Raw genomic sequence first — 72,089 nt, forward strand, 5'->3', positions numbered from 1 at the left:
ACATGGCGCTTGGGGGCGGGGCCTCCAGCGCGCTCTCTCTCTTCCTCCTTAACGGCCCGTCAGGAAGATGGCTTGGTAGCCGGGGATGGCGCGCTGGCTCTCTCGCGGCGCGGGCTCCTCCTCTGACCCTGACGTTTCCTTCCAGGCCCTGACCACTGCTTGCTTCGGCCGAAACGAGCGTCCGGTTCGGGGCGGGGGGGTCACGGCGGGCTGTCTAGCCGGTCCCTGAGCCTGGCGAGGCGCAGAAGAAGAGCGGGACCTCGCAGATGGTGACTGGAGTGAGCGACGGGGCATCACGTGGCTCATCGCCTTGGCGCGCTTCTGCGTCTCGGAGAAACGCTCCGTGACCGACTCCACGGCGTCACCAAAGAGGCCGGAGGGAGTGACTGGAGCGTTTAAACAGCGTCTTGCGGTCTGCATCCTTCAGGTCAGCTAAGGTAAGCCACAGGTGCCTGTTAAGGACGACCATGAACCCCATGGAACGGCCGATGGCTTGAGCAGAGCGCTTAGTAGCCATCAGCGCGAGATCAGTTGCCGCGCGCAGATCCCTGATGACATCAGCGCCGACTGCGCCGCCGTCGAGGGATTGAAGCAGTTTCGCCTGGAACACCTGCAGTATAGCCATAGCGTGAAGAGCAGAAACTGCCTCCCCTGCAGCAGCATAGGCTTTGTCCGCCTGGTGGGCCGTGAATCTGCACGGCTTGGAAGGCAGGCTGCGGTCCGAACCCAACGCAGAGGAAGACGGGCACAGGTGCGCGGCAACAGTCTCCTCGACGGGGGGCATGCGCACATACCCGTGGGCTTCCGCCCCGTCCACGTGTGCAAACATAGCCTGCGTGGCAGAGTGGGTGCGCGCCGATTGGGGTGCAGCCCACGACTTCACCACGTGCTCGTGCACGTCTGGGAAGAACGGGGTTCTTCTCCTCGGTGCGGCCCTGGCGGCGGCTCGACTGGAGGAACCACGAGTCCAGCTTACTTTTCACAGGCTCGTCAGGTGCGTTCCAAGCGAGGTCCAGCTCCGTGACGGCCTTGCTGAGGACCCTGACGAGCTCCTCCTGGAGGTCTGCAGGGCCCTCTTGGTCGGGGCGGTCCGACTGAGACCCCCAATCCTTTTCCGACGCCGAGAGCGACATGGAGTCGTCTTCCTCGCCAGCTTCTTCGAAGGCGATGAAGTTCGCGACGGTGTTGGGGGGGCGGAAAGCTAACTTCCGCGAAGTTGACGTCGTCGAACTCGACCTCGGGCGGGGGAGGGCCCCACCAGCGGCTCGCTGGCGGCAGTGGGCCTCATCCCTGCTGTTGCCCGAGCCACTTCTCTCCTGGCTCTGAGGGCGCGCACTGGCAGCTCGGCGCAGTGGGCGCACGTGTCGTCCGTGAGTGCCGCCTCCGCGTGGGCGAGGCCCAGGCAGGTGACACAGAACTGGTGAAGGTCGGGCGGGTCAATGGGACCCGCGCAAATCTGGCATGTAGCAGCCATCGGATGCGGAGAGGAAAAAAAGGGGTGAGTAGTCCTCTAATGCAACTTCTACGATGACTTGGAAAAGACTTCTAGCGTGAAGAAAGAGATTCTGACGTAATTTTCGCGCCCATGCATTTTATACTACCGGTGACGTGTCAGTATTTGCATGCTTCGCGTCAATTGGCCAGCTGTCCCCAGCTGGCGTTAGCCCATAAGATTTCAGCGAAAGTGGAGAAGGGAGGAGTTCCCATATACGTCTTAGCTGACGTAATATCAACTCAACGAATTAACACACAAACATTATTTTCCACATACTGTACATTATTGTTTCTCCTCTATGCCCCGCCTTCTGAAACGCATCAATTTTCACAAGGATCATCTCTACGAAGGAGCACACCTTGGTCTTGCAGCAACCACATGTGACGACCCCGGGCTGGATGCCGCTTCGTCCACGGTGAAAGCTGATTCAGCAATCCACAGTGCAAAGTTGATGTATTTCCTCAGTGACCAGCACGGATCAGCTCCAGGCATGACGAAGTGGATATCGTCCTCTTTTGGAAGGCCAAACAAAGTAGTTTTGCTTTCACAATGAAACACACAGAGTCTATGTGACATGGCAGCGGTGGCAACAACAATACTACAACGAGAATAAAAGGTTTGCCTTCTTTCTTTGCGTGATCATCTGGGCAGCATTATGCAAGTCTTCCCACATACTGATGCAGAAATGTGGGGGCGTGTTAGAACGAGCCGTTTCGGGGGGTGTGGATGAGTGTTAACTTTTATGAAGAATATCTCTTTGGATTTGGGACTTTGCAACTTCACAGATCTTCTTTATTCACCAAGAGCTTGTAACACTCCAAAGAGAAAGGAAAATTTGAAATCGTATCATATGACCCCTTTAAGTCAGCGCATCCTCAGAGTTGAATTGCAGATAATTAAATGGATAGTTCACCCAAAAATGAAAACATACTTTGAATAATTTTGGTAACCAAACAGTTGACAGCAGCCATTGACATTCATAGTAATGGAGAAGAAGAAAAAATACTATGGAAGTCAATGGCTACCGTCAACTGTTTGGTTATAAACATTCTTCAAAATATATTTTTTTGTGTTCAACAGTAGAAAGAAATTTATACAGGGTGACATGAGGGTGTGTAAATGATGACAATTTTCATTTTGGGGTGAACTGTCACTTTAATGCATTTTGAGCAATTGTGAGGTTCAGTTACAATGATGTTGGACTGTACGGCCAATCACTAGGAAGAGAAGACCAGACAGAAGACAGAAGAACACGCCTACAGGAGCAAACATGAAAGAGATGCCATAACTCATACTGAGCTCAAAATCAAGGCACTTATTCATCTTCTGATATTCCTTATATGAGCTTATTACATCCAACACATCTAACCAGAACACATACATAACAGTGACAACGAGAAGGAAGAAACCTGGAGAAAAGAGACAGCATTGAGAGTTGAAGAAATGAATAGCAACATGAAAGAGAGAGATAAAGGGTAAAGAATAAATTAGATGTATGTGAAATCTGTTACACATTGTTGAGTACTGCACATGAGATACACCTTACCTCCTCGTGCAATCTTTTACTTACCAGAAATGAGGTAGAGTCCACCTCCTGCTTTATAAAGGCGATGATTGGCAAATGGAGCTGCGCAAATAATAATGAAACCGCCGGCCACCACAGCAGCCACACCCAGCAACATAGAGACGCTCCAGAAGCCTCTGTAGACTAAATAATGATGTTTTTCATTAACACAAACCAGAGGGAAAACAGTTCACATTACAGTAGCCAATACATTATACACAATGCAGTGACACTAAAGTAGACCTTTAAAAACAATGCTGCTTAAAAACCAATTTTATTTCTGTAGCTTCACAGTGAAGCATGATATTTGTGGGGGAAAAAAAGTTTCAAAAACAGATCAAGAAACAAAACAATTAATTAAATTTTCATTAAGTTTTTTTTTTTCTTTATTTACTTATAATAAGAACAATAAGACAATGAAAAGTACATATATGCACTGTGAAGGTAAATATGGTTCGTTTTAATTTCATATCGACAGCTGAGATAACAGCAAGACAATTAATGAAGTAAGCTGATTATTTAAAGCAAGCTAATTATTAAAACAATACAAAAAAAAATCTATAAAAATATTTGTTATTTTGTATGAATGTATTGTAAAACCATGTCAGCTACAATGGGTATTTTCATGGTGAGAAGCAGGATAAATGTGACAAAATATTAATAAACTGAATTTAAAAACAAATAGAGAAAGAGAAATGTAGAGGAGTTGAAAGATATTGATATTGGAATTTGGCATTAGGGGCATAAACAATATTCATCTGTTAAATAAATAAATAAATTCCAATTATAAAAAAACTTCAACAATCAATAAACGTACTTATGGCAGTCTGATAACTGGTAGCGTTGTAGATCTGGTCAGGGAATGGAAAGGGAAGAAGATATGCAGGTTTGCATTCCCTCGCATGTTGCTGATTTTCTAAGGGAAGAACAAGGAGAATTGTCATTTATTAGTATTCTAGTTCATTATTCATCGTTCCATATAAATCATTGTTTAAATTAAGATTCAGAACTGTAGCATATCCGAGTTGTTTTCTGACTGTGGTAATCTGAACAACTATTCCCTCTCTTTGAACCTTCTGTGGCCTTCTGTAGGGCAACAGGTCAGACCCCTGTGATATTTGTAGCAAAGTCTCACCCAGAGCTTCACAAGAGGGCTAAATGCCACGTTCAGTGAGCACGACGGAGCACATCACACTTTGCAATATGAAATAATGGTAACAGCATTATAATAAGGCTCAATTAATTTAAATTAGTTAACGATGTTGCACCAAAGGAAATATTACAGCCTCTTACCAAACCAGAACTTCCACAGATCATCATCGTTCATGATTTCATTAAAGCTACAGCGCCAAAAGAAGCCCTCATGATGAAAGGTAATGTCCTGGTCTTCACTAAATTGGTCCTGACCCTGGTTAACCCGAATATCACCTCGCTGTGAAGGAGCAGAGAGAAGAGGTCAGAGAGCAATGGACACATGTTGTGAAGCCGGTGAAATTACAAATTTGAAAACAACTAAAGAACTGACACTTGCAGTCTATGGATGCTATTTATGTGTGTAGATGCAGTTTACAAAAAAGAAAGTAAAGAACGTTATATTATGGATTATGTGCTTTATGGCATTTGACTCAACCCTGATCGAAAATTCAACTTAAACTGGTGACCGTTATCCCGTTGACCAGTGACAATGTTTCAAATATAGCTTAGACCATCTAATGACCAACTAATGACCAGCCTGGCCACCTAGAAACCAAAAACACAGCTAATAGCAGGAATCTTCAAGAGAAGTGTGCACTAGACCAATAGCAAGTAAGCATTGCAACTATTCTCTGCAAAAAATATTTATATATTTACATCTAAACACCACCAATGAAAAATATAAAGAAACACTATAATATATCAAAAAACAGTTCACCATCAAGCTTTCCTGGAGACTTCCTGTTGGTGCTGTTGGCATCTGTCTTTCAGACTCCAAACACACGGGTGCATCCGACACACTCTCATGGCAAATCATCAAAACCATTTTAAAACCATTTTGATGAATTTGTAGCCACAGTACAACCTACTGACAGTTACGTTTCGGGGTGGACCTTTGATGCATACTTTTTTTAAATTTCAGCCTTGTGAAATAGTTATGTTTTCTCATGAGATCGAGTTGGACGCATTTCAGTTACAACTGAAATTTCCCTCCCAGTGCTTTATGAGGGAAACCTGAGTCATTTGTGACTCCTATAAATAGACACTGCACTGAGATTCCAGTTTCATTATTTAGTATTAAGTGTGGTGTCAAACCACAGCACTCAAGCAACTCGGAGATTGTAAATAGTGACGTATGAGAATGTCCTGTAACTGTCACTGCTTATAAACCAAATATGCCCATGACTGCTTGCGGATCTTGCTTCAGTCAGGATCAGACAGCAGAAAACTAGTTCAGTTTAGTTTCAATACAAAACACTAAAATCCAAAACATGCAATTCTAAAGAGACTCATTTCATATATTAGACAGGCCCAGAACTAATTTCATATCAATAAAATACTAACAACTCCAAAGAGAAAGGGAAAATTTGAAATCGTATCAGATGACCCTCTTTAAGAGTCAGCGCATCCTCAAGTTGAATTTGCCGAGAATTAAATGGAATAAGTTTCAACCACCAAATGAACATCCTTTGAATAATTTGGTAACTCAAACAGTGTGACAGCACCATTGACATTCAGAGTAATGGGAGAAGAAGAAAATACTAGGAAGTCACTGGCTTACTGTCAACTGCTTTGGTTATAAACCATTCTTTTCCAAATATATTTTTTTGTGTCACCAGTGAAAAGAATGTTATACTGTGACTGAGGGGGTGTTGGAAATGAATGACAATTTTTCATTTTGGGGTGAACTGTCACTTTAATGGCATTTGAGCAATTGTGAGGTTCAGTTACAATGATGTGGACTGTACGGCCAATCACTAGGAAGAGAACGACCAGACAGAAGACAGAAGAACAACGCCTACTAGGAGGCAAACATGAAAGAGATGCCATAACTCATATGAGCTCAAAATCAAGGCACTTATTCATCTTCTGATCTTCCTTATATGAGACTATTACATCCAACACATCTAACCAGAACACATACATAACCAGTGACAACCGAGAGTGAAGAAACCTGGAGAAAAGAGACAGCATTGAGAGTTGAAGAAATGAATAAGCAACATGAAAGAGAGAGATAAAGGGTAAAGAAATAAATTAGATGTATGTGAAATCTGTTACACATTGTGAGCAAGTACTGCACATGAGGATACACCTTTACCTCCTCGTGCAATCTTTTACTTACACAGAAATGAGGTAGAGTCCACCTCCTGCTTTCTAAAAGGCGATGATTGGCAAATGGAGCTGCGCAAATAATAATGAAACCGCAGGCCACCACAGCAGCCACACCCAGCAAACATAGAGACGCTCCAGAAGCCTCTGTAGACTAAATAAGGATGTTTTTCATTAACACAAACCAGAGGTAGAAAAAATTACACATAACAAAAACCAATACACAAAACACAATGAAACTAAAACAAAACTATAAAATAAAAAACAACTTAAAAACAAAAAAGTCTCACACAACAAACCAAACTTCACTGATAACAGAGAAAACGAAACGAGACGCTGCGTCCTCTAGAGGGGCGCTATGGGAACGCTGTCAGCGTTGCCAGTGCCTGAAGCATGAATGAAAAAACGACAATGAACTTGACATTGGCAGGCGAAGCCTATGACGTAAGCTAATGAGCGACTGCGGATATAAAACGGCACTTGTAGAACGCATCACCCTCTTTTTTTTGTCTGAGGAGACACCGGCATGATTCCGAAGCATGGCACAGAGACGCAGCGTCTCGTTTCCCTATTCTCAGGGAACCAGGGTTACATGCGTAACCTGAGACGTTCCCTTTCGAAAGAGAACTCCACGCTGCGTCCTCTAGAGGGCGCTATGGGAACGGTATACCAACACCGCCATGCTGAGGGAAAAGTGCCTAGGTAACCATTTTCCCAAGTCAGGACTTTTAGGACACAGCATCCCTACTAGCAACGAAACACTAGGCTTTACGGTGCAGCCTCACGCTCAATCATCATAGACTAGCTCACCGTCCAAGTCTGGAGCTCTAAGAGTGGAGGTCTCAGTATTTACGAATCTCTAAAGCGAGAGGAGACCCGCTACACTCCACGCCAGCGGCAGGTTGTGGACTACTGCCCTAGGCGGAGCTCTGGGGAGCGGAGTGCTTCAGCAAGATGAGGCCTCTCTCTCCCCTCCTCTAAATGAGAGGAAAGCTACGACGCTCAACCCTGCAGGGGAGCTCTTAAGAGTGGAGGCCTCAGCATAACAGCCTGACAACACTCAGTGCTAAAGACAGTCAGTGAGGCTCACAGAAAAAGGAGCCTACATACCAATAGTACTGTTTTTTAGCAGAGCTCTGGGGAGCGGCGGCTCCAGCAGAATGACTACTCAAAATGAGAGGAAGCCTACCATGGCTCAACCCTCTAGAGAGCTCTTAAGAGTGGAGGCCTGAGCATGACACTCTCTAGGAGTGAGAGGCGGCCTGACAACACTCAACGCTAAAGACAGTTGGTGAGGCTCCACAAAGAAGGAGCCTACCTACCAATATTACAGTCCGAGCGGAAGCTAAGGAGAGCGTAGAACAATCCAGCAGAATGACTCTCTACATGAGAGGAAACCTACCATGCTCAATCCTGGTAGGGGAGCTCTTAAGAGTGGTAAGCCTCAGCCTAGCCACACTCAACCTGCAAAGGCAGTTAGTGAGGTCTCTACTGCCTAGGCGGAGCCTCTGAAGAGCAGAGGACTTCAGCAGGATGACTCTCTTAAACGAGAGGAAGCCTAATGCTCAACCCTCTCAGAGAAGCTCTTAAGAGTGGAGGCCTCAACATAACGACTCTCTAAAGCGAGAGGAGACCTGGCTACACTCAGTGCCAGAGACAGTAAGCGAGGCTCAAAAAAGAGCCTACAAACTCATATCACTGCCCCTGACGGAGCTCCAAAGAGCGAAGGCTTCAGCAGGATGACTCTCTTAAAAGAGAGGAAGCCTAACACTCAACCATCTTAGAGAAGCTCTTAAGAGTGGAGGCCTCAGCATGAAACGACTCTAAAAACGAGAGGAGACCTGACTACACTCAGCGCTAGAGACAGTTAGCGAGGCTCCCCAAAGAAGAGGAGCCTACCAACCAATATTACTGTCCAAGCGGCGCTATGGAGAGTGGAGGCTTCAGCAGAATGACTCTCTTAAATGAGAGGAAACCTACACACTCAATCCTAGTCTGAGCTCTTAAGGAGTGGAGGCCTCAGCATAACGACTCTCTCAAAACGAGAGGAGACCTAGCCACTTCAGCATCAAAGGCAGTTAGTGAGGCTCAGTAGAAGAGCCTACACCCCTATACTGCCTACGCGGAGCTCTGGGGAGCGGAGGATTCAGCACAATGACTCTATAAACGAGAGGAAATCTAACAACGTTCAACCCTGGCAGGGGAGCTCTTAAGAGTGGAGGTCTCAGCATAACGACTCTCTAAAGCGAGAGGAGACCTGGCTACACTCAGCACCGGAGGCAGTAAGCGAGGCTCAAAGAAAGAGCCTACAAACTCAATCACTGCTCATGACCGGACGCTCTTAGAGTGAAAGCTTCAGCAGGATGCACTCTAAAACGAGAGGAAGCCAAGCACTCAACCCTCTTAAGAAGCTCTAAGAGTGGAGGCCTCAGCATGACGACCCTCAGGAGCAAGAGGAGGCCTGACAAACACTCAGAGCTAAAGACAGTTTAGTGAGGCTCACAAAAAAGGAGCCTACAAACCAATATGTGCTTTCTAAGCGCGAGCTATTGGAGAGCCGGAGGCTTCAGCAGGACAACACTCTTAAACGAGAGTAAGCCTACCAACACCCACCTAGTTGAGGAGCTCTTAAGAGTGGAGGTCTCAACGTAACTTTTCTCTAAACGAGAGAGGACCTGACTACTCAATGCTAGACGCAGTTAGTGAGGCTCCACATAGAGCCTATCAATACCAGTTCTGTCTAAGCGGGCTCCACAGAGCTCCGTTGATAGAACCAGGAACTGTGATCTCAGCCTAGCCCCCTCAAGAACCGCTGATCACGGAGGGCTCACAGAGAGCCTTACACCTGGGCTGAGAAGATGAGGAGGCTCAGAGGCTCAAACAATAGCCTAACCACTCAAAACAAACTGTTGCCTTTTTTTTTTTTTTTTTTTTGTTTTTTTAAAGTCAGGAAGCCTCCTTCACCAAAATGTAGATAACCCACATTATACAACCGGTTCCCTATTCTAAAAATCTATACAAAAGGAATTCTGGAAGAAAAAAGCATTCCACGTCAGATTCCTTCCATGTGCCCCGCCTACATACCCGTGATCGTGCCATTAATTAACTGCCTCGGCAGCCGCGAGAGGGACCCGAAACGCGGGGGAGAGGCGCTAAAATTTTCAAAAGAATCAGGCATTCCTCAATTGCAACAATCACCTCTCGCCAGCGTTTGCTATCTCCCCCTGAGAGCCGTACTTCTGATCAAACACTGTAATTCCCCTCAAGAATCAGGCGAGAACAGAAACCGCGCCGCGAATGCAATCGCATTAAGCTTGTTTAACCTCAACTCCACGAGAGGTCGAACGGGCTCGTGCAAAGAGCTTCATGGCAAAACTCGAGTACAGACCTCTCTGCTCTAATAGTTCCGCGAATGCAACAGTGAGCGCATCCTACTCCCTGTGCAGTCGTGAGTCAAACACACATGCTTAGTACACAAGAAGAGCTTGAAGACAAAAAAAGAGGGTGATGGCGTTCCTACAAGTGTGCCGTTTTATATCTCGCAGTCTCGCTCATTAGCTTACGTCATAGGCTTCCGCCTGCCAATGTCAAGTTCATTGTCGTTTTTTCATTCATGCTTCAGGCACTGGCAACGCTGACAGCGTTCCCATAGCGCCCTCTAGAGGACGCAGCGTGGAGTTCCCTTTCGAAAGGGAACCAATTTTATTTCTGTAGCTTCACAGTGAAGCATGATATTTGTGGGGGAAAAAAGGTTTAAAAGTCGTTTCAGAGACAGAGCAAGTAATTACATTTTCATTAAGTTTTTTTTTTTCTTTATTTACTTATAATAAGAACAATAAGACAATGAAAAGTACATATATGCACTGTGAAGGTAAATATGGTTCGTTTTAAATTTCATATCGACAGCTGAGATAACAGCAAGACAATTAATGAAGTAAGCTGATTATTTAAAGCAAGCTAATTATTAAAACAATACAAAAAAAAATCTATAAAAATATTTGTTATTTTGTATGAATGTATTGTAAAACCATGTCAGCTACAATGGGTATTTCATGGTGAGAAGCAGGATAAATGTGACAAAATATTAATAAAGTGAATTTAAAAAACAAATAGAGAAAGAGAAATGTAGAGGAGTTGAAAGAGTATTGATATTGGAATTGGCATTAGGGGCATAAACAATATTCATCTGTTAAATAAATAAATAAATTCCAATTATAAAAAAACTTCAACAATCAATAAACGTACTTATGGCAGTCTGATAACTGGTAGCGTTGTAGATCTGGTCAGGGAATGGAAAGGGAAGAAGATATGCAGGTTTGCCATTCCCTCGCATGTTGCTGATTTTCTAAGGGAAGAACCAAGGAGAATTGGTCATTTATTAGTATTCTAGTTCATTATTCATCGTTCCATATAAATCATTGTTTAAATTAAGATTCAGAACTGTAGCATATCCGAGTTGTTTTCTGACTGAGGTAATCTGAACAACTATTCCCTGTTGCATTTGAACCTTCTGTGGCCTTCTGTAGGGCAACAGGTCAGACCCCTGTGATATTTGTAGCAAAGTCTCACCCAGAGCTTCACAAGAGGGCTAAATGCCACGTTCAGTGAGCACGACGGAGCACATCACACTTTGCAATATGAAATAATTGTAACAGTTTATAATAAGGCTCAATTAATTTAAATTAGTTAACGATGTTGCACCAAAGGAAATATTACAGCCTCTTACCAAACCAGAACTTCCACAGATCATCATCGTTCATGATTTAAGCTTAAGCCTACAGCGCCAAAAGAAAGCCCTCATGATGAAAGGTAATGTCCTGGTCTTCACTAAATTGGTCCTGACCCTGGTTAACCCGAATATCACCTCGCTGTGAAGGCGCAGAGAGAAGAGGTCAGAGAGCAATGGACACATGTTGTGAAGCCGGTGAAATTACAAATTTGAAAACAACTAAAGAACTGACACTTGCAGTCTATGGATGCTATTTATGTGTGTAGATGCAGTTTACAAAAAAGAAAGTAAAGAACGTTATAGGCATTTGACTCAACCCTGATCGAAAATTCAACTTAAACTGGTGACCGTTATCCCGTTGACCAGTGACAATGTTTCAAATATAGCTTAGACCATCTAATGACCAACTAGAGATCTTAGACCATCTACTATGACCAAATAATAATGACCAGCCTGGCCACCTAGAAACCAAAAACACAGCTAATAGCAGGAATCTTCAAGAGAAGTGTGCACTAGACCAATAGCAAGTAAGCATTGCAACTATTCTCTGCAAAAAATATTTATATATTTACATCTAAACACCACCAATGAAAATATAAAGAAACACTATGATATATCTAAACAGTTCACCATCAAGCTTTCCTGGAGACTTCCTGTTGGTGCTGTTGGCATCTGTCTTTCAGACTCCAAACACACGGGTGCATCCGACACACTCTCATGGCAAATCATCAAAACCATTTTAAAACCATTTTGATGAATTTGTAGACCACAGTGTAAAAACACTAACAGTTATGTTTCGGAGTGGACCTTTGATGCATACTTTTTTCTAAATTTCAGCCTTGTGTGAAATAGTTATGTTTTCTCATGAGATCGAGTTGGACGCATTTCAGTTACAACTGAAATTTCCCTCCCAGTGCTTTATGAGGGAAACCTGAGTCATTTGTGACTCCTATAAATAGACACTGCACTGAGATTCCAGTTTCATTATTTAGTATTAAGTGTGGTGTCAAACCACAGCATGTGACAGTCTACACTCAAGCAAACTCGGAGATTGTAAATAGTGACGTATGAGAATGTCCTGTAACTGTCACTGCTTATAAACCAAATATGCCCATGACTGCTTGCGGATCTTGCTTCAGTCAGGATCAGACAGCAGAAAACTAGTTCAGTTTAGTTTCAATACAAAACAGATACACTAAAATCCAAAACAAGCAATTCTAAAGAGACTCATTTCATATATTTAGACAGGCCATCCCTAAATCTGATAATGCCCCAGAACTAATATTCATATCAATAAAATACTCATCCACTTCAAGCATTTTTTTCTTTGAACTAAAAGAATTGAAAAAACACTTCCACCCACCTGCAAAGAAACCGGACCATTTGAATGTGAATTGCAGGTCTCTGATGCCAAGAGCCAATAGTCTGTGCCAAAAGACAAGAGAATGAAAAGAGTTGCCAAGGCACCAAACATCCCAGCAAAAAATAGTGCCACATGTAACTTCATGATGACAGTCTTTCTCAGCTGTTTACTTCTTGTGAAACAGTCTCTCCTCCTTCCCACATAAAGTAGGCACTAAAAATTAAGTAACTCCTCACAATCTGTGTGAAAAATAGTTTCTTAGTCCAGTTATGCTCAGCAAGGTTTATAGTATGTGAACAAAAGTGGCTGTTTAGTTCTCTTCCGAGATCTGGTGTCTATATGTGTGTGTGTCAGTGTCCTCTTCCCTTAGCCAGAGCAGGACCTGGCATTGGGTGGGGAGTGGGCTTCATGACATACTAGCGTAGAGCTGCCCATTGGGCTATTTTGGTCAGTTGAGTGAAGGTGCCTGCTGCCTCTCTCAGAGGAGTGGTTTAAGAATGGGATTTCACCAGGGACATGAGTGGACCAAAATATCCCACCACAGGACAATCAGCTGAGAGAGGAATGAAAATGAAGACACTAGAGCCCAGCATTTCCAAAGTCTGTCACAAATCCCATCAACAACTGAGAACTGAACTCTGAAGGACGTTAATGAAGCTGAAACAAGGCTAATACAGTACATGTACATCCATTTAGACATACCATATGGATATACATTTATATGCACTACCCTTCAAAAATTTTGGGTTAGTAACAAATTAATAGTTTTATTCAGCAAGGATGCATTCATTTGTCTTTCAAAAGTGAAAGCCATTTATAAAGTTTCAAATGATTTCTATTTCATATAAATGGTGCTCCTTTGAACTTTCTACTCATTAAAGAATACTGAAAAAAGTATCAGTTTCCACAAAAATTTTAAGCTGTTGTTTTCAAAGTTGATAATAACTTATAATAAATGTTTCTTAAGCAGAAAATCAACATATTAGAGGGATAATGTGGCACTGAAGACTGGCGTAATGGCTTCTAAAAATCAAGAATAAATTACATTTTTAAATCTATTAAAATAGAAAACAGACATTTAAATCAATGTTACTGTTTTAACTGTATTTTTGATTAAATAAATGCAGCCTCAGAGAGGATTAGAGACAAAAACATACCAATAAATAAACATAAAATCTCACTGACCCCAAACTTTTAAACAGTAGTGCAACTGCTTCCACTATGTATCATATAATTTCACTTAAATCTCTTGATTGAAACTGTCAATACCTGGAAAACAGAAAATACACACTCATTATACGTCAAGTGGGGCATTTTGCACAGAGCAGATAAACCTGTGACAAATTATCACTGCGCTGTGAATGAAGACCAGAGCCACTGAAGTGGACATAAGGCTGTGTAACAGGGCTTTTCCTGAGCGTCTGCCCTTGCATTGAGCTGAGTTTGAGAGGGATGTTTAGGGATTAGAGATACAGGAGAAAAATGATACAAGCTAAAATTAAAAATAAGTACAACAGATGTACATTGATGACTGCAAGTGCTGGAAGTCTTGTGTGGTGTAGTAATGACTGTCTGTGGTGTTTTTGCACAGTAGAGCAGAGATGGTTTTATATAGAGTTCCCTGTGCTGCTAAATTTATCTCTGCACACCTCATCCTGTTATAATATTGAGAAACAACAGTCCTTTCATCTGCACCGAAAGACAAAGTTCCTGCTACTTTACTGTTGATTTGGATTCATTATCTTAAATTAAGCTGTTATATGTTCTGGTATACAAAATCAAAAGCATTCCTTTAACACAGGATGGGTCCATGTGAGTGTGTTCATGTAAACTATCTTGGGAACATCACTGTATCAGCTGCACTGGGATGATCTATTGTCTAGCCGAGAGGATTTGTAAACAAAATTCCAGAGAGAACCATGACATAATATTGGACTGAGTCAAGTTCACCTGACAATATAACATGTGGATAACTTAAATTAACCCCCAAAAAAAAAAAACCTGTTGAGGTCTGTAGATCAAGGCAGGTCATATGAGAAATATAAACAGGAGGTAATGCGAGTTCTCAAAGGCATGGCATCCACCCTCTCATCCACTCAAGTGACCCAACAAGTTGGTACAGTCTGACAAAGAAGAAAGATTGCCAGTAGATGGGGCTGAAGTATGCATATGACTATGACTATAGAGCTGCGCGGTACAAAACACAATAAACTAGAAATACAATATAAAATGTGATTAGACTATAGCCTAGAACATTATAATATTGTATAGAATAATACATTGGACAGGCACAATATTCTCCATCCTCTAAAGGTGAGAGAAAGAAAGAGTTTTTATATAAACTATGCTAATATGTTAAAGAAAGTTAAAGAAAGAAAGAAAGAAAGAAAGAAAGAAAGAAAGAAAGAAAGAAAGAAAGAAAGAAAGAAAGAAAGAAAGAAAGAAAATTATTAATTATTTAATTGATTTCTCACTCGAGGCATTGGAAATTCAGCTCATTATAGCAGAGGGCCATGGGCTAAATGTCCAACAACCAACAATAAAAATTAAAATTTATAAATAAAATAAAAAATAATTTTTAAATAAAAATTTTTAATCATTTTTATCAAATTAAATTTTAGGCTATTATTTTTATGTATATCTCAACGCAAAAATTAAACAAAAACATTCCAACAAACATATAAACTGTATGAAGATTGGCTGGGGTTGTTGTAGGACAAGTGTTTGAAACATTTTCACTTCCTTTGAGAAAGGAACGAAAAACTGAGAAACGCCCAATTTGAAATATTTCAAAATAAATGCTCAATTTTAGAAGATTACCTGCTAACACCAGATTCATTTCATTCGCAGTTCAAATAGAGCGCGTCTGCCAGAGGCGCTCACTGGACTGTACCACAAATAGGAGATCCTGTACTTTATATAAACCTCCAATCGGCTTTTTAACCCCGTGAAGACCCTCCCATTCCAGCGCACGAAACGACCTATTTCTTTTTTGAAGTGACTGAATACAACCAGCCAGCGATATTCGTGATTTCCAGGTGAGTATTACTGTCAGAACACATCGCGCGTCGCTTTTAAAGGGACAGATGGTCTGAACCTCGTGATGTTTCCTCAAGAACAACACAGTAACGCTGTCCATCGCTTCCGCATTGACTGCACAGGTCTCTGTCAATGCGGGAGAATGAATAACTCCAAATCTGCCATTAACCACAAACGACGGAGACCAACGCGCATCATACGATGTATATACGTGGTGGGATTCATGGTGAGTATGTTATTTTGTATTTGGAGAGGTTCTTTTGTATGATATTGATTGCAATGACTTATCAATTTAAGCTGCTGTCAGTAAGTTGACATGCATCTGATGTCCGTGTTCTGCACATGTGATCCATATTCTCATATAAACTGTCATATTCCCAATGGCACATGGGAAAGATTTCCAATTTGTAACACTGTTGTAGGATAGGAGTGTTGTTTTCAAGGGCTCATTGATATTTTACCTCTCACGTGATGTCTCAAGCCAGTTGTTCTTCATTTAGTGGTCTTCATGATCACAATATTGTCACGTTTGTTTTTTAAGCTTCCCATATTTAAATCAGGACGCCTTGGAAATGTATATTTTTTTGCATCAGTAGAAATCTTTTGTCCTGTCTGTGGATTTTGGCAGCACCCATGAGAAAGAACACATTGTCGCTCCTCTTCTTTCCCTCTCTAACACATTGATTTTTTTTCCCCTTCCTGGCTTTAATTCACTGGTAGTTTTCGTTAGAATAAAAGCTTCAGTTTAATAGAAAGTGCCGTGACACTGGATTTAGGTACGGTGTGACTTCAATCAGGTCCTTGGCTGGCATGACTGTGTATGAAAATCCAGATAAACAAGATCAGTGCTGTATGGCTTTTGTTTAAGTTACCCTAAGCCTATTAATGCCATCTGACATTACTGTAATGACAGCTGACACCTTCATTCATTCATTGTTTTTTAGAATGTTGTTGAACTACTTCCACAAATCACTTTAATGTTATTAGTTTTAAATAAAAATGTTTTTTTTTTTTTTTTTCAGCTGTCAAGGAATATATTTTACCTGATTAGGCTATTTTATCTTCGGAAAAATTCACATCCTAATTATAACTATGAGTTTTAATTGACAATTTATTGACTTTTTTTATTTAAATGATGAATCAAGGGGCAAAATGCATTTTAGAATAATATTTAAATCATATTTAAATGTCAATAGAAGTCATTTTAATGTCATAGAAACTTAAAAAAAAAAAAAAAGCTCATAGGTCTGTCAGTCAATTTAATTCCATATTCTTACCATTTCATAGTAAATCTGCTGAAATTGAACTCTAATAGTAACCTTAAATATGTTGAAATGCTAGAAATCTATTTATTAAGCTTTGACTTGCTGACGTACAGTATAAATCCATTGTGTGTGTGTGTGTGTGTGTGTGTGTGTGTGTGTGTGTGTGTGTGTGTGTGTGTGTGTGTGTGTGTGTGTGTGTTTTCAGGACCTCTTTGGGGTCAGTATGATTATCCCTTTGCTGAGTCATCATGTGAAGTCTCTAGGAGCAAGTCCTACAGTGGCTGGGGTTGTAGGTAAGTCTCTGTTGTTGTTAAATTCCATGCTGGCACTGAGATCCAGTATTAATAACATATTTCACTAATTGTTGCCTGTTATGAAAATTAGCTTCTTTTGGTGTGATCCAGAGAAAAAGCTCACATTTAGGGATCTAAACTATATAGACAACAATACAATTAATTTGCATAGATGTGTATAAAAATCTACCTAGAAATGGTATGCACTGAAAACTACCTTTGTGTAGAAGTCAGTTTTATTTGCCTGTTGATTATTACTGAAATAGCTTTTAGCAAATAAATTGCAAAAATTCGCCCTCAGATCTTAGACCAGTAATTTAATTTATGTATTTACTAACAAGTAAGTTATATTAAATAAATCCTAGTAAGAAAAATAAATAAATAAAAAAACAAATAGGCGTGATCAAGTAGTGTTTAGAAGGTGCCGACTAAATCATTCAATATTTGTACATTGGTATTTATTAATAGGATGCCACCATGCCATCCCTGTCAAACTCATATGAATAAAAAAGTTTGACCTCAAAAATGCTTCAGCTGTAGATCTGAATAATGGTTTTTGAGGGTGCACAAAACCAATTCAATGTAAAATGTGTTCAATAAACAGTTTGAATGATTAATAATCATTAATCAAGTCACAATGTTCCTGTACATCCAAAAATGCTTCAGCTGTAGATCTGAATAATGGTTTTTGAGGGTGCACAAAACCAATTCAATGTAAAATAATTTTAATGGAACAATTGTCTTTTATTTTTCTGAATATATATGTCCAATTTTGTTGAATTCTGTACATCCGATTCTCAAAAGGACCAAAGTCTATTCACTTTTCTTACTTTTTTTAGTCAACAGATGACTTAATAACTGGCGGATTGTAATTTTTAGACAAGCAGGTCATTGAAATCACCAGCACATTGCCTGCACCTCGTCTCTGATTAAAAGGGCTGCTTGCATATGGCCCATAATGTCGCTGGAAATCACAGCTCAATTGATATTTTCACTGAGTGCATGAGGCAAGCAGCTTAGATTGTGATCACAAGGTCTTGTTACCTCAACCGTTGGATTGTGAAATTCAAATTATGCTTTTGTTTAGTGGTTAATTTTATTTAGTGATGTTAGTAATGATACAGTAAATAAAAGGACTGTTTTCCATTGCTGCAGGATCTACATATGGAGTATTACAACTCTTCTCTAGCACCGTGGTGGTAAGTGGTGATTTTTTTTAGTGAGCAGCATTTGTTGCTGTAATATGATTATCAATTTGCTGCTCTCAATTTAATAATCCGTGTTTACCTCATCTGATCTTTGGCCATGGAAACTAAAGCACGTATCACAGTCATTGTTTATTACAATCAACATTACAGGGAGACTCAAACTGCAGATCACTCTAACGTTTAGAGTGTGTTACTGTAAAATGAGTCATCATGTTACCATTGACAAACACACTGGCACACACATATGTAAACTGGTTAAAGACTGAAGGGTCACGGGGCTAGTTAAGAAGTGAAGGAGATGTTTGTCTTCTCTTGGATGTTAAGCACGGAGACAGCGGACAGGAACAGTGAACCTCTATGACATGCCTGTAGGCCAGAAACAGAGAGAACATAGTAAATCCAATTTAAGTTTTTATTGCATTACACCAGTGTGCAGTGTCTGCAGATCTGTCTGTGTGTGTGATACCTCAGTCTAATGAGTGCTGGTATGGAGATGCCTGCCGTGCTTGCCTCAGGGCCTGAGCTGTTTCATTTGTCAAGTCCGATCTGTCTGCCTGTAGGCTATAAGCTGTAGCTTTCCTCACCGAAACATGCTTCACTTTAATAAACAACTAAGATTCAAAGGTTCTGCAATTAATAACACACAGAAAATGTCCTACTACCTTCCTGAGATGTCACATCTATGTCTGTGACAGCACTAGGTTCTGTATACAGCAAAAAGAATCTGAGCATGGGTTGATGCATGTCATGCAGCTTTTGGTTTGCTGACTTGGGAGCCAGGGTTTTGGAGTGAGCTGTTTTGCTAAGATTAAGCAAGGTTAGCTCTTTAGCAAAACAGTTAGCATTGCTTACAGCATCGATACATGGTTATGTTGTGCAAAACTTTTATTATGTATTTGCTTCTATCACCCTTGTAAAAAAAAAGTACACCTCAGCATACTTTTGAATTTATTTATTATAGAAATAATATACATATTTATAAGAATATACTTAAGTGCGAACTAAATGTAATGTTTTTGGCAATTTTAAATGTTTAAATTGATATTAAATGCAATTAGACTGAAAAATGTATATATATATATTTTTTTAATTACATATTTGGAATAATGAAGTTGCAATTAAATACATATTTGGAATAAAAAAAAATAAATAAAATATTTAAAAAAACATAATATTACATATTTGGAATAATGAAGTTGCAATTTAATATGTTAAAAAATATATTAACTTAACCAAATAACATACTACAGTAAAAAAATAATGAAGTGTTTTACATGTGCTTTAGTATGTTAGTCAACACATAAAAATAGATGTTCCTCTTTAAACACAACTAAATATTATTAAAACCTAACGATTTAAAATGTAATTTAAAGTAATCTGACATTATTGTCTTTTTTTTTAAGCAGCACAGGCACTATTTTTTAAATTATCACCTTAAAGTTAGTAATTACAGGGCAGAGTTATTGATAATGGTGTCTTTTATATATTTCATTGTCTCTTATGTGTTGTATGCGCTGGTTGGCAGGGAAGCTGGAGTGATGTGGTGGGAAGGCGTTATTCACTATTGACGTGCCTTTTGCTCAGTGCCTTTGGATATGGCCTGCTGGGTCTGTCCACGAGTATTTCACTCTTTGTGCTGGCCAGGATACCAGTGGGTAAGTAGTGGCGTACTTTGGTTCATATCGAAAATGAGGAAGTACAGCATTACTGAAATTATTCCCTTTCCTGTTTAAAGGGCTCTTTAAACACTCCCTGTCTATCTGCCGAGCGCTCCTGTCAGATCTTGTGTCGGAGAAAGAGCGGCCTCTTGTGATGAGCTACTTTAATGCAGCCTCGAGTGTGGGATTCATCCTGGGACCAGTGGTGGGGGGATATCTCACTGAACATGAGGGCGGTTTTTACTTATCCTCATTCGTCTGTGCAGCTATTTTCCTTCTAAATGCAGGTGAGCAAGACTGACAGTAGTTCAATTAAATTAATGAGGTAACTTACTCCTTGAAAGTACAGACAAGTATAGATAAACCCAGTGTTTTCAGAGATTATTTTGCAATACATTGAAGGGATAGTTCATCCAAAAGTCACATTTCTGTCATTGCTTACTCACCCTCATGTCAATCCAAAATCTCTTGGCTTTCTTCCCCTGGACACAAAAGGAAAAATGTTGAAGACTGTTTGCCGTGAAGTTGCAATGAATTATGAGCTAAAGTTTTCAAACTTCATAAAAGCACCATAAAGAATTATAAAGCTGCTTCATATTTACAGCATATGAACTATATTCCAAGTCTGAAGCCAAATCATGAGTTAAAATTCTAATCATGTACTTAACATGTTTTACACGCTTCAGTATGTTAGTCAACACATCAAAATAAGAACTTCTTTAAAACATTACAAAGGATTATTAAACAATGTTTTAAAATTTTACACTTTACAGCAAAACATTTAAATCAATATAATTATTGTTGTCACTTTCATGATTTCAGTCATGAAAGTGCACTCTGATGAAGCAGTTTTTAAAATAATTTCTGTGAGTGCAAGTGCACATTGAAGTTGTGTTGATGCAAACGCTAACATTAAACAAGCGATCCCTTCAGATGTCTGCTACAAAGCTTATCCAAATGTTGTCTTCTCAGGTTTGGTCTGGATGTTACCTTGGAGTGAGACGCTGAATCACTGTGTTGATGCAAACGCTAACAGTAAAACCAAACCCAGCAAATCCTACAATGAGGTAAAGAACTCAGTCCAGCAGAACTGCTCAGACAAAAACCACATTCGCCATCCTAATGCCTCAGCAGTCCGTAGTCAAACAAATAGAGGCTGGGGCTGGAGAGACATGTCTGTCGTCCAGTCTGCCTGGAGACAGCTGACCTCAGTGTGGATACAGATCCGCATGGTGGCTTCCTCCGATATGTGGGACGTGTTCCTGGTGCGTCTTCTAATGGCTTTATCCATAATGCTGTACTACAGTAACTTCTCCTTAGCCATGGAGGAGCGTTTTCAGCTCAAACCAAAGGTGACGGGCTATTTGATCAGCTATAGCAGTATGTTGGGGGCCCTTGCTGGCTGTTTGGTGGGACCCGTCACACACCTCTATGGCAACAACATGTCTGCTCTATTGTTGCACTCTACTGCACTCACCTGCACGTTGATCTTCCTGTATGCCACGGCACCCAACGTCTGGCAGGTCCTGCTCACTTCCACGTTCTTTGCCATCTCTACCAATATCGGACGCACATGCATCACTGACTTAGAGCTGCAGCGCGGGGGAGCCCAAGCTAGCGGGACGTTAATTGGAGCGGGACAGTCAGTCACAGCTGTGGGACGGGTCCTTGCACCACTGCTGTCTGGTCTGGCTCAGGAAGTGAGCCCCTGTGGACCTCCTAGTTTAGGGGTTGTGCTGGGACTGCTAGCTGTAGGTTTGCTATTCATGAGGACTCCTAAATGGGACAGTAAGACAAAACTTAAAGATAAGGGTCCCAAACAATGAGGTGAAAACCACTCAAAGTGACAAAAAGACATAGAACTGTGACGGCAGCTGTCTTTTTTTCCTCTCAGGTGATGTAATCATTTTTTTGGAGAATGTGGGAGTTTGGATCTTTATACCAGCTACTAAATGTCACGATGTCAATGTGAGAAGCCCGTCGATACGGCCGCTTCCTGTGCCACCTTGCTGAAAGAGAGCAACTTCCTGTGCAAGTGCAGATTTTACAGGGTGTGATGCAAAATCTAGTAGGATGAATGTTTATATCAGAACATTTTGCTGTTAAGTGTTTCAGCACCAGTGCCAGAACTAGTGTAAAGTCAAGCATATTCTACTTCAAAGCACCAGATGTGGGACATTCATTATTGATGAATGTATGGTATATAAAAATGTTTCCTGGACACATTTCAGACTAAAAGTTACATAAACAAGAAACAAGTACATGCTTCAAAGAAAACTGTGGAAAATTTTGGGCAGGATGAACTTAACTATGTGATTGAGTTTTACCTCACTGTGGCACTGATACTTGTTTAACCACTGTTTATGGTTGGTGCACTACAGAATATTTCTGAGTTTTAAAATTTAAAGTTATACAGTTGCCTCAAAGGCTAGCGATAATGTTTTTATTAAAACTGTACAAAAACTTAAGAATAGCTCACATACACTATTGTTTAAAATCAAGTGTGGGGTCAGTAAGATTTTTTTATATTATTTTGAAATAACATAATATTTCTATTCAGCAAGGATGCATTAAATTGATCAGAAGTGACAGTAAAAAACATAATGTTACAAAAGAATTCTATTACAAATAAATGCGGTTGTTTTGAACTTTCTATTCATCAATGAATCCTGAAAAAAAGTATCACAATTGTTTTCAACATTGATAATAGTAAGAAATGTTTCTTGAGAATGATTTCTGAAGGATCATGTGACACTGAAGACTGGAGTAATGATGCTGAAAATTCAGCTTTGCCATCAAGGGAAAAAAATTATTAATTTTAAAATGTTCAAAAAAAAAAAAAAAAATATATATATATATATGTATGTATGTATATATGTAATAATAATTAAATATTACTATTTTTGATCAAATAAATACAGCCTTGGTGAGCATAAGATCACTATTAAAAAAAACATTACAAAATCTTACTGACCCCAAACTTTTGTTGTGTATTTTTGGGAAATGTTTTCTTTTCTTTCTTTCTTTCTTTCTTTCTTTTTTTTGTCAGTTTTTTTTTATTTTTATCACCATCTGATTTTATCTATTTACAATTATTATTTTAAATGTATGCTTTTTTGTTACCGTCAAGAATGCCAAGGTCAAACATATAATTACACAAATGTATGTATTATTTTTTTTTTGTAATAATGTATTTTAAAGAATCCTGAGTCTACACAAAATTCTGCTGTTATGCTATTGTAGTTTATTTTATAGTTCATTTAAAAAGTATATGCTACATTCCAGGGTCAAATGATCTCATACATTAGAGGACTGTTTGTGCTAATAATATATTTTACTTTACTACTTGTGTCCATGTATATTTCACAGTAAGATTCATACACAACATTATTGTTATGTCATATATAGAAATTTAACTTTCGTGAATCAAGTAATTGCTTATAAAGTGGATAGAAAATAGATTTTTAAGTTGATCTTTTTATATTTGTCTGTAAAATAAATATTTTAACTTAAATCCAGTTAAATCTGATAAAGAGCAATGTATCCTAAATTTTCCAAAGATAAAGTTCAATTCAGTGATTAAAAAAAAAAAAAAAAAAAAAAAAACCTTGTAACAGTAAAAACTTGTATCAGTTTTACGAATATCAGTAAAATGCATGTGAAGCAGTATGTGGCTTAGAGACTAATATATACTGAATATTACAACTTCTGATAGCTTTTATGTAAAGTCCTTACATAGGAATATTTTGTTACTGTGTTTCACATGGGGTAAGTTATTTTGTTTTCTCTAGTGTAAGTGGTTTAGTTTTTATGAGTTTCTTTTAAAGTGCTGGAATCAGTTCCACAAGTAATAACAGTCCAGCTGCATTAACAGTGTCCATCCCTGAAGGTCTCATTGGTCTTGTGGTTTATGTGGCAGCCAGTGTGGTCTCCCCATCAGAGGGTGCTGCACATCACTGTTGTTCTGTGGTTCCTGTACCCATGCATGTAGAGACAACCGTGACTGCTGCTCCTCACCCTCACGGTCTTCGTCACTGTAGTTTCCAGATGAGCCATAAGGCAGACGTGAGGTCTGATGTCCTGAATGGCTGATGTTTGACCCCAGATGTGTCATCCCGTAGCCCCTCTGCTCCTCATTCTGTTCATCCACAGTGTTGACAGTGTGGATGAGAGTGTCTAGTGGCCTGACAGGCATCAAAACTTTAGATGACAGTCCCTTTTGACACATAAACAAACTCCTATTCATGACACATAGTACAACACAGAATCAGACAACAGAGTAGTGTACTGTCTATATTACTGTCAATACAGCTGCTTAAAATTAATATAGTTATGAAAATCATTTGACTTGCATCAATGTAATATTTAAAAATCCCACTAGATGGGGACAACTAGAGATTGTTGAATGATGTTGCACTGCTATAAATCAGTATATTCTCTCACCAGTGTGACCAAGTCTCCCTGGATGACATCCAGAGATCAAACTCTGAGCCATGGGCAGATAGAAAAGCTTCTGGGACATTTTTGCAGCATTCTGGTGGTAGAAGAGCAAGGAAAGGGTCAGTGACAGAAAATAACACTCTCATTTCCATACACTCTTAAAAATAAAGGTGCTTCAAAAGGTTCTTCAAGCGATGCCATAGAAGAACCATTTTTGATTTCACAAAGAACCATTCAGTCAAAGGTTCTTTAAAGAACCATCTTTTTCTTACCTTTCTGTAATCTGAAGAACCTTCTTTCGCCACAAATAACCTTTTGTAAAATCAGAAGGGTTCTTCAGATGTTAAAGGTTCTTTATGGAACCATTTAGACAAAAAGGTTCTTCTATGTCATCGTGAATCACCTTTATTTTAAAGAGTATATTTAGAAGTGTATATACGATATACGATATAGATCATTATGTATAACTTCATGTGTTCTGATTTTAGACAGCAATCTTTAGTTTTTTTTTTTTTTTGTCATATCATTCTGTACCATGTATAAATAAGTGCTTATTTATATAGTGTTACATACAGTGCCATGGAAGCTTCCAGCTCTGAGGCTGCGTCGCAAGCTTTTGTGGCGTCTCATCAGGATCTCACTGGCTGTGATATCATTGGGTAATGTATGCTTATTGGTGTAAGACACTGTCTGTGAAGCAAAATGGATAAAAATATAGATTGTGAAATATCACAAAAGACATTAGAAGCAGCAAAATAAACATGAACAATGTCAATGTCCCACTACTTATTTCACATACCTATTACTACAAAACTGAATCGTTTGAGAAGACACTAAACTTTTCCATAAACACATAGTCTTTGTGTCTTTGTAAAAGAACTGGTTTCTTGGCTCTACACTGAGAAAAAAAAATGTTAATAAAACCCACAATAATTTGTGCAATCTGTAAAACTAGCTAGTATGTGTCATCAAATTGAAAACAGTATTTAACCATAGACTTTTTTTTTAATTGAGATTTGTTTTGACAAACTTAAAATCAAAACCATTTAGATAAAAATGCTCTTCAAATAAATTACATTATTTATATATATAATTATTTTTTTCTTATGTGTTGGTCATACAAATCTATAAACCTGCCACAAAACTCACCCTCTGTCTGATCTTGTACGTGTTCTTTGATAAGAGTTCATGCATATTTGTCACATCAGATGACAAGAACGTCTTCCTGGACTTTCTTGGCATTCTTTCTTTTTTCGCTATAGTAAAAGAGAAACAGAAATCAATAGGAAGCATTGTTATTGTGATGCTCCTGTGACCACAGAACTTTACTGAAATGACTGTTGTATAAATGTAAGCTACATAAATTCAGCTAAAAAAAAGAGGCAAAAACAGTTTCAGAGATTTCTGAGAAGAGGAGGACAAGACAAGAAGTTACAGTGCAAAAAAGACACGTGCTGCAATGAAATTAAAGAATGATCTACACTGAACAAACATCACAAATTAAAAACTATCTAAATCTCGTTCTGAAGCTCCAGTTTCTTATACAGGGCCACAATGCTTGACTCGGAACAATTATCATGAATTAAAATCTTGTGAATTCTCCGGTTATTAAACTTCATGAACCTGACAACCAGAGAAATGAATGAAACTTAAAATCAATATCACAGTATATAATAGCGTGTACACGATTTTTGCACATTGATATTTAACTCCCACATTTAAACTGAGTCTCTGAATAAATGTCCTTTATCCACTCAGGTCTTTTTCCAAAATTATACAAAACAAAAGAAACCTAGGGTAACAGCTGCACTAGTAACTAACAGGAATAGATTTATGACATTTAGAGAAGACTAAGGCTGATTGGGGAACACATGTCCACATGACAAAGCTGTAAGACCAGTCTAACCACTGGCACATTTTGGGAGACTGATGAAATGATATCAGATAAAAGTGGAAACATGAATCTAAAATACTTCTACTAAGCTGGTGTCAGCAGTGGACTGTATTTTTCCATTGAAAAGCTCTGTAGAGAAAAAATAGCTCAAATGTAAAACTCCAACTCCTACTAGGAGATCAATTAAATTGATCTAACTATTGATCAAAAGTGTCAGTAAAGACATTTATAATGCTACAAGTGATTTCTATTTCAAATAAATACTGTTCTTTTGAACTTTCTATTCATCTAAAGAATCCTGAAAAATCCTGTTTCCACACAAAAAAACATCTTAAAAATGTAATATTTCGCAATAATGCTGTTTTGCTGTCTATTTCAGCAAATAAATGCAGCCTTTGTGAACATAAGAGACTTCTTTAAAAAACATTTAAAAAATTTAATTATTACAAACCTTTGTCTAATAGTGCATAAAAAATAAAAATGTAATTGTGAATTTAGTAATTAACTGGAAAAATATTGACAGAGTAAAGCTTCAATTGAGCAGAACAGAGATTTAAAATGGAAACCACAAACTCGTTGAAAAGATCAGCTATTAATGAGTTGTTGTATCAACAGTCTAACTCTAGTTATGGGAAATTCAGACCCCAATTACTCAAATAATAAGTTTGCTGTCCTTGGAATTCTTGGTTAGTTTACACACAAACACTCCTAAGAAAGACTTATTCGCTGTGAGAAGGTACCTGAATGTGCCTGTGATTTACAGTTTCTTGCAACAAATGCTGTCTGGGAGAGTGAAGGCCAAGGCAAAGGACACAGCACCTCAGTATATAATGAAAATTAAATTCTATGAAGTTTATATTGTTTTGGGGTAGTTTATGTGTTTATTTGTAATTATTAGACCAAAGTTATTATGAGCGCTCTAATTTAATGCCGTGCTGAATTATATCACTCTGCGTATTTGTATTAGTTCCAGATAGACTATTAGTCTATAAATTAGAAATGTGGATTTTACAAGGTTAGATCTTTAGGCCAGTAGGTGGCAACAAGTAGGCTAACTGTTTTTCCTTCTCAACCGAGTCGAACGTTCATTTGTTCAAAACGCTGATTCATTCAGGAACAAAACAATAATGGCTGCATCCAAAATCACATTATTTCATACTATATAGTAGGTAAAAAAAACAGTATGTGACAAAAAGTATGTCTGTATTCACAGTTTTCATAAAAGAGTAGGCAAAAAATACCCAAAGTAACCAATACTTCCGGCAAGATTCTAAAGTGTGCATACGATGGACACTTTACTATCCCAAGAGGCCACGGTAGAGGATTTGTGAATGGCAGTGAAGCCAGTGTAGTACAGTGTAGTACACTAATGTAGTTTACAATAATATTATATAGAACATTCTTTTTTAGCAGTTGCGAAGTAACTACTTCAATTCAATTCAAAATAATTCCAAATAAGCACCCACTCAAGACAGTATGTGATTTCAGACACAGCCTGTGTCTTTATGAATTTGAATCATTCACTCAACTGATTTGTTCAAAACACGAGCAACTGTTTGTTTTTCGAAGTAATGACAATTGATTCTGCTTTGATTGGAACTATTTCTGTTGGAAATGGGCAAACTGCCAAAACTAGGTTACTATTCATTTCTCATGTGTTGAATTGTTGTGTAGAAACATTTTCACACTTGAAATCATGTTGTTTCATGTATTGTTTAATTGTAACCGATGTTAATAAGGAAACATCCTGCAACTATTAAAAACTTCCTATTAATTTGGGAATTCTTTCCACAAATGATCTCCCATACCCAGGCCTCTCCATAGCAGAGCAAACAGCAGAGTAAAGAAGATTTAGCCCCAGCTCTGTTGTTATAGTAACAACACCCAGAAAGAAGAAGATCAGAGCTTCCGACACACTTCCAACTATCTTAATGACATGCCGAATAGTGGTGCAGGAGTGCTGGGACACATCCTCCTCAACGTAATACTTCATAGTCAAAGCACAGATTACAATAATGTAGAAACAGGAACACAACATTTCAGGTAAAGCCAAAACTGTGAAAAAAATTTTTTTCATTATCTTCAAAAATGCAGTTAGGAGCCTTTACTTACGCCATGATGCTGGAGATGGCAAAGAGCTCAGCTATGAGGTAGGCCAGGTAGCTGGACAGGAAGATCATTAGAGGCTTGATCTCTCTGACTTTTCCTGTAAAGCATGTGGTGAAGGCTGCCACAAAGCCAAACGGTAAACCGAAAAGCATACCTTCAAAACCCATCACAAAAAAAAGACCTATGTGCAGAAAAACTTCTCCAGCTTCAACCACCTCCATCACTGCTACATGATTTAAAAGTTTATAAAACAACACAAAAATATGACACAAAATATGCTAATCTAATAAAATAATAACAAAATGTAATGATTAACACACAGTAAAACGTTTACTAAGACTACTTGCCATGCACAACAATATTATCAAATCATGTGAATTAAAACAATAAAAGGCACAATGACAGTATTCAGCATAAATGAGTTAACACCCTCTGAAAGTTAAAAAAAAATCAGCAATTACTCTTTACTTAGAAGACATATTAGGGTTGTTTGGTGATATAATATTCCGGCAGCAAGTCTGCTTTATTAATTAACAAAAAAGCATGTCAAACTTATTCAGGAAAATTAGATTTGAGGACATGCTATTACACATTTATAGAATTGAATCAAGTGTGTACTCATTTTTGCAACCATTTGTTTAAACAAAAATGGCTAATTTACTTATTTTACAGATATTCATTACATATTTTCTCTGTTTTTATGAAGTATATGTTTACTGAATTTCAATTTTGCCATCTTTCCATGAATTGCATTAAGGGAAAAAAATAGTATTAGTTTAGAGGTGGTGTATTTATTTATATGCTGAGTACTGTATGTGTTTTTTGCAGCTAACAAATATTTCAATCATTGAGTGTGGGGGGGGGGGGCAATGCTAATATACAGTACAAGCACGGTAACAAGTACTTGTATACTAACTGTACATTAACATATATTACTGTAAAAAGAAGCAAAAACACACAGACTTCTCTCTTACTATCTCTCACTGTTCTATTACTATTCCTTTTCTGGTTAAAACTTAATAAAATAAGAAATGCAATTGTGATTAAGTAATGGTGTTTAAGCCTGTATCAAATGACCGAGCAGTTACACTACACTGTCAGTTACTGACATAACTCTGGATGTCTTCCTGTATTTTCACAGGTACAATGTCTTCAAAACAGTTCTTAATCAAAGAATATTTCTGACTGATGCACCAAGTAAAAGCAAGTTTCAAGCACATATTTTCCCATGGAGAGTATGGCAATATATGACTCACAAGTCTCACACACTCTTAAAAACAAAGGTTTTTTATTGGCATTGATGCTTACATGAATAACCTTTAACATCCATAGAACATTTCCATTGCACAAAAGGTTCTTTATAATAGAAAAGGGTTCTTTAGATTATTAAAATATTTTTCACATAATTTTTTTTTTCTTTTAAGAACTGTTCATGGAAGGTTCTTTGGGGAACCCAGAATGGTTCTTCTATTGCATCACAATGAAAACCCCCTTTTGAAGCCTTTAACACTTGGTTTTGTACATCTACAATCCATGTGCACACATGACTTACCACAGTGACAGCATCATTCTCTCATCATTCACTCTCCAAATACCACAATATAGAGCTGCTCACGGTTGCTGATGTCCTCAAACACAGTGAGCACAGCCACCGGTTCTACAGCTGAGATGATGGAGGCAAAGTGGAGGTTCTCCTGCAGGTTAATATCCTGCACACCAAACGCCTCGATCTGGCAGATGGCAAACAAGGAGATGCCAATGCCAGTGGTATTCCACAAGGTACCAACAACAGCAAACCACAGCACCGTACCGAAATTCTCAAAGAAAGGGCGAGTGGGCATGAAGTAGCCTGAGTCAAGAACAATGGGTGGTAACAGGAAAAAAGCATTGGAGGTGAGCACTGCCATTGGCTCCTCATGCACGAGTGCATTATGCCCCCGACTATGAGACCAACAGAGATCAGTAAACATGACTCTGGCACCCAGACCATGATCTTATGGTAAACATGGAAATCTATTCATAAAAAAAAGCAATACTTGTTACTCGTTACCTAGTGTGTGTGTGTGTGTGTGTGTGTATGTGTGTGTACTTAAACTTTAATCTAATTTACTGTATCTTTTTTAATTTACTAGTAGCCTACTTTTTATATAGTAGTAGTTTTTGTTGTTGCTTTACCTTTTTACCATTTTTAAATCTAACTGAACTGTGGAATAAAGTTGCCTTTCTGACTAGCCATTTCATATGACAAGTAAAAATGCCTATTGTAAATTGAGATTTCAAAAATGTTACTGTAATCACCCGCATAATGTTTCGCAAGTATTACTAGTATCTGACAAATAGCCTAAAGTAAAACTGGAATAGACTCACTGGACTTCTTACTAGTAATTAAAGCAAATAAGTAGGCTAACATCAAACACTCACTGGTTGGTCTAAAAGAATATATGAATATAACAGCTTTGCCATTGAATGTGCATTGGCTCACCTATTTTGGCAAAGGATGCAAGTAGCACCCATAAAGTAATCTTAAACGGGATCTGGGTAGCTCAGTGTAAACACCTCTTGGGTGGTTTCACCCGGGTCGTTGTCAGGAACAGTCTCCTCCACTGGGCTCCAAGGGGAAAGTTTAGATGGACAAGTAGAAGTCTGTTAAAAAGGAACATCGATGTTTGCTCTGTATCCAAGATATGCAAAAATGATGCACTCAATGGTAAAGTTTAAAGGCATCCTCTCATTAAAATTAAGCACCTTATTTTCTCAAAATACATACAGTAAATATGAAAAGAATTAAAAGTACATTTTAAAAGTGTTCCCTTCATCTACGTCCCTATTTGTTGAGTAAAGCGCACACACTTTTGACTTGAGTTTTGTCTCTGTCTCAGTGAGCAGGTGTGTGTTCAGATGGGGGTCGAGGTGAACCAGTGCCACACCTGAAAAATACTAGCCTCTAAAACCACTAGTTAAGCTTACCCAAACTTAATGGAGGCAACCGGTTCCTCTCTGCCATAACAAACACTTCTCAAATAAAACTCCTACGAAGTAGTTTCAAGAGCATTATGCAAATGAGTGCATTAGTGCACCTGGGTTAGTTTCCGCCAAACTCGTAACTACAGTTATTAAAATAAAACTCCCGTGCTAATTTAAGGGTTTAGAGGTTTTAAAAAAAGAAAGAAGGAATATTAATACTTTTCTTTTATTTCATCCATAGGCCTACTGGGGGGGGGGGGGGGGAAACTACTACAAAAAATCATTTCACCTTAATTCAACCTAAACTCGTGTATGTTATATTGCTATGTTATTACGGCAGGTGCCACATAATGTTGCAGAATGGAAGAGTATACAGTAGTACGGTGTTATATATTTCAATTCATCCATTGCACCGTATTATGTAGAAGTGCTTTAGGCTGTAACCACTAGATGGGAGTCAAGATCTTCCGTTACCGCACCTGTCACGCGCTCGTTTAGGTCTGTCAATTATGCACCAAAAAACATTTTCATAAAGTGTTCTTTAATACATGCAGACACCTAAACAATTTAAAAACAAGCACACTTTTTCAAATCTTACATTGACACTGCATGGTGTCTGATTCACGAGGCGGAGCTTTTAGAGCAACAACTCTGACGTAATGCGCGGTGACATCACATCAGGGCGAGTCCAGAAGGCAGCGCAAATGAAAGATTTGCGGAGACCACTGTGTATCAAAACACTGCTCTGCATACTACCTTCAAATCATGGAGCATATCGGTGAATGAAACGTAAGTGATCCCTGCTGCATTTCTAAAAGCTGGTGATGTGTGAGTGATAATTAGCAGATCAAATTGTTTTTGTGCTATTGTAAGACATAACGGAGGACGCAATCGCCAATCCAGTCGTCTTTCTATTCCGTCATGAGCATTAACTCTGTGTCAAGATGTTGCATAAACTGGCGAGATGTAGTCAGCCTTTGCTGCTGCGGTAGATTAATTATTTTGCAAGATGCTCCAATAATGTTCCTGGAGGTTAAATAATCAGCTGGATCACAAATTGTCTGTTGACATATTTTTAAGACTGTTTGCAGTCAAAATATACACACTGCAGATGGAAACCTGGACTGTATATATATATATATATATATATATATATATATATATATAGTGTGTGTGTGTGTGTGTGTGTGTGTGTGTGTATAATATGTATATTACATCACACAATTGTAAAAAAAAAAATTAGAACCGAGTTATATATATATATATATATATATATATACACACACACACACACACAATCAATATATATATATATAATATATATATATATATATATATATATATATATATATATATATATATATATATATATATATGGTCAATTAATCAATAATTCTTTGTAAACAAGAACAATTATGACTTTGAACTGTTAGTACTGATTAATTCTTGCTTGGTTACCGAACCATAACTTACTAGAGTTCTGTAAACAGTGGTAGTTTATTAAAATAAGTGAAGGAAATTCAATTGTTTTAGTATTTGAATTTGATATATACTGTAGTTAGGAACCATTTTAAAGACTTGCATTTATGCCACCTTTAAAATATCTGTGAAAATATTTGAAACATTCTGTGTAAACACCTTTTGCAATAATTGTATTACATTAGTTTCTGATATATTCTGCATTCGTGCCATGTCATAATTACTGTTTTCGAGATGACAACACGTGACTTTCTGCTTGGGGCTGGTCACACTCTTGCACTATCAACGCTTAAACATAGATATTGAATCTGAGGTGGTCAGGTGGCATAAATTGTAATGATGAGTTCTACGAAAACATAAACGCTTTTTACAAGTTGGAATCTCATAAACACGGTAATTACGATATGATGTGAATGCACCTTTATTATACAGTGTCACTTGGACCTTGATCCTTAGAAAACCAAAAGCATGTTTTATATAGAATAAATGTCTGTAGTATGAATGTAATCCGGATGTACTACATCTGTTAGTTCTGTTACTTCCCTACAATTCACAAATCCTCTCCCTTGGGCTCTTGGGATAGTAAATTGTCCACTCAATCTGCACTTAAAAATCTCACTGATAATAGTACTGTAGGTCATCTGGGTATTTATTTCTTACTGTTTCATGAGTACTGTGACATACTACTCTGTTCACATACTGTTTTTTGGCTACTATATAGTACTGAATTATGCGATCTTGGATGGAGCCTTGTGTTTCACCTTTTATGTCATTCAGTATGTTTTCATTGTAAAAACAAGGGCCTAATTGTCTCAAGGCTCCTTCCTCAGTACTTTTTGTAGTAGTTGTTCTTTGTAGGATTGCCTTTTCAGATGTGACCAGCTCCTGTTGTTACATGTATGAAAGGTTCACTGTTCTTTAATGTTCCAATCAGTACCTGAATTAATGGCACTACTGACTGGTGGAAGATGCCAAACACTCACATGATGCACCAAGAACAGTCCATCAAAGACTTCCAGTGAAAGATCTGGGTTACTAATGCAAAGATTTTTTATTTATTTATTTATTTGTCCTTGTTAGAAGAACTGGAGGATCTGAAAACTAGTAATTAAGAAAAAAGAAGTGAAGTAAAAGGAAATTATATTATTTTTCAATGTCATGCAAAAAAATTAAAACTATAATAAAAACCCTGTAGCTTTGTTTTTCGATTCTCGCAGAACACTTTTCATGATATAAAATCGATCAAACATTAATAGTTTATTCCACCATCTCTATTCAGCAACCTCTCACTGCAAGAGGTACTCACTGGCATTTACAAAGACAACTGATGCTGCGTAGTTTTAAAGCAAATAATTCCTTTTTTTTTTCACAGTCTGAAAAGTGTCACAATGGTCCATGATCCTAAGGTTCATGGATTTTTTATTGCTAGACAGATGCTGCCAATGACAAGTGCTTTACTGTTATTCTGCCTGTAATTCATGCATGAAACACAAATATAGCACATTTGTTACTCTCATCCCTGCTACTGTACTGTATGTCTCCTGTGCAAGTCAGTCTCTGTCTGCCCTTCTTGACTTGTAATGACATCTTCACTGGTTTCATGATTCAATTATGATCCAGTTCGATTCAAGTCAAGTCACCTTAATTTATATAGTGCTTTATACAATACTGACTGTGTCAAAGCAGCTTTACAGTGTCAAACAGGAAAATAGTTTGCCATAATGCATAATGCAAGAGGACAATAACAAAGTCATTTTTCAGGTAAAGTCAGTTCATTGATGATTCAGTGAAGTCATCATCCAACTCTGCTCTTTCTGATCATACTTCCTGGTTCTAATAAGAGCTCTAGCTGCTGCATTTTGGACTAGCTGGAGTTTGTTTATTAAGCACACAGAACAACCACCCAATAAAGCTTTACAATAATTTAACCTTCAGGTCATGAACGCATGTTCATTTTGTTCAGAATTTAGCAGAAGGAAATTACTAGTCATCCAGTTTTTTTATATCAACTAGTATGCATTCCGTTAGTTTTGCAAATTGGTATGTTTCATCGGGCCGCAAAGAAATATAGAGCTTAGGGCTTCATTGTGACAAAACTACAGAAAAAATAGTAATCTTATTGCAATTTGCCATTTTTAATGTATTTTAAAGAGGAATTTATACCTGTGATGCAAAGCTGAATTTTCAGCATCATTACTTTAGTCTTCAGTGTCACATGATCCTTCAGAAATCACTCTAATATGCCGATTTGAAGCTCAAGAAACATTTCTTCTGCTTAATGTTTGTCGAATACTGTGATAAATTCATTATCTGATGAATAGAAAGTTCAAAATAGCAGTATTTATTTGAAATAGAAATTGTTTGTAACATTATAAATCACTTTACTTTAACTTTTTTTATTAATTGCATGCATATTTGGTGAATAAAAGTATTAATCCCCCCCCCCCCCAAAAAAATAAATAAATAAATAAAATAAAAAAATCACACCTACCATAAACTTTTGAATGGAAGTGTATTCATGGATTAGTTCATTTATACACAGGCCCACATGTAGCATGTATGTATGTATGCATTGCTTGTTTACACGACCTTAAGGTGTAAATGACATTCTGATTTCTGACCAAAAGTTAGTAGGCCTCAAGATTCATCTCATACACTCTGTGTTACATGAAAGCATTATATCAAATTCCCTCATTGATTGTACTGCCTCCTCCGTAATATTGCCCACCTCTGTCCCTCTTTTAGTTTCAGAGATGCTGCAAGTGTTGTCCATGCCGTAATTACTTTAGATCTCTTCTACTTGATTTCCCTGCCAAACTGTTTCAAAGGATACAATACATCCAATTTTTGTACTCTTTTTGTTCCACTTCCAGTCTCCTATCATGTATTTTGAATACAAAAAACATGAGAGACAGGGCCTCTCTATAATAGAGCCCTTGGTGTGTACTTGCAGACTTGCATCGCCCTTGATGGATGCTGTGTAAAACATATGCATTGCATTGGATGAATGAAACATCTGCATTAGGACCCAAGAAACAGCACCTCAACAAAGCTATTGATTAGTAGGCCTGAATATGCAGCTCAGGAGCATGTATACACAGCTCTGCTGAGGCAACAGTTAAATAGAACGTCTCTGCTCACTGCCAGTCCCAGAATGCTCAGCTATAAAGAGAAAGTCACTCACACTTCCTGATTAAGCAAAAGGCCAGGATGTGGTTGACGGAGACTGAGAAGTGACAGTTTAGAGTGACACTGCAACAGCGTGCATGTGCAAGGTCTGTATGCGGATGGATTGTTGTGTTGTGTCCACCAATTGTTCACAAAAATAACTGTTTTCAAACAGGTCTTTATGTGTGTAAATGGTTTGAGCTGAATTAACTGTTGAAAATTCTGCAGAAGACAAAGAATAAAGTAAAATATTGCTCTTCAAACAATGATAATGTTATCATAACACAGTAGTTGAATATTGAAACAGAGGTTGCCCTTTGTCCCAGTGTGCCTTTATTATCAATGGGGCTGTCAAGATGTGGAAGTGTGTGACATTGAGCTTTCACCTAACGGACACCCGTCTCTATTTCTGACACACTGCACAACTACAGCTAGTTTATTTTCGCAGAGTGTGTAAAATAATTTTTACCTTTTTTTTTTTTGTAATACCATTCAAAAGTTTGGGGTCAGTAGGATTTCTTTTCCTTTCATGCAGCATTCATCTAATAGAAAAATTGTAAATATTCTGCAAAATATTACTATATTTTTTAAATAACTTTGTTTTCTTTTTTAATATATTTTAAAATTAAATGTAATTTATTCCTGTGATTAAAAAGCTGTATTTTCAGACATTACTTCAGTCTTCAGTGTCACATGATCCCTCAGAAGTCATTCTAATATGCTGATCTGCTGCTCAAGAAACATTTCTTATTGTTATCAATGTTGAAAACAGTTGTGCTGCTTAATATTTTTGTGGAGACTGTTACATCTTTTTTTCAGGATTACTTGATGAATTAAAAGTTAGAACAGCAAAGAAAAGAACAGCATTTATCATGATTTTGTAACATTATAAATGTATTTATTGTCACTCTTTATCAATTTAATGCATCTTTTCTTGAAGTAGTTTTTTTTTCCCCCGAGACAAAATAAATAAATAAATAAAAAATCTGACTCAAACCTTTTGAACAGTACTGTACATTTAAATGCCTTATGAGAGTTACAGTACATTAAAGTCTACTGCTGTCCTAGCCTTTACACAACACCGGTTTCAACTAAACCAAAAACCTTTCTGTTTTTAGTACATCACTGTTGTGTGAACGTACCCTGAATCATCTCTTTCTAGCCATATTTATATGCGCTTGTTCCAATACTAGCAGCACTATAATAATAATCACAGAAGTCAGTTCATCTTATAACAATGGATTCTGTTGAATAGGATGCATAATTATTCACTCATTTACTTATCCCTGAAATCTACAACAGCAAGAAAGGCTCATAGCTGACTGGTCTGTGCTAGTGAACATTTTGGAATAATGTGCAACTCATCACTGGTCCTCTCAAAGCAGAAGAGATGGCTAACCTGTGCACCGTTTTCAGATACTCTAGTTCCTTTTAAAGTGCTCCTGTTTGTGACTTCTCTTATAAGTCATCTTCATTTTTACACAGACAGCTTTGAGGCATGATTTGTTTTTGAAGCAGTGTTGGTTGTAACTTCCTCTTCCTGATAATTGAACCAGCAGTGTTCACTAAGGCATCCAAACACTTTCTGTTCTCAGATCTGATGCAAAAAAAAAAAAAAAAAAAAACGCAAAGTCACATATCATCTGTGGTTTTAATCATTACTAAAACATAATGGGGCTGTGTTTGTTGGGTTTAATTCTTTTTGTCAATCTATGGGCATATAGAAAATATTCAACATATGCATTCACAGCATATAGTTCTCTATCATAATTTAGCCTATAACCATAGGTTATGTTCATACAGTGGTCTTTTTTTTTTCTTCGTGAAATTCATGAGCCTTGTAAAAACTGACGCGTTTAAGAAGACTTCAGTGCTTAGAAATAAATACAAAACAAAGAACTAAATTTATGATTTGTAATGTAGTACTAGGATATGTAAAAGCAACATCTGAGTGATTCTGATGAGTGACTACAGCAAGATCATTGAGGTGAGAGACACCGTTTAATTAACATCAACAAACATCTCTCACCACAGTCACTTTCATCTGTTTTCCATATATTTCCACATATTCTGATGGAATCTGTATCAAATTGGTGCATTTGGCATGAAGGCAGTTTCTTTTAAATCATAATTGAATGTAAGTCTTAATGAGGTCTGTAAGAATCATTTTAGAGAATGAGACAGTGCAGAGACTTCTGGTTAATATGCATGAAATGTCAAGGCTAATATGAGTGTGGTAATCATCAAACCTTCTGCTACAGTTTATGGAAACCTTTAACTGAAGGCGGGAGATGAGTAATCTGATTATGGCCATTTCTATTCTTGATTGCTGTGAACACATTATGATAAATGTGTTGTTCATTGTGATATGTGATATACGGGAACACATGATAGGTAAAAATTGATAGCCTGAATGCACTGTAAGTCGCTTTGGATAAAAGAGTCTGCTAAATGCATACATTTAAATTTAATTTAAATATGTCCTAGGCTGTGTGGTGGACTATATCAGGCAGATGGATGGCTGGTGGGTTGTTGGTCGTGTTTGTTAGAGCCTGAGTCAGAAGCAGTCGTCCACCCCTTCAGACCCAAACTGCAGCCCACTACCGGCTGCTTTGCCTATACCACAGCCAAAAACCCTCCATCTGCCACGGATGTGAGTATTTGCATCCTCGTTCACCCTCATTCTCCTGTCTGTGTATCAGGATTCAATCGTGTTGTGCAGTCCCAGCCTTTGCAGCCAAACACTGAATAGGAAGTTGCTCGACGGAAACTGCATTCAGCAGATTTTGTAGTACTATGTTTGCACTTATGTTATTTGCATAATTCCTTTAGTGAACTGGATACTAAAACAACACAGAAAGAGCAAATAAATGACGCTATCACTGGGCCTGGTTTATTCTTCCTGAATAATCCCTGAGGGTTTAACATGCTGAGAGTCTTGCAACCCTATTTTCAGTCTTATTTTCTCTGCTTTGATAAAGCGCTTGGTGATAAATATAATCCTTCACCCAGTCTCCAATTCTTTATGCATGGCAAAGTGACCAACATCAGTTTTTTTTTTTACACTCTCCGAAAAAAAGGTTCAGTAGCTGTCACTTGGGCAGTACCTTTTCAAAAGGTACACCTTTGTATAGATGTGGCCATGTGACTCCAGTGGTTTATCTCAATTTCATGAAGTGACATGAGTGCTTTGTTTCTTTTTATAATGAAAGCTTTGTGCTAATACGCTTAAAAATAACAACACCAAATTAATCACCACTGTGGTGTTTTTATATATTTATTTTTATTTTGGTGAAACATTTTTAGACTTAAATACAGAGTACATTTTTAAGCAGTGAAATTACATATAGGCTAAAGATATTAAGGTACCATAACAAATAAAACCAGTATTTATGAGTAATATTATTTTATTAGTAATATTTCAGCGTATTAATGTCTAACTTCAAAACAAACAAAAGCACCTTCCACAAATCAAATCCAGGCCCGAGACACTCAAGCCCTATAGCCTGGCTCTTGTCCGACAGCTGATCAGAATTCTCGGCCCGAGTCTGACTGGAGCCTGTGTATTTTTTCTCTCTCACGTTCCTAATTACACAGCTGCTGTTGCAGCCATTTAAATAGTTCAGTTTGGTTTTCAATGGCAAAGTGGTTATATTTCTTTTCATTTCTTTATTAAGTTAATTTAATTAGAAAAACGTTTGGAACATTTTTTGTTTGTTAAATTCAAGGTTTTTTTTTTTTTTAAGTGATGACCAAGCGAATAGCGTCAGACAGTGAGTTGATCACGTTTGCTCAGTGAAGCCTTCTCAAATCAACACGACTTGTTTAAAATAAAATATATAGATATAAAATAGATATAGATATATTACGATGTTAGTTTAAACATTTACAAGTGCACTGTTGGCTCATATGGCTCATATCCAAGCGTTTGTGTGGAGAGTGGAAGCTAAAGCGCAGTTTGCAGGACATGGAGGCGCCACTGTGTGTAAATAAGTCAGGCCCCGCTCTACTTCAGAATGTCGCCATGCGTTTCTCTCATAGCTGAAAGATGCTGTGACAAACAGTGCACAGTTCTGGGATAATATTTATCATACAAATTAATTATTTTCTAAATAATATATTTATTAATAAAATTTTATGCAATTGTATGCATTTATTTTATGCAAGCCATCAGGTCAATGACATAGCCCCATAACGTCTGTTTGTTGCTTTGCATGAAATAAAATTATTTAAAGCATAGTAATTATTTTATAGATGAAATCAAACATACACAAACCTGAATTTCACAGAAGAAATGCACCAATTCACCGGCACTGAGAAGACGGTTGCTCTCTGGCTCTGACTCAAAAGCCTGTGCGCAGGATATTTACAAAGCCACTTAATTTTTTACAGTGAACTTTTCTTTTTTAAGTCAAATCAAATAAAATAAATGATGTTTGACCGTTATATATGCATTAATAATCAATTACAGTCTGTGCCGAACAGCAGAGAAACTCTTGCTCTAAGCAAATAAGTGGCATGATAAAAGTGTGCAAAAAAAAAGTTTTTTTTTTCATCTTCCCTGAGTTCATGCAAAATGATCAGAACTAAATTAACAGGTTATTAACTGGTTTACACCTTTTAAAATGAATGTTTTCATACAGAAACAAATAAACCCTATAACAAAACTTTGATCAATCAGTGTTTCTGTGAAAAGACTAGCCTAGAAAAAGACTAGATTATTTATTTATATATTTGCCATATTTATAATATATAATACATATATATATGGATATATATATATATATATATATATATATATATATATATATATATATATATATATATATATAATTATTAGGTACATCTTATGAAGTGTTTGGCTAAAGTTGTGTGTTATTGGGTATCCTTTTTAGCTTCCTGTTTGTGAAACATTTCCTTTAAGTCATGAATTATCCATTCACAAACATAAAACAGTTCTTTGGATTTCTGATTGTTCTGTCATTGTGTTCAATTATAAATGTCTTCATGTGAATCCGCATAAATAATACAAAGACATACATAGTGGTTTGTGATCGAGCACAAGTCTAATTCTTTGCCTCGGGTTAACAGCCTCAGGGTCCACTGGTTCTTCAGTCTCCAGACAGATGGTGACGCAAATGTTGACTCATCCTTTTTGTCCCCTTCTCTCTCTTGCTTTTAGATTCCAAACTTTTAGACTGAGACAGAGCCTGGATTACTGGAAAATCTTTACTGTCAACATAAAGTGGGAGTGTAAGAGTTACTTACATTGGTCACTGGAGTAACTGGATCCAAGATGGCGGGAAGAGAGCGCAGTCCACGCCACAGACCATGGTCTGTGTACCGAGCCAACACATTTGATTTGTCCTCTGAGATGATGGGGTTGGCGCTAACAGGTATTATTATTATTATTATTATTATTATTATTATTATTATTATTAGCTTGATTGTGTGGGTTTTTGCCTACACAGATAACTTTTGGCTCTAGGCCTACAAGAAGCTTATACCCTAGTGATATATAGTAACACATAATCATGCACACATAATAAATATCAATTCACATAATAAATGTCTGCTCATAAAATGTCTGTTTTTAGACAGGTTTTTCTGTGGTAATAATTAGAATGCCACAGGTGCTCTGAATAGACCTTAAAGCTATAGTTCACCCAAAAATGAATTCACAAAGTTATATAGATTTTAAAAGGCACTGTCAGTTGAATTCTGAAAGGTTTTAATTCCGTCATAATTTATTCACCCTCATTATGTTCCAAACGTGTATGACTTTTTCCTTCTGGGCAACACAAAAGAAGATATTTTGAATATTGGTAACCAAGCAGTCACACAGGATTTTCATTTCTGGATGAACTGAGCCTTTAAGTTGTATTTAACTCAAGATTATTAACTGTTCACAATCACATTTTAATTGAGAATTTGTTTTAAATTCTATTTAAACTTGTGATTCAAGTTCAAAGAAATGTTAGTCATTTTAATCTGCAGAACTGCTTGAATATTTAAAAATAAATTGTGTTTTCTTTATGAGTTACCTATAAAAGTTATCATACATGAATATATTATAATACCATAATTATCAATAGTTAGATATTTTTGATGATGTAGATCTGTTTAGTGGCTTTGATAATCAGTATGGACCTTTAAGTTTAAATTCATAGAAAATATAGTTAATAACAGGCATAATTCATCTAAATCATGTGTTTTAATAGTGTTTTAGAACAAAATCTAATAGACTAATAAAATGACTCTGCTGTGTGGCTGTTGATTTTCTTAGAATGACAGTTAAGCAAATTCCTCTTCTTGTCATTCAGATTCCACACACTGGGGGATGCAGAGACTATTCAGAAACTGAGAATGTTGCCCAAACATGATTTTACCCAGAATTTTTTTTTTCAAGACTAGTATCTTGCATTAAGATAATCTTAACATTTAATAGTAAAATGATGTTAAGATTATAGAATTTGCTAACAAACTAATAAAAAGACTTCATGTGTGTTTAGGAAACAGTCAGGATCCTGATGAGCCAGTGCTTGAGTTCAGTCTGGGTGAGTATATCAGCCGTTCAATCAATCATAAAGTGATCAAGGTGCAGCATTACTGAAGTGAATTTCCTGTCAGTAATACAACGCTACCTATTCTTCCTCCTTTTTTGGTTACCACAACTAACAATATGCAGCCTGCCGTAATTTGTTAAGGAAACAAACTGCTTCTCACATATAATAAACATTTATACAGCCTATCTCTGGGCTGTTAAATCAAGTATTTCCATTGTGTTAGGTGCACTGGGTTTTGTCTGACTTTAGCTGTACTCTCCGTGATGAAACGTCATGTTGGCAGTTAGCCACCTAGGGTTATTTAACATCTGTTTATATGGCATATTTCACTTTTCATCCCAAGAAACATTTTAGATGCTTGCTTACAAAGATTGGATGCTACTATGAGTGTAATTACAGCTAAATCCCTTTTCTCATTTCATGATTAATATACTGAATTTGTTCCTTCTTTTCCCAGCATGCAGTGAGCTGGTCACTCCATCACTAGACCGTAAGCCCAGTAGCTTTGTAGCAGTGAGCTGCACCACCCCTCCACAGGCGTTTTGGACCAAACATGCACAGACTGAAATTATAGAGGTGGGGATGAAAACAAAAAGTACCATGGAATATGAACATGGTGTACAATCATATCATTCAGTAACGTGGTATGGCCATGGTATGATTCCATCATTGTTCCATCATTTTTTTTCTAGGGCACTAGTAATCCAATCTTCTTGAGCAGCATTGCCTTCTTCCAGGAATCTCTGATTACACAGCAGACTCAAGTCAAACTGTCTGTCTACGATGTGAAGGACCGCTCACAGGGGACTGTAAGACAGAAACCGTTATTCTTAACATTCTGTACCTGTTTTGCTCAGCCTCATAAACTCTCTGTTTTATTAGATGTACCTGCTCGGTTCGGCTATGTTTACAGTGAAAGAGCTGCTTCAAGACAAACACCACAGGCTACACCTCACTCTGCGGTATGTGAGATAAATATAGGCACAAAGCCGATGTGTAATCCCACAGCATAACGTTAGCATATAATTTATTAGGATTTCCAGGAAATGTAGTCTGACGCCTATTTGTGGGCATTTCACTGGCTCAGATCAGCAGAGAGCGAGCGGATGGGTAACATTACCATCATCGCATGGCAGATAGAGGAGAGGAGAGACCAGCGAGCTCCTCTGGCACGTTCAGACACAGTTAATGGCAGGGTGAGTGCTGACATACTCTACGCTGTTCTACACACTATACATTAGTGCTCGACTGATGTGAGTTTTGAAGAGGCCACTGTCCAAAACCGATATATAATTATAAATATACATTGACAAAGCCATAGTTATTTAAGTAGCATTATAGTACTTTATATAGTATTTTAGTATCATCATATACAATTATATTAGTTATTAGTATTCTGGATGGGTTTTTATTTTTATAGTTCACATTTTAATTTTATTTTGTTGTTTTTATTAGTTTTATTTTTTTTTCTATATATGTCTATATAGTTTTTCAGTTTTAGTCATTTTAATTCTTCAACGTAAACTAAAAGAAACTAAAATAAAACGTTACATTTTTTATATTTAAATTAATTTCAATAAGCATTTTTTTTTATTTTAATTAATATAGATGTTTTCTAATGGTTTTGGTTTTAGTTAACAGTTGTAGTCCATGATAACAACACTGACTTTCAGTAGTAGTTTTTTTTTTTTTTTTTTTTTTTAGTAAAAGGGGAACTGGCACTTCTGTTAAAGAGATGAAAGTCTCTATTTTATTTTGTACAACTGTGTCTATTTAAATCGCTGTCACCTCAAAGAACATGACAATCTTGTGTGTAATCGTTCTCGTGTTTCTCACAGATGGTATTACCTGTTGATGAAAGTCTGACCGAATCCATGGGAGTAAAAGCAAAATCACCATCCCTATGTAAAGACACTCTTTTAAAGGCAGGTGAGTGTCTAATTTTGATGTCTATAAAAAAAAATACCTTAACTTATTTATTGCAACTACATTCCATCTGGAGGAAGCAGTTTATTTCTAATGTGCCCTTCATAACTGAACAAATGGGCCATAGCCTTCATTTCCTGCTGTGAAGACTCATGCATGCCACAAGCTGTGAAAGAGGTTCTGAAAACTGTTCCTGTAGCCATTAAAACACACGAGTGGTTATTTGTAGACTGTTCAATAATCTGTGTGAATAGATCATGCGTTGTGTAACTAGATTAGAATTTCTCAAGGGATATACTAGTGCTTTGAGGCAACAAATGAAGATTTTGAAGTGTTCTTTAAGTTTAGGTTTAAGGCTTTAGTTCTGCTTCAATAAAATGCTGCATCACTCAGCATGTACACTGAAAAAGAAAACTGGTGGTGAAGCATTTTTCACTTAGAAATTGTAGTAACAGTGACCATAAGGTTTCATTAGTTCACATTAGATAACTACATGCATTAAGATGAACTAGCAATGAATAATACAAACTACAGCATTTATTAATCGTAGCTAGTTACATATGAATGCTCCAGTAGATAATGCAGTAGCTGCTCTTATTACACACCCACATTGATTGATTGATTGATTGATTGATTGATTGATTGATTGATTGATTGATGCAGTGTTTGGAGGCACTATTTCACGGATGTACCGATTTCCCACGACTGATGGAAATCACCTGCGTGTCCTGGAGCAGATGGCAGAGAGCGTGCTCTCCCTGCACATACCAAGACAGTTCGTCAAACTACTGCTGGAGGAAGATGCTGCCAGGTAAATGCAATTCACAGTTAGTGCTCATGCTCAGAATGACTCTTTTGAAAGGGGACATAAAATGGAAAATCAAAATTTCCTTGTATTTATACATATAAAGAAAGTCGTGACATTTGTCAAGTATGGTAACCCATACTCGAAATTGGTGCTCTGCATTTAACCCATCCAAGTGCACACACACAGCAGTGAGAAGTGAACACACACCCGGAGCAGTGGGCAGCTATATCCAGCGCCCGGGGAACAACTGGGGGTTCAGTGCCTTGCTCAAGGGCACTTCAGCCATGGGTATTGAGGGTGGAAGAGAGCGCTGTTCATTCACTCCCTCCGACCTACAACTCCTGCCAGCACCGAGACTCGAACCTGCGACCTTCTGGTTACAAGTCCAAATCTCTAACCATTAGGCCACAGCTGCCCCCTAACAGGTTATGCTATGATAAAAACATACCGCATACCGCAAGTGTCATACCTCAAAGGTAAACTCCCAAGTTTAAAATAGTTTTTGTTTTCCACCCTTATGAAATGCCAGGATTAAAGGAATAATTCATCCAAATTTCCTCACCTTCTGGCCATCCAAGATGTTTCTTTATTCATTTGGAGAACTTTAACATTACATCACTTGCTCACCAATGCATCCTCTTGAGTGAATGGGTGCCGTCACAACAAGAGTCCAAACAGCTGATAAAAAAACATCACAATAATCCAGAAGTAATTCACATAAATCCAGTACATCAATCTTGTGAAGTAAAAAGCTGCGTGTTTGTAAAAGTCGATGATCAATAAAAATCTTTCCTTCAGTGAAAAAGTCCATCACCGACATATTTAGATCTGTTCATATCTCTCCTTATTCAGATGAGACAACTTTTCCATTGGAGGAAGCAATATTATAGATAAAGGACTTGTTTGAAGTTAAAAATGTTTTGATGATCAATTTGTTTCTTACAAACACGCAGCTTTCTCCTTTACAAGACGTTATTGGACTGGAGTCATGCTGATTATATGACAATTATTAGGATTTTTTTATCAGTTGTTTGGACTCTCATTCTGACGGCACCCATTTACTGCAGAAAATCCAGTGGTGTGCAAGTGATGCAATGCTACATTTCAGTAACACTACAATAAGGTGACATTTGTTAACATTAGTTAATGTATTAACTAACATGAACTAGCAATGAACAATACATTTGTTACAGTATTTATTAATCTTTGTTAATATTAGTTAATGAAAATACAGTTATTCATTGTTTGTTCATGTTAATTCACAGTGCATTAAATAATGTTAACAAATACAACTTTTGATTTTAATAATGTATTAGTAAATGTTGAAATGTTCTCTGCTGGGAGAATTTGAGTACATATACTATATTTAAAAATACGTTTTTATTATATTGTTGTGCATTTCTGTCTGCACACAGGGTGTGTGAGCTGGAAGAGTTGGGCGAGTTGTCCCCCTGCTGGGAGAATCTGAGGAGACAGATCATCACTCAGTACCAGACTATCATCCTCACCTATCAGGAGACGCTCGGTAATTTACATGAATACAAGGGTAAGTGTTGCGGCACCTGCTCAGCCAGAAACAGGAAGTGAGAGCGCTATAATTAAAAGTGATTTCAATATTGTATTTATATGATTCTTCTCACCTACTATCCTTCAGGTCCTTCCTTCAAATCTAGCACCCTGAAAGGGGAGAAGAAACTAGAGTTTATACCTACAAACCTCCACGTTCAGAGGATGAGAGTGCAGGGCGAGTCCGGCTACGGTGAGATATCTATGGTCAATATTTGCATTTCAAGACTGAACTTCTTCATTAGTCTGTCGAAATAGGTTGGTCTTCATGTAATGTACATCTCTGAACAGATGGCACATATGACGTGGTGACCACAGGGGCCCCTGCGGCACATCATCAGGGCTTTAAGGGCAGTGGATTGAGGAAACTCATTCAGAAATTTGAGGAAGCCAAAAAGCAGTAAGACCTTTCATTAAAAAAGAAAAAAAAAGTTATTGTGTTGCTTTGCTAGGTTTCTTGGCTTTTCTTAATAATTCTTTTTTTTATTATTACTTTGTTATTCTTGTAGCAAGAGGTATGGAAGCTTATTTTCACCACAAAATAAAAAAATTAAATATAATTGGGGTTTTTGGGACTCTATATCTCACAGTTCAGACTTTTATTTTAGAATTGTAAGTTTATATCATGCGGTTGTGAATTATAGACTCACAATACTTTTCTTTTCAGAATTGCATCTCTCAATTCTGAAAATAATAATTGCAAGAAAAAAGTCAGATTGTGAGATATAAACTCAGAATAATGTTTTATTATGTGGCAGAAATAATGTTCCATAGAGCTAAACTTTTTTTTATAGATTAAAATTTTATTTCACATTTATCTCATGACTGCGATTGTAATCAGTTGATTTCATGTTGTTTGCATTCCGATCAGTTCGTGTGAGGGTGAAGGGTGAGTTTCAGGGTTATTTTCCAGTCATTTTCTTATGTGGTGGTGTTTCATCTTGTTTATGATCGGTCAGCGTCGAGTCCTTTACTTCACTTCCATTAAATGTGAAGGATATTTCTTGTTTGCACCAACATTTGTGTTTTCGAAGATGATGTGTTAGCACAAAACTGCTCTCCCGCTTCATCCAATTATGTGCACTTGGCATTTGTGATGATTTTCTGTGTGTGCTTGTATATCACACCATCTCATTTGCAGTATAGTCCACTTGATCACAGCTTGTGCAGCTGAACAAGTGATAACGAATGGGGAATTGGAGAATGTGCTGTTGTTCTGATTTTAATGGTCTGTCTCGTTTCAGTGCCGGGGAGTCAGCTCCAATTTCTATGCGGTACCAGCCACAGGATGTGTTGAAAGCTAAAGAAATAATTTCCCATGTCAACACTCTGAAGACGCAGGTCAGCTACTATACTGAGCGGCTGTCCCGTGCTGCCAAAGAACGCTCAACCAATGCACTGGAAAGGACCCTTGCTATCCTCACAGAAAAGGTGAGAGGATTTGCACCATCATTTCACTGACCATCTAATGCATATTTCACACAAAACTGGCAAGAGCTGGCTGAAATCCACAGTCCATTCCGATTGTCTGGCTTTATGCAACTCAATAAGGGCAGTACAACTCTTTTAAAGATATTCTAAGTTTTGCTTGAGGCACTTAAACTAGCAATTAAACTATTTAAAAGCAAGCAGAGCTATATATTTTCCATTGTTTATGTCTGAAATAACTTTATTATTGCTATTGGAAATATAGACATTCTGAGCACAAATTCTAAACCCATTCTGCACTACTATTCTGTGTTTTCTACAACACATTAACATTTTTATGTACAATTTAATTTAAAAAATACAATTTAAAATGTTAAAATAATATAAAATAATTATACTTTATTATTATGAATGTAATTATATATTACAGTTCTGTTTGTTTTCATTTTACTGTTTTATGTTTTATATCTCTATCTCGCTGTTTAATTTTTAATTTAATATAGTATTATAATTCTATACATTATTATAATTTCTATTTAATGTTGTAGTTGTATATAAAAAATTATTATTATAACTCTATTATTTAATTTTGTATTATCAGATGGTCTCTTCCGTTATGAGTGGGCGGTTCTTCTTAAGTCATTAACAAAGATTTTATAATGCTTAACATATGAATACATTTGAATATTAAATATTTATGAATCACCATTAATCAAAGTTTCATCAAAATTCTAATGAATTAAATTTTAATCAGTATTTTAAATCTTTTTTAAACATCAGGTAATATAATACATTTTGTAAATATTATGGACCCTTTTCACAGACTGTGATGATGCATTTCCACAGTTATTAACATCATAAATCTAGGGGTGTTTTTTTAATATTTATTTATTTTAATGTAATGTACATTTATAACACTATCATTTGTTTTGGAATGTCAAAGAAATGTTATTTTTGGAGCGAATGATAAGGCAAAAAATATATTTGTTGTAGTTTCCATTTACCATTTACTATTTACAGTTGCTTCTGAGAACCCCAGGAATGTGAAAAGGGTTCATTAATGAAAGCTATTACAAGGTGTTTCTCATGCTCAACATATCTAGCAAGTAAAACATTTGTTATGATCCACTTAATGAGTAAGTGCAATCTCTCTGTCTCTCTCAGACGCGGCAGCTGGTGACAGTGTGTGACAGTAAGCTGCTAACTACAGCTATCCAGGCACTGAGTGCTGCACGCCCAGAGTTCATCGCCTCCAGAGGCTTTCCGTCCACCCATGACACTGAGCGCGTGGTCCTGAAGAACGACCAGGGCTCTCCACAGGCCAAATGGAGCTGGAAAGGGAACAGAGCATCCATGAACCTAAACTGGCAGGAGGAGGAGTGGGTAAGATTCAGAAACTGCCATTATTTTCTCATGGATTAGAAATACTGCAGAATCTGAAATATTTCCTCTGTAAAATTCCGTTTTCTGCTTCAGGAAAAGATCTGGCTGAATGTGGATAAGAGTCTGGAGTGTGTGATCCGCTGTGTGGACAGGCTGCTGACGAGAGAGCGCTCGCAGAGCGACAGCAGTGAAGACATCTTCCTGTCTGACCAGCAGGCCGACACCAGCAAGAGAGGTAGCCAGGGCAATGCGTTCTGGATCAACCCTGGTGACGGTTTCTCCACCCCCCTGACCTCATCACACCCTCTTTCAGCTCCACCCTCATCACCCATACTGAACCCTGCATGTCCATCCAGTCCTAGCACACTCTTCTGTAGGTCCCACCCTGTGTTAACTTCTGTTTTGATTCCTTTTAAAACTGCTCAAATAGCACAGATGCTTTCAGTTTTACATCCTCTTTTAGTGGCACGGGGTATAATTCTGCACTCCATTGAAAATCCATTGAGGCACACTCCTCCTTGATATCTCTGATTCAAGGAGACCTTTGTGAAAAAGAAGTACTCTTTAGCATACTTTTGAAATGAGTACTTATGATGGAAATAATATACTTTAAAAATTTATACTTAAGTGTGAACGAATGTAACGCTTTTGGATACTTAATTGCATGTTTACTGCAATTGAATGAAAATATAGTGTAAACTAGTATAACACTTTATTTTAAGGACCAGTTCTCACTATTAACTAGTTGCTTACATATTTACTTGCATATTGGGTGTTTATTAGCACTTATAAAGCACATAATAATGCTTTATTCTAGATGACCATATTCCACATCCCTTAACCTGACCCAGTACCTAAACTTAACTACCTTACTAACTATTAATAGGCAGCAAGTTAGGAGTTTATTCAGGTAAAACTCTTAGTTAATACTGAATATGTGTTCCCTAATCTAAAGTGTTACTACAAGTGCACATTCAATACAATTAAGCACACTTGATTTTCACAAGGGGTTTCACTGCCAGAGACTCAAGATAAAGAGGTGAATAGAATACAAAAAAATGCCTGGTTGTAGTTGCTTATGTTTTGATATGCATGTATATGCTAACAAACCAAACATTACATCACAAGATTTCATAAACAGTCATTAGATCTCATGTATTGTTGGCTTTCTTATGGATTAATGTAATATTAAATAATAATATAAAAGTAATTAGTATTACCACGGTTGTCTTTGACAACACTTATTCTCTCTCTGTCCCGCTTTAGATGGTAGTCCCAGTGTTGAAGGCTCCTCTCCTGGTAAGCCTGTCACTTCAAACTATTTATACCAGTTGCAGCTACATATATGTGGGCTGTCCAGTTTTTTTCTTTTTTTTTCTTCATCTGTTTGTATTTATGGCTCTAGGTGAATGGAGTGAAGCTCTGTATCCCCTCCTGACCACTCTGAATGAGTGTGTAGCAATGATGAGCGACAAAGCCAAGAAGTCCATGGTGTTTCTACTGATGCAAGACAGCGCTCCCACTATCGCCATGAGTTTGTCACTACAGTACCGCAGAGATGTGGTTTTCTGTCAGACAGTTAGTACAAACTATTCAATAGAGAGACACAACATCATTTTATTGTGAATGGGTTATAACCAGGCACACGCAGAAAGTTCTCTGTAGAAAGTTTCAGTATATATTTCTGAATTTACCCAAAACGTAATTTAAGATACCACTTACATTACATTTTCTAATATATTTTGTAATCTATTAAACCGGTAACGCTTTACAGTAAGGTCTCATTTGTTAATGCATTAGTTGACAAACTATGTGCAATATATTTTTTACAGTATTTATTAACCTTTGTTAATGTTGGTTAATAAAAATACAAATTTTCATTATTTTGTTGATGTTAGTTTCTTAGTACATGTCAACAGATATAAGTTTTGAAATGTATTACTAAAGGTAGAAATTAACATTAACTAAGATTAATAAATGTTAGTTTATGTTAACTAATGTAGTTAACTAACGTTAACAGATTAAACCAAATTATATAGTAAAAGGGTTTAAACACTATATTTTACATTTGAAAAATATATTTTAAAAAATGCCATATTGATGTTCATTCCATAATGCATCAGTTTCATCAGGCTTTGTAATGATGGAAAATATATATATATATATATATATATATATATATATATATATATATATATATATATATATTATTTTTTTTTATATTTTTTTTTTTTTTTTTTTTTTTTGTAGCGAAATGGTTCTACTTTCAGAGTACTCTACAAAAATCTTTAATAATGCAATCCAGGCATGTAAAAATGCAATGCTGCATTTTCCAGTGTACAGAAATTTCCCTAGCAGACTGTAAATTATAGTTTCATATCCATTTTAATAATATAAATATTTCTTTGTAGCTGACGGCCCTGATCTGTGGGTTTGTGGTAAAGCTGAGGAACTGTCTAAGTGACAGCGGCTTCCTCAGACAACTCCACACTATCGGGTTACTGGTCCAGTTTGAGGGGCTCCTGAGCACCTATGGTAAACATACAAATACATTTTATTCAACTTATGTAAGGTGGTCAGCTTGTCTGAATGTGTGAACTCTGAGCTCTTTTTTCGTCTCTTAAAGGGGAGGAACTGGCCATGCTGGAAGACATGAGTGTAGGCGTCATGGACCTCCGGAATGTCACCTTTAAAGTGACCCAGGCGACCTCCAGCTTCAGCCCCGACATGCTGCCTGTCATCACGGGCAACAGAGATGGGTTTAACGTGCGAGTTCCTTTACCGGGGGTGATGTTTGATGTGTTGCCACGGGAGATCCAAAATGGGATGCTGCTCCGAGTTCAACCAGTATTATTCAATGTAGGAATCAATGAGCAACAAACGCTAGCGGAAAAGTAAGTGTATGAATTAAATATACTTCCTGTTTCTTTATGTGTACTGATTTAATCACACTGGGTCACGTTCACTAATAATTGCATGGATTATCAGTATTTATACACACAGGAGAACTTCTCACAAAAAATGTCAGCCTAATTCACAACACACGCATAAGCACATGAATTCATTCTTAATCTTGTTCTGATTTTAATTGAATTTGGAATATACTTAGTGAGCAATTGCATGCTTAAAGTGAGTTATTTGCATAAAATATGCCCAGAACATCTCTAGGGCTTTCCGCACAACCTTCTGTCACTCTCAACAAACATACGACGTTCTCTAAATACACGCTGTTGCATGTGCAGCAAATCTCCAGCAATGCAAAGTTTGCCATTTTTATAAACCAGCTGTAGCTACTGTACACATGCAAATTTGTGTTTTTATGAGAGGAACGTCACAGCTTGAGTCATAATGTAGCTTTTCTTACTCTTTCATTATATAAAATTAAATACATAGTTTAAAGATGAAATATCTATGAATAAAATGTTATCTTAATGCAATATTAAGGTCACCCAGAGTTTGTGAATTTGGCATACGGAAGGTTTAAGTTGTTGCTTTTTCATGAATTTACCATACATTTTAGGACAGAAGTTATTGATGAATCATGTATGGATTGTGAAACACTTTGTATGCAGATTTAATGCACACTGTGTGTGTGTGTGTGTGTGTGTGTGTGTGTGTGTGTGTGTGTGTGTGTGTGTATGTGTGTGTGTGCATGCTTAGTGAACGAGACCCAATATTTTGCCTCTTCAGTTATTCATACAATGTAATTTATTGGACTGTCAATATACAATATACATTTTAGTATTCAAATTCATTTTGCATTACCCTTTAGGTTTGGAGACACATCGCTGCAGGAAGTAGTGAATATGGAGAGTCTAGCTCGTCTTACCTCCTATTATGACCAGTTTAAAGAAGTGCTGCCTGAAGACTGTGAGTCCTGAACACTCTCCTATACTCTCCTCTAGAAAGTTAGTAGATGGTTTATGTCAGTCCTAACCAGCTGAATGACTTTATCCATAGGTCTGCCCCGCTCTCGCAGTCAGAACTGTGTGCCTGAGCTACTGAGGTTCCTCAGCCAAAATGTTAATGCCAGGAAGAGCAAGAATGTGGACATTCTGTTGCTGGCAGCAGAGGTACAGTGGTCTAACATTATTATTACATTCTCTTGTTCCTGAAACATGACAAAACAACAATCAAAGCTTTGTCACCTTCTGAATGGTGTGCGTGTGACAATATTAAACAGAGCGAACGATACTACAATAAAATCATTAAAACTTTCTAACTCATTATGTCAGGTTTGTCGGCGTCTGAATGGTGTGCGTGTGACCAGCTGCAAGAGTGCGAAGGATCGTACGGCCATGTCGGTGACCCTGGAGCAATGTCAAATCCTCCAGCAAGAGCACTGCATGGCCCCGCAGGTCTTCACACAGGCTTTGGACTGTATGCGCAGGTGAGACAACATTTGCAGTTAGGAATCATTCATTCACATACTGTATTAAGGACTGGTCACACCAAGCATGATAACTATAAAGATAGTGACAATACTCTGTCCGTGCCTTAAATTGGAGCACAAAATCTTAAATTCATAGTTTCATGGCATTTAATGTTGCATGAACTGCGAAAATGAATATCTTCCTCGCTATTTTTATTGTTTTCTAATACAAATATCTCAACATCTTTTAATCAAGGTACATTTACTTGAGATGTACATTTACTCTGTTGAAGATATGAAGTCTTGTTTTCTGAGAAACTGAAGAAATTAAACGTGTTTATGCTTAAAGCAAGTGAAAATCTGTAACATAAAACTCTGCATTAAGTTGATTTTTCCAAGCCCACTGGCACATCATTGTTCTTGTTTTAACCATAACCATGTTCAACCATGTTCAGTTTCTCATAAAACAAGACTTCCTATGTCATTTTGCTTCTCAAATAATGTATCTTGAATTATGGATCCTTGGACATTTGCACTGGAAAACAAGACAAAAATCACTTTCTTTTTTTTTTTCAAAGAATAATTTTTTTTGTGGTGTGATGAGAAGGTACATTAAAAGTTATTTTTATTTTTCTTTATTTTTTCTATTTTGTCTCTTTCTTTCTGTTTTCTAAAATTAATTTAAAAGTAATGGAGATCTATTGTAAGTTGCATTTTCTAACTTTGATGTGTTGCTAAAACAAGTTATTTAACAAGTTCCATTTAATTTATTCCTTAATTTTTCTCTACTTGGTCTTAAATATCTTAAATTTAATTACATAAAACTACAGAAAACCAGTGAAGATATAGTTTTAAAAATCATTCTAGTTGTAAAAGAATAGCGTATATACCAACTATAACGGTACAGAGGAATGAAATTATTGGAATCACTTCTAGAATCACTTTTTTTCTATCTGATGATATAAAAACATTTGACGGTCATTCAGAATCCATTCGGAATATAGTTATTGTTTTTGGTGTGTGAATGGCCTTTTCTGTCTCTCAATCACCTTTCTGTTCCACAGCGAGGGCTGCAGGCGAGAAAACACCATGAAAAACGTAGGCAGCCGCAAATATGCTTTCAACTCCCTCCAGCTGAAGACTTTCCCTAAACAGTACAGACCACCAGAGGGCACCTTCGGGAAAGTGGAAACTTGAACTGAAAGCAGTCTGCTGTTCTGGCCCATCCTGACTAGGACTGCATGTTTTTCCTCGTTCTCTTTACTTTACCACCACATATCTGAAGGAACTTTTTATTATGCACAGTCATGCTGAAATACACTCGGGATATTATCCAGATGACAAGGCTAATAATTTTAGATAACCAACCTCTTGGCTCTGAGAAGAAAGGAGATAGGGAAAGAAAATCACTTGAAGATAAATGAGTAGCTTGCTTGGTTATTGCACTGAAAGCAGGTAAGAAGGCCTGTTTGACTCTTAATACTTAAAAAGACAAAAAAAAAAAAAAAACAAGACTCTGCTTTAATTTATCAGAGAATTTCCCAAATAATCCCAAAGCATCTAATTCTTTCCAAATATATTTAGTTAATAAGTACATCTTTAAATACTTTACAGAACCACACTTGTTCTTTGTACTAGCATACAAAGTTCAAAACTATCAGCACTGAAGCAAAGCTGTTTCATCATGCTGTAGATTGTATTTAAAGTTCAGTAGGTAATAGGTAACATGTTTGTGCCGTGATCTAGTAGATGATTTGTTCCCAAAGTCTAAAGTCCAAATCCAGTTTTAAGATTTATAAGGAAAAGTCAAGCTGTTAAGTCTAACTAAAAATCCATAGATGCACCTCGTTGTTAATCCTCACTTCATTTAAAGTGTACACAATACTAGCTGCCTTAAGAGAGTCCACCATTGCAATCACAAATATGTAGATATTTCTAATCTGTGTATGACTATTTGTGATGTGGCAGATTATGTTTTATTTATTTACTGTAAGACTCTTTTTACTAAAGTGTTAGTGCTTTAATGCAGGCCTTTACCCTCCTGACTGTGCATTGTACGGGTCGTAGAGTTTAAGAGGATAAGCTTCCTCGTTCTGTTGCCAAGCACAGCTAGTCTCTGTACAGTGAGCATACATTCAAGGAAATATGTGAGAAGACACTATTGATATGTTCATTGACTTTTTTTATATGTTTTCATAGTTGAAAGTTTCTTTGTGGGACATTTATATCGGTTGATATGAATGTCAGTACTAATCTAACAAGGAGCACTGCTGTAGTTGGTCCTAAAATGTGAAGAATTTATGTTTTCATAAAGCAGAGAGATGCATTTAGACTGTTTAGTTTATTGTAATAGTTATATGAAAACCATAATAGGCATTGCATCATAAAAGACAGAGACCAACTCTACATATAATGACTGTCAGCCTTTGTCTCTGCACAGATAAATGCACAAATCGACTGTAATTTCAATTTCTGTAATTTCAGAGCATGGGTCTTAACATCTGCTGAAATTATTATTATTTAAAAGTCTTTAAAAAAACAGGTGCACTGCATGGAAGGTAGGCTACAATTGTTATTTATGTTTACACTTTAGTATTTTGTTGTACTTTTATTTTATTTTTTATAAATGTACATGTAATTATATTACCACTTGGTAAAAGTCATTTTATTTTCATTGTCATGTAAGAGTTTATCCTCTGTAGTAAGTGCAAAAGCACTGCTATGTTGTAAGAGCATGCTGCCTTATTGGTCTTTCAGTGTCTGTTTTTATTTTTTTTTAATGTATGTTCAAATACCTGCTGTAGAAAATGCCTCTCTTTCCTCCAAGCATACAGCTTTAAAATTAAAATAACAAACAAGATTACACTTCAAGCTACTTTATTGTTTTGTTCACTACTGTGTTCATATACATAGATACAGGATTATGACCATTGCTAATTAAATAAATAATATTTATTTATTAACTTTTTAAAAAATGGTGCTTTAAAGTGTTTTAGTATATATGATCTGCTGGGATCTGGGAATTTTATGGGTGTTTCCCAGTATGACTATCATGCCTATATCTTGTGTGCACAAAGTCAAAACTTCGTACATATATGGAGAAAAAGTCCTGAAGTTAAGTGTTTACATTGTTGTGGTTTAGTTGTACAAAACTTTGCACATTAGAATTTAAACACAATACTTCTTGACTTGACAATTTGAGCTGTAAGTGATATCTTCACACTCACTTGAAACTGACTTATGACTGACATCATTTAACATGCAATCCATCTCAAGAATGACAATGCAATTGTGTGTACAGTGTTAGTTTTGTTTTTTGTTTTCCAGTCTTACAGTGCCACATAGCCATGCTGCTTGGACCCCCAATTATGTATAAATAAATATATACAAGTGCTGGTCATATAATTAGAATATCATCAAAAAGTTGATTTATTTCACTAACTCCATTCAAAAAGTGAAACTTGTATATTATATTAATTCATTACACACAGACTGATATATTTCAAATGTTACATAAAAGCAACATGCACGCAAGCACACTTCTTTCTACTTCTGTTTTAAATGTTTTATCTTATTGTTTTAAGTAAATTAAAACTGGTTCGAGGTAAGATCCGTCCCGGCCGACTCAGTCCACCACTGTTTGCAGTCACTGGGTCGTTCAGAATCATTTTGTGAACTGGTTCATTAAAACGATCTGACTCAAACAATTTGTCGAACAACAACAAGAAGAACTACAGTATTCGTTGAAAGTGGATCCCGGCGGACAATGCTGGTGTGGATAATAATTTACACCTAGATCAGGGGTGTCAAACTCAATTCCTGGAGGGCCGGAGCCCTGCAGAGTCTTGTTCCAACCCTGCCCCAACACACATACCATGTAGTTTTTAAATTAGCCTGAAGAACTTGATTAGATGGATCAGGTGTGTTTAATTAGGGTTGAACCTAAACTCTGCAGGGCTCCGGCCCTCCAGGAATTGAGTTTGACACTCCTGACCTACAGTAGGTAATGAATTAAGTCACTTCAGTAAGTTAAAAATCAACAGTTAAATGTTAATATAAGAGAATTATTATTTCATCACGACATGTTTAGCCTCATTTCATGTCGGTGGCCATTCTAGCTGCTGATATTTATCTAAGATCAGTCGTATGTTCTCTTCCGCACCACTTTGATGTACTTTCAGAGGTTTTTGTCTTAGAACCCAGCAAGCAATAGCCATCATTTCAACGTCTCGGTTAAAGGGTTACTCCACCGCAGAATGAAAATTTTGTCATTAATCACTTACCCCCATGTCATTCCAAACCCATAAAATGTTAGTTTGTCTTCGGAACACAATTTAGATATTTTGGAGGAAAACAGTGAGGCTTCACACTGTGCCATAGACTGCCAAGTAAGTAACACTGTCAAGGTCCAGAAAAGTATTAAACCATCGTCAGAATAGTCCATCTGTCATCAGTGATTCAACCATAATGTTATGAAGTGATGAGAATACTTTTTGTACATGAACATAACAAAAAATAATGACTTTATTCAACAATTCCTCTCCTCTGTGTCTCTCCGCATCACCGTAGCGCCATTTTGGCAAATCTGAGCAGTATGCAGATGGCGTACGCTTTTCTGTGTCAGCCGCGCTGTGCTGATGTGCTGTTTTCTTTCAAACCAAAGCGTAAATACATGTAAAAAAACGTATCCTTGTGGTGCAACTGACACACAGAAGAGCGTACACCATTGCATCCGATAAATGGCAATTGTTGCCCTACTGAGACATACTGGCAACGCAAGACATGAGAGTTAGTTAGAGAGATCAGTGTTGTGTTTTGAATTTTGTTTTTACACGAGAGAGCACTAAGTTTACTTGTCCGAAAACAGCGGGCAAACAACATACGATAAAGGACATTTCTACTTGGTCTTGTAAGTATCTGTGGTTTCGTTTTGACGTGTTCATTATTTATCTATATATTAATTGTTATGTTTAGGAACCGTGACATTTTAGTGAAGGGAACAGATTGTAGTTGATAGTGATCCATGACTAGGCCCACGGTTCAGCAAGCAAGTGTCGAAAGAGCAAACAACAGAACAGAACTTTGACAAAGATTAATCTGTATTAATTTATACAGTGAACACATTTAGAAGAATTGGAGAAACTGAGGAGTTTCAACATCTGGAAAAGCGGCTGGAAATTGAAAAGATCCGAAAAACAAACAAAAAAAAAAAACAAAAAAAAAAAACTCCCTAACCAAAATCTCCCAACTAAAACTCTCATCTTTGACAAATTCCATCATTTATTTTAATTATTATATTGAATTTATGACTGAACAATGGCTTGTTAGATACAGAGAGAGCATGAGCTAATTGAATAGAATATATTTGTCATTGTACAAGTACAATAAGATTTATTTTGAAACTTCCAAATTGTTAGTAAAGCTTAAGAATATAAAAGATCTAAAATGGCAATATAAAATTATCAATTATAAAAAGTTTGCAGCAGTATTAAAATAGTCCAAATAGCTCAGATGTGCAATGCAGCATTAAAACCTTAAACCATTAAAACAGAATGTCAGGGTGTGGGATAGACTGTAGGATAGACTGTAGGACTGTAAGAGACTGTTGTGTTTTTGTGTTCACGGAAACATGGCTTAGCAACAGCGTTCCAGACGGCGGTATTCAGCTCGACTAGCTGACGTGCTATCGAGCGGGCTTTGTGTTTTCATCAATGACGCGTGTTGCCGCGATGCTGTTGTGGTCTTCAAAAACTGCTCACCCCCGGTGGAGTTTATGATTATTAAGTGCCGGCCATTCTATCTACCGAGGGAATATACAACCATACCACACAATGCTCTATACATTCCTCCGAACAACAACAGCAACAGGAACGATGCACTAAATTAACTGTACCAGCACATCAGTGAGCAGCAGACAGCCCACCCTGATGCTTTTCTCATCATAGCTGGGGATTTCAACCATGCGGACTTAAAAAGTGTGTTTCCAAAAATACACCAACACATTAACTTTCTAACAAAAGGTAAAAACATTTTAGACTTTGTTTATACCACACAGAGAGGAGCTTACAAAAGCTGCGGGTCCTGACAACATCCCTGGGCATGTACTGAGAGACTGTGCAGTGGAACTCACTGATGTCTTCACAGACATTTTCAACATCTCACTTAGTCAGGCAGTTGTTCCCACATGTTTCAAAGCTACCACCATCATTCCAGTCCCGAAGAAGCTGTCTCCATCCTGCTTCAATGACTACCATCCTGTTGCACTTACTCCCATCCTCATGAAGTGCTTTGAACGGCTAGTCATGAACCATATCAAGTCTGCCCTCCCCTCCTCCCTGGACCCATTCCAGTTTGCATATCGGTCCAACCGCTTGACCAATGACGCCATCGCAACTGCCCTCCACTCAGCACTCACGTTGTTGTTGACTTCAGGAGAGTGCACACTCAGCATGCTCCTCTGACCATCAATGGTGTGACTATGGAGAGAGTGAGCAGCACCAAGTTCCTAGGTGTGCACATCACAGAGGACCTCTCCTGGAATGACAACACCGCAGCACTGGCCAAGAAAGCACAGCACAGCACGTCTCTACTTCCTCCGCAAACTGAGAAGAGCTAGAGCCCCGGCCCCCATCATGTGCACCTTCTACAGAGGCACCATCAAGAGCATCCTGACTAGCTGCATCACTGTGTGGTACAGTATGGCGCCTGCAACACGTCCTGCCAGAAGACTCTACAACGCATAGTGAGAGCAGCTGAGAAGATCATTGGTGTCTCTCTCCCCTCCCTCCAGGACATTTATGGAACCCGTCTCACTCGTAAAGCCCTCTGCATTGCAGGTGATCCCACACACCCGTCACACAGCTTCTTCAGTCTGCTGCCATCAGGGAGGAGACTGCAGAGTCTCCAGGCCAGGACCAGCAGACTGAAGGACAGCTTCAATCACCAGGCTGTCAGGAACCTGAACCCGAGAATTTGCCCCCACCACTTCCCTCTTCTGCCCCAGGCACCACTGAACTATGAACACCCCCCCCCCCCCCCCCCAGGTCCCACATCCCCAGGTCCTTCCATTACCCCCTCCCACTAACATACGATGACATGCACCAGTCACTTTGTGCAGCATTGGTCTTCTCACTACCTCATTCAGCATAGAACTGACATCATTCTACTACCTCTTCAGTCAGTTAAATAAAATAACTGCTCTCTGAGCCCTTTGTCACTTTAATCAGACTTTTTTTTTTGCACTACAATCTTTTTATCCGCACTGTTTTTTCACCTCACTGGTTTGCACTCTATCTGCCATGTGCCTTGCGCTGCTTTATTTAACTTTATTTTTATTTTTATAATTTTTTTACATGCCCTTATTTGTATAGTTTATTTTATATTTTATATTTTATCTTTATCTATCTGAATTTTTAGGCTCTACTGTTAGTGTTATCTGTATGCACCATGGGTCTGAGAGTAACGCAATTTCAATTCTCTGTGTGTACATAAAGTACACCTAGAACAACTCAAAATAAAGAAACACCATCTTGACAGATGACTCAGATGCAGAGTAGTGAAAGGAGAATCTTTATTCTCGCCACAAAACACAAAATAACATAAACAATAATTAAATGTTGCTCAAGTGAACGGAGATCCCAGAGCTGACCTCCGTACTACGGGTCCTTGAACAGGAGAACAGAGGGTAAGACACTGAAGCTTGGACACCACACAAAACACGGGCAAGGACAAAACAATCTACTCACAAAGACAGACAGAAAGGCAGAGACATATAAGGGAGTGGGGGAATGAGTGACAGATGGGGGAGAATCAGCTCGTGATCTGCGCACCCCCGCCATGATCAGCGCTAATTGCCCAGACCATGAGCTACTGAACATGACAGGACAACACAGACCGCAGAGGAAGCCAAGAAGGCACCCTGCACCGTGACACAGAAAACAATGTAATAAAACGGTAGGAGTGAATTTATTGTTCCATGTTCATTTGAGGTTAATGTGTGTACTGGGCTACTTTTTATTTACAGCAGCTATCATTGCGTTGTTATGAAGTTAGTTGTGCCAATTTGGAGGCAGAGACAGATAGTGGGGGGGGGGGCACTATAAGGAAAAACTTAAACTGCTGAATAAAGAGATTTAAAGTGTACTTATAGATTGCACAGACCACTTTCACCTAAAATTGAGAGTACACCTTGCCACAGTGTACAAGTGTCACTAGTAACTGTCTTCTGCCATTGTGTTATTGTTTTCTTTGTGCACAAAAAGTATTCACGTAGTTTTGTAAAATTACGGTTAAACCCCTGGTGTCACATGAACTATTTTACCGATGTCCTTGATACATTTCTGTGCGTTGATCGTGGTAATATTCTTGCTGTCTATGGGAGGGTCAGACAGCTCTCCGCTTCCATCACATTAAAGTGTACAAGTGTCACAGTGTCAATAAATATCTTAATTTGCGTTCCGAAGATGAACGAAGGTCTCACGGGATTAAAACGACTTGAAGGTGAGTAATTTCATTTTTAATTTATTGAGATGCACCTGTATATGAAAGTTGGGGGGCTCTTATTTTATAATTCCACATCGGACAGTCCTGAAACGATTATCCCTCAGCTCTACTTTTCATTTTGGGTGAACTAACCCTTTAAGTCAAGGGTCGGCAACCCACGGCACGCATCTCAATAAATTAGAATGTCGTGGAAAAGTTTATATATTTCAGTAATTCAACTCAAATTGTGAAACTCATGCACACATTCTGAAGTATTTTTTAAGTCTTTGGTTCTTTTAATTGTGATGATTTTGGCTCACATTTAACAAAAACCCACCAATTCACTTTCTCAAAAATTAGAATATGGTGACATGCCAATCAGCTAATCAACTGAAAACACCTGCAAAGGTTTCCTGAGCCTTCAAAATGGTGTCTCAGTTTGGTTCACTAGGCTACACAATCATGGGGAAGACTGCTGATCTGACAGTTCTTCAGATGACAATCATTGACACCCTTCACAAGGAGGGTAAGCCACAAACATTCATTGCCAAAAAAACTGGCTGTTCACAGAGTGCTGTATCCAACCATGTTAACAGAAAGTTGAGTGGAAGGCAAAAGTATGGAAGAAAAAGATGCACAACCAACCGAGAGAACCGTGGCCTTAAGAAGATTTTCATGCAAAATCGATTCAAGAGTTTGGGTGAACTTCACAAGGAATGGACTGAGGCTGTGGTCAAGGCATCAAGAGCCACCACACACAGACGTGTCAAGGAATTTGCTGAACCACAGACAACGTCAGAGGCATCTTACCTGGGTTAAGGAGAAGAAGAAGTGGACTGTTTTCCAGTGGTCCAAAGTCCTCTTTTCAGATGAGAGCAATTTTTGTATTTCATTTGGAAACCAAGGTCCTAGAATCTGGAGGAAGGGTGGAGAAGCTCATAGCCCAAGTTGCTTGAAGTCCAGTGTTAAGTGTTATGTTTCCACAGTCTGTGATGATTAGGGATGTAATGTCATCTGCTGGTGTTGGTCCTTTGTGTTTTTCCAAAACCAAAGTCACTGCACCTGTTTACCAATAAATTTTGGAGCACTTCTTGTTACCTTCTGCTGACCAGCTTTTTGGAGATGCTGATTTCATTTTCCAGCAGGATTTGGCACCTGCCCACACTGTCAAAAGTTGATTAGATGACCATGGTGTTGGTGTGCTTAACTGGCCAGCAAACTCACCAGACCTGAACCCCATCTATGGGGTACTGTCAAGAGGAAAATGAGAAACAAGAGACCAAAAAGTGCAGATGAGTTGAAGGCCACTGTCAAAGAAACCTGGGCTTCCATACCACCTCGGCAGTGCCACAAATTGATCACCTTCATGCCACGCCAAATTGAGGCAGTAATTAAAGCAAAAGGAACCCCTACCAAGTATTGAGTACATGTACAGTAAATGAACATACTTTCCAGAAGGCCAACAATTCACAATATATATATATATATATATATATATATATATATATATATATATATATATATATATATATATATATATATTGGTCTTATGAAGTACTCTAATTTGTTGAGATAGTGTATTGGTGGGTTTTTGTTAAATGTGAGCCAAAATCATCACAATTAAAAGAAACAAAGACTTAAACTACTTCAGTCTGTGTGCACTGAATTTATTTAATACACAAGTTTCACAATTTGAGTTTAATTACTGAAATAAATGAATTTTTCCATGACATTCTAATTTATTGTATATGAAAGTTGGGGGGCTCTTATTTTGTAATTCCACATTGGACAGTCCTGAAACGACACAGCTGACACTGTGGCAAGGTGTACAGTACTCTCACTCTGAGGTGGAATGGGTTAGTGCAATCTATAACTTTTATTTTTATAGCTTTTTGAAAATAGAAACAAAACAACACATATATGAAAGTTGATGGGGCTCTTATTTTGTAATTCCACATCAGACAGTCCTAAAACAATGACGCAACTGACACTGTGGGAAGGTGTACTCTCAATCTGAGGTGGAACTGGACTGTGCAATCTAGAACTTTTATTTTTATAGCTTTTTGAAAGTAGACACAAAACAACACATATATGAAAGTTGAGGGGGCTCTTATTTTGTAATTACACATCAGACAGTCCTGAAACGATGCAGCTGACACTGTGGCAAGGTTTACTCTCAATCTGAGATGGAACGGGTCTGTGCAATCTAGAACTTTTATTTTTATAGATTTTTTTAAAGTAGAGATGCAGCTGTTTTTTTATAAGATTTGGGAGGCTCTTATTTTGTCATTCCATATCAGACAGTCCTGAAACGATGCAGATGACACTGTGGGAAGGTGTACTCTCAATCTGAGTTGAAAGTGGTCTGTGCTATCTATAACTTTTATTTTTATAGCTTTTTTAAATATATAGATGCAGCAAGCGTATATTCTTGTTCTTATTTGGAATATATGTATCCGAGGGCTTTTATTTTGGTATTCAACATCAGACAGTAACGGACTGTGTGATGGGAAAAAAAAAAACCTTATACAGAAAAAAACATGTTTGCTGGAAGAGCACGGCATTTAGATCAGTGTTCTGACGGTTTTATATGGAGACAGATTACTCTCAAATATAATTCACGCAAAAAACACGATTCACACATGCGTAGACAATTTCACATGCATGAAACCTAATTCACGTACACACAAAAAAATTAACGTGCATGAAAAAAAAATATATATTCACAAAAAGCAATTCACATGCGCAAAATAAAATTATATATTCATAAAATACATTTCACAAATGCAAAACACAATTCGTAGATATACAACTGTGCACAAAAACCTTTGAATGTTTAAAATGTACGAGTGTCTGAATGTACAAATCGTCATTTACTACGAATCCACTCGGATTTGTGTGTGTGTGTTTTTGAGACTTTCCTGGCAGAGCTCTCCACACATGTGGGTCTGTCGTACTCTTTAGCCAATCAGATGCGAGCTTACCATTCAACCAATCATATCATAAGCCACTGAGAGTGCATTCAAGGAGCACGATTCTGCGCACCTTTTGCGCAATATGGATTAATTAGAACGGAAATTAAGCCTTTACATCAGTAATCCCATAGACAGTAAAAGAAATGGACACAGCGACCCAATTGGAACTCAATTGAGACAAGTGAAGCCCATTTTTAGCGATTTTTAGAACTTCTGTTTCTGACGCGCAGACTCAAACTAAGCTTGATGACGTCAGCAAACCTGTCTGACAGATGTAAATCTTCTAGTAGCTGTGCGTGCAAACTGCCATCGTTAATCTTGCAGAGACGGCGAGCTTGAGCGGGGAGTTCTTTGGCGTGAGTGAGCAGGAGTAAGTATTCTGATTAATTATTTTGTATAGTATTTTAAAATGTAACGCCAGGGCTTCTATGGGCTTCTCTCTTGACGTCTCCCCGATTGCCTGCGAGCTTCTGAATGCACTCTCGATGGCTTATGATATGATTGGTTGAATGGTAAGCTCGCATCTGATTGGCTAAAGAGTACGACAGACCCATGTGGGAAGAGAGCTCTGCCACGAAAGTCTCAAAAACACACACACACAAATCCGAGTGGATTCGTAGTAAATGACGATTTGTACATTCAGACATTCGTACATTTTAAACATTCAAAGGTTTTTGTGCACAGTTGTATATCTACGAATTGTGTTTTGCATTTGTGAAATGTATTTTATGAATATATAATTTTATTTTGCGCATGTGAATTGCTTTTTGTGAATATATATATTTTTTTTCATGCACGTGAATTTTTTTGTGTGTACGTGAATTAGGTTTCATGCATGTGAAATTGTTTACGCATGTGTGAATCGTGTTTTTTGCGTGAACTAATCTGTCTCCATAGTTTTACCGTAATAGGCAGTTTATACGCAACCCTCGAAATAACTTGGCGACTGGCTTGACCACAGTCATTTACCACAGTCTCGTACTAAACACTTTCTTCCAAAGGGAGAGATGCACAAAACTCTTGTGCTTTCCCTGTCTATTTACATTGCAGCATTAAAGCGATAGGTCACCTAAAAATGAAAATTTGATGTTTATCTGCTTACCCCCAGGGCATCCAAGATGTAGGAGACTTTGTTTCTTCAGTAGAACACAAATTATGATTTTTAGCTTCAGGCGTTGCAGTCTCTCAGCAGTACAATACTTGTCAATGGTCACAGAATCTATGAGAGAGAAAAAAAGCATGCACATAATAATCAAAATTAAACCCTGCGGCTCGTGACGATACATTGATGTGTAAAGACACTCCTGATTGAATGGTCCATTTGAGAGATGGACATTTGCGTGTTCACAAGAGTTCTAACAGTTCCCTTTTATAGCTGCGGTGACGTCACCATATGGGAACACCCCTTGGTGTGACGAATGTATGAAGCCCTGTACCATCCCGCCAATTTTATTGGCCAAATAGCACTTGGCATCGCCCTACGTATGTGTACGCATAGTATACCTGTGTTCCGCGAGCTATTTCGCTCAGATTTCATTTCCTTCAGTAAAGCGAATTTTCTGTGCCCTAAGAAAGCATCTCACATCCTCAGCAATTTCTACAACGAGCAGTGTTCAACTCCTCTTCGCGGACGCGATGAGTCATCGGAAATGTAAAGAGCCATGTAGCAGGTTTATCACGGGGGGTGGTGGGGGGTACCCATGAAAGGTGCGTAGTGTGCTTGGGCCTGCATCATGCACAGGCAGTACTTAGTGGCCTTTCTTCTTGTCCTCACTGTGATAGCCTACGGCTAAAAGTGTTGCGCTCGAGAGAAGAAGTCTTTTCTATGGTCGCCCCTGCGTCCAACCCCCACCGTGTCGCTTCTGCGGTTGCCGTGTGCAACATGGATTACGAGGACAGTGCTGTGCTGGAATTTTCCCCATTTCGCTCACTTTCCCCGACTCGAGTGCAAGAAATCAGCAAAAACTTTGTGGAACCCGTTGTTTTTGCGAACAAGGATCTGTGGCCCACCCCAGAGGTCTGCAATGCTGTTTCCTTCAGTTGTGGGTTGCATGACGACCATGTTTTGTCCACCGCAGCTTCGGAGTCAGAGGACTTTATGGCTGACATATGCGGTTCTCTCCCTCTGAGCGGACAGGAGAAATGCACTTCCCCTTCCTACTGTGAGCTGCTGAACATGGTTACTCGCACAGTGTATAAACTAGGGCTAGATTGGAAAGTGGAGACGGCCGAATGCCCAATCTTCATCCAAGCTGTCCCGTAGGCCGTTGCCTTTTTTCCCGGACCTCCACCAAGAGGTTTCGAGATCCTGGAAACAGCCTTACTGGGCGCGCATTACAAACGCTGTGGCTGTGGATTTCGTCACCACTTCTGTCATGGCGGACCGTGGCTATACAGCGATGCCGCCAGTGTAAGAGACACTTGCCAAACATCTTGCGCCAAATTCGGCCACCGCTTGGAAGTCTCACCCCCTCCTTTCTTCGAAAGGTGTGTCGAGTCACGTCAAACCTCGTCGGTAAGTCTTACCTGGCCACAGGTCAAGCGACTGCCACTCTCCACTCGATGGCGGTACTTCTACCTTACCAAGCGGAGCTCCTGAAAGAGCTTGACGAGGGAGAAGGTATCACACCGGAGGCTGTGAAAGAGCTGCGACGAGCAACGGATTTGGCACTACGTGCTACCAAACATACTGTCCGAGCAGTGGGCTGTTCTATGGTGGGGATGTTGACGGTTGAGCGCCACCTCTGGCCTAATCTCACCGATATCAAAGAAAAAGATAAATCTGTTGGAGAGGCGGTCACCTCGGTGGTGGAGAAATTTAGGGCAGCAAAGCAGCAATCAGCCACTTTACGCCAGCTGATTCCTCGCAGACCCAGAGAGACAGAGCGACATCAGGCGCCGATCGTGTTCAACATCCTCTCACCACCAACGGGTCGCTTCACGGGAAGAGCCTTCACCTATGGTGATCCTAGTAAGGATTGGGGTCCTAGAGTTTGTCCACCAGCTCGCCAGTGACAAAGAAAAAGGATAGACCTGAGTTCGACGGCAAAGACCTCTCGTCCTCAGGCCCCTAAAAGCAGTTCCTGATACTCCTGCTGTTCGTCAGGGACTGTGCCCTCCATTAGGACCACTGATGCGCATCCAACCCTCTCACTGCAGTCCCTACGCTCTAACTTTGACTGTATCGCCGAAAAAGGCGCCTCGAGCAGCATTGGATCGAGCTACCACTTCGAGCGCCCCCTCAGACACTCTGCGCTATTCAGCCTTCAGGGTTCGAGGGATGGCCCATTTATGATGGTCCACGCAGCTACCGCGTTCTCGCTAGCAGCGGGGCTCGATGTTCATCCTGTTGGAATAAATCCTGCTCTGACACAGAAAGCTCTGACATCCTAACACATATGGAGACATTACAGCCGCAGACAGAGATTTTGAGGCCATTAACGCTTTTTCGGGCCATGTGGGAATGCTTGCCTGGCATTCCGCAATGGGTGTTACGCACAATTCGTCACGGATACACCATTCAAGGCCCGCCTCCTTTTCACAGAGTTCTTCCCACGATTGTGAGTTCAGAAGAAACCACAGTGCTGCATCAAGAGATGTCATCTCTGCTGAGAAAAGGGGCTCTAGAAGAAGTACACCCCTCTCAGATGGAGTCAGGTTTTTACAGCCGTTATTTTGTTGTGCCAAAAAAAGATGGCGGTTTACGACCAATATTTGCGGCATTTGAATTTTGCACTCAGGACGAGCAAATTCAAGATGTTGACGGTAAAATCTATTCTGTCTCAGATTCATCTGAACAATTGGTTTGTCACGATCGATCTGAAGGATGCATATTTTCATATTCAGATCAACAAGAGACACAGGAAGTTCCTCAGATTCGCTTTAGAGGGCAAAGTGTATCAATTCTGTGTTCCTCCCTTCGGCTTAGCCCTGGCGCCACGGACTTTCACGAAATGCATGGACGCAGTTCTGGCCCTGTTGCGGCTCCAGGGCGTTCGTGTGTCAAATTACCTGGACAATTGGCTGGTGTTAGCACAATCACAGACTCAAGCACACTCTCATTGAGACCTTGTGCTGAATTATCTAAGCAGCCTATGCTTACTCACAAATTTCCAAAAGAGTGTTTTGATCCCCTCTCAGCGGATACCCTTTTTGGGATTAGACCTGGACTCTCGCGTGATGATGGCAAGATTGTCTCTCCCGCACGTTCAGTCTTTCGTGTGTAAGGGAAACAGGTCAATTTAGCTCAAAGGGAATCATTTAAGATTTTAAAGGGAATTTGAACAGAAACACTGTTTCACGGCTCATTACTGAAACGGCCAGCGATTCACTGAACGAGCTGTTTTACATCAAAATAAGACATTAAAAATAATATCAAAAGTAAATTTAAAACACCCAAAAATTAGCACATCAAAAAGAATTTTAAAGTGTCCCAATATCTTGTAAGCACAAAACACAAGATACTTCTCTTTTCAATATGAATAAGGCTTTATTAGATAAATCTAAGACATATAAACTAATCTAACACATAAGCACAGGCACTCACATTCAAACAAGTTGCAGGAAGATAGAACGTTAGGAAAGAATGAGTTTAAGAGAATGAAAATGTGTAATCCCAAGTTTACAGCAATAAGTGAAATTGCATAGACATGAACAACCATCAGTCACTTAATTAACCCTCGCATTGAGTTCATCAATTAGGTTAAAATTATATTAGATAACACCAGTACAGATCAGAGTCTGGAGGTACGTTACTTTTGATGCCTGTGCAACGGGGTTCCCTTTGTTGTCGCTAAAAAGGGGGTTTCCCGAGGTTGCTGATTGGCTGGAAGTTCAGTAGTCGTTGAAGTGACGTCTTGGGAAGCCCGTGGTTGGGCGTAGGTTGACGATGCGGAGTTGTGGGCTGGTTGAAGTTTCAGACGGGCACGCAAGGTCAGACTCGGAGACACAGCGTTACAAAATGTAACTAAGAACACGAAACTCTTAAACGGAAAAGAAAAGAAACTAAAGTAAAAGAATAGAAGTAAAGTTTGATGAGACTAGGTGGTGTTTCTTCTCATCGTGGCTAAGTAGCAGCAGGTGTGCAGGCCGAAACACGAAGAACGCTAAAAGTGATGACAAAGCATGACTAAAAGCTAACGCTAAAAAGCAGGCTAAAAGCTAAAAGCAAAATTTGATGGTGTCCTGAGTATTTAAACTGGCCTTTTGGTCACACCTCAAATGCTGTCTTGACCAATTAGATATTGTCTTTTCTTGGGGTGTTGCGATGTTTGTCCCACCCATTCATAAATCATATATTATCTTATCAATCACATGGTCCGAATTTTCCCGCTCTTGCAGGGTATAATTTGGACATGATTCCTATAACAAGAATATGATACATTTGACAAATAACTGATGGTCAGAAACGTTTCAAGCAAGAAGATTCGAACACACACATACTAAACATGAATATGATCCCTTAAGCTATTCAAGAGTTTTTTAAAAAGACATACACTATAAGTGATTAGAAACATTATAGTCAAATGTGTGGGTTATACATAAATGAATATGGAGTTAAGCAATGGACTGATATTCATTTATAAGTCTTTTTGAGTTAATTTTGGTGCATCTTCATCTGTAGAAGACTAGAGGTTAAAAGGTCCCCTTAAAGGAATTTCAGTCTGGTACTGCTAGGTGGGGGAAGTCAATCCAATGATCTTGTTTACTCTCATGAGTTTACATGTGATCGTCAGGCTGTGCATTTCTTTGACCATCAATCTGGATTACTTGCCCCAAATTTGACAATCTTTTCTCTGAATTGAAATTGTCAATAATTGTTCTAATTGTGTTAATGTTGAAAGCTGTTCTCTGAAAGAGCTGGTTGGTTATCTTGCCTCAGACTGTGGTGCTAGGAGTGTATTTACAACATCCTGTTGCCTTTCTGTGGAATTCGGCTCATGTTTCAACCAGGCTCCCGATCAAATCTTTAATTTGTCTGGTTCGGGCCTGATACGCTACACGTGTCATGCCTTCGCCACTTCAGAGCAGGCCGCTCAGTGACGGTGAGTTTGTGCCTCAGACTTTTGGATCTAATGGCAGCAGCGTCCCCCGTGATCCATCTGGGCTTACTTCACATGCGTCCTGATCGCTGTGATCGTTTGGAGAAGCGGAAGTGGACTTATTCGCGTCGAGCACGACTACGGATTGCCCACTATGGTTCTCCCTATCCCCCCATCGCCTCTGGGACTGGACGCTCTAGCACACGAATGGCCCAGGACCAGTTTGTATGCTTTTCCTCCAATTAGGCTAATTCCAGCGGTGTTATCCAGAATACGGTTGGACAGAGTGGAACAACTGTTGTTGGTGGCTCTGTGATGGCCCACTCAGCCGTGGTTTGCGGAACTGATCAACATGTTAGCGGGCTCTCCATGGGAGATTCCCCTCAGACAGGACTTGCTGTCGCACAGGGAATGATTTGGCACCCAAGGCCAGATCTATGGAAGCTGTGGGCATGGCCACTGAGCGGGGTGAGTTAATATGTCCCGGTCTCTCAGTAGAGACCACCGAGACTATAATTAATTCTAGGGCAGTTTCTATGAGACGCTTATATGCCTTCAAATGGAAACTGTTT

At 38.3% G+C, this 72,089-nt stretch overlaps 3 protein-coding genes and 1 pseudogene across 7 annotated transcripts; 2 read left to right on the forward strand and 2 right to left on the reverse strand.

Moving 5' to 3' along the window:
• Positions 1 to 2,236: 2,236 nt before the first annotated feature.
• On the reverse strand, positions 2,237 to 12,856 carry LOC109069487 (transmembrane protein 182). The gene is made up of 5 exons (XM_042763391.1): positions 12,455 to 12,856; positions 4,353 to 4,491; positions 3,877 to 3,975; positions 3,066 to 3,203; positions 2,237 to 2,904 (listed from the first exon to the last, which is right to left on the reverse strand). The coding sequence occupies exons 1-5, from the start codon at positions 12,596 to 12,598 to the stop codon at positions 2,678 to 2,680; spliced, it is 747 nt and encodes a 248-aa protein (XP_042619325.1). The 5' UTR covers positions 12,599 to 12,856; the 3' UTR covers positions 2,237 to 2,677.
• A 2,676-nt stretch (positions 12,857 to 15,532) lies between these two features.
• Positions 15,533 to 22,518, forward strand: LOC109062918 (major facilitator superfamily domain-containing protein 9-like). Its single transcript, XM_042763392.1, has 6 exons — positions 15,533 to 15,719; positions 16,964 to 17,051; positions 18,207 to 18,250; positions 19,785 to 19,914; positions 19,995 to 20,204; positions 20,890 to 22,518. Exons 1-6 carry the CDS (start codon positions 15,558 to 15,560, stop codon positions 21,741 to 21,743), a joined length of 1,488 nt encoding a protein of 495 aa, XP_042619326.1. The 5' UTR covers positions 15,533 to 15,557; the 3' UTR covers positions 21,744 to 22,518.
• Positions 22,519 to 28,021: 5,503 nt separating this feature from the next.
• LOC109062883 lies at positions 28,022 to 32,098 on the reverse strand (annotated as a pseudogene).
• On the forward strand, positions 31,970 to 56,891 carry LOC109062882 (inositol polyphosphate-4-phosphatase type I A-like). Of its 5 annotated transcripts, none has more exons than XM_042763393.1 (24): positions 31,970 to 32,113; positions 41,154 to 41,367; positions 42,484 to 42,528; positions 42,995 to 43,113; positions 43,230 to 43,346; positions 43,420 to 43,499; positions 43,625 to 43,733; positions 44,376 to 44,466; positions 45,127 to 45,274; positions 46,687 to 46,817; positions 46,926 to 47,030; positions 47,129 to 47,237; positions 47,709 to 47,726; positions 48,082 to 48,268; positions 49,430 to 49,648; positions 49,742 to 50,021; positions 50,915 to 50,947; positions 51,054 to 51,226; positions 52,060 to 52,183; positions 52,275 to 52,542; positions 53,421 to 53,518; positions 53,609 to 53,721; positions 53,884 to 54,038; positions 55,085 to 56,891. In XM_042763393.1, exons 2-24 carry the CDS (start codon positions 41,268 to 41,270, stop codon positions 55,215 to 55,217), a joined length of 2,955 nt encoding a protein of 984 aa, XP_042619327.1. In that variant the 5' UTR covers positions 31,970 to 32,113; positions 41,154 to 41,267; the 3' UTR covers positions 55,218 to 56,891. The 5 variants fall into 5 exon arrangements, with proteins under 5 accessions (XP_042619327.1, XP_042619329.1, XP_042619328.1 ...); XM_042763395.1 differs by having other exon boundaries at positions 49,742 to 49,883; XM_042763394.1 differs by lacking the exon at positions 47,709 to 47,726.
• The last annotated feature ends 15,198 nt before the right edge of the window (positions 56,892 to 72,089 follow it).

This window comes from Cyprinus carpio, chromosome A9, assembly GCF_018340385.1.
Source record: "Cyprinus carpio isolate SPL01 chromosome A9, ASM1834038v1, whole genome shotgun sequence".
NCBI classification, from domain to species: Eukaryota; Metazoa; Chordata; class Actinopteri; order Cypriniformes; family Cyprinidae; genus Cyprinus; species Cyprinus carpio.

Excerpts from the sequence above, each read along its gene's own strand:
- LOC109069487 (XM_042763391.1), bottom strand. The coding sequence starts at position 12,598 with ATGAAGTTACATGTGGCACTATTTTTTGCTGGGATGTTTGGTGCCTTG. Across the intron at positions 4,492-12,454 it reads ATGGTCCGGTTTCTTTGCAG|CGAGGTGATATTCGGGTTAA; the intron begins GTGGGTGGAAGT and ends GCTCCTTCACAG. Across the intron at positions 3,204-3,876 it reads CAGTTATCAGACTGCCATAA|TCTACAGAGGCTTCTGGAGC; the intron begins GTACGTTTATTG and ends ATCATTATTTAG.
- LOC109062882 (XM_042763393.1), top strand. The coding sequence starts at position 41,268 with ATGGCGGGAAGAGAGCGCAGTCCACGCCACAGACCATGGTCTGTGTAC. Across the intron at positions 46,818-46,925 it reads TAATTTACATGAATACAAGG|GTCCTTCCTTCAAATCTAGC; the intron begins GTAAGTGTTGCG and ends ACTATCCTTCAG. Across the intron at positions 53,722-53,883 it reads TTCTGTTGCTGGCAGCAGAG|GTTTGTCGGCGTCTGAATGG; the intron begins GTACAGTGGTCT and ends TCATTATGTCAG.
- LOC109062918 (XM_042763392.1), top strand. The coding sequence starts at position 15,558 with ATGTTTCCTCAAGAACAACACAGTAACGCTGTCCATCGCTTCCGCATT. Across the intron at positions 17,052-18,206 it reads TACAGTGGCTGGGGTTGTAG|GATCTACATATGGAGTATTA; the intron begins GTAAGTCTCTGT and ends CCATTGCTGCAG. Across the intron at positions 19,915-19,994 it reads GCTGGCCAGGATACCAGTGG|GGCTCTTTAAACACTCCCTG; the intron begins GTAAGTAGTGGC and ends TCCTGTTTAAAG.